This window comes from Diuraphis noxia, unplaced genomic scaffold (assembly GCF_037042655.1).
Source record: "Diuraphis noxia isolate RWA-SAM2 unplaced genomic scaffold, SU_Dnox_SAM2 contig0003, whole genome shotgun sequence".
Classification (NCBI taxonomy): Eukaryota; Metazoa; Arthropoda; class Insecta; order Hemiptera; family Aphididae; genus Diuraphis; species Diuraphis noxia.
This window is the reverse complement of record NW_028301713.1, coordinates 14,748,770-14,820,858: the sequence shown is the minus strand read 5'-3', so window position 1 is coordinate 14,820,858 and position 72,089 is coordinate 14,748,770. Positions and strand designations below refer to the sequence as shown.

Sequence of the window (72,089 nt, the reverse complement as noted above, 5' to 3'; positions counted from 1 at the left end):
AATACATGAATATCAAATATATTAAACCCAAAGAAGCATCATTGATTTTAAATACTTGAAAATTACAAAAAAAATATATCTTTAAAGCGCCCTTCCTCCTTTTTCATACGGACTGAGGACCATCAATGGTGGAGTTAACGCTGAGATATGCAAAGGTAGGCATGTTCAAGATAAGTTAAGTAAACATAAGATTGTTATAAGCAAAAGTTAATAGTTTATAAATTTAACTAGTTGTTAATGCCCACTCTTAAAGATATGACTTAGTTACTTACATAATTGTATGTTAAAAAATAAATCCCATTTTACTAAACAATAATTTATAATTTATACAACCATTCATAATTACTTACAATGTATAAGTTTGTTTATGTGTATTTCTTATTAGTTTTTATTATCTATTCAAAATAGATAATTAATTAATATATTTATTGCATAAGACACAAGTGAAATTTTCATTTTTCAATTCTTAGTCATCAATTTGTAACATACACTCCCTACACATCATTATGAACTTTTCGCTGACATTTATTACATTTTTCATCCAAGTAAAATTTACTTACCTATTTTCTGCACACATAATGCATCTTTCACTGATGTTTTCAGAGTATAGGTATCAAACATCGATACCGCAATGTATTTCTTAAATTTCTCACATTAACATCCTTTGAAAAGCTCTGCGTAAACATTGGACTATACATACTACAATAAAACAACACAAACACTCCGCAGTTGTTACTTGTTACTATAATTCTGTAAAGGATACTCTATTGTATAAGAATAATTTTATGTAGCAAATCTTTCGCTTTTGCATTATCACACACTGAAAACAACATTTTTAGATTCTGAGCGGAGCTATAAATGTATTGATTTTACCACAGAATATATGAAATATAAAATATTAATATTAATCAATATTAATATAATATTATTAAATTAATTAATATTAATATAAAATATTTCATATATTCTGCGATTTTACAATGATGTGTGTGTGTTTTTTTTTTTTTGTGTGTGTGTCTGTCATCACATTTTGGGGCAGTAAAAGTGCTTCGACTTCAGTATACCTCGTTCGATCAGAAAGTGAATCTAGTTGGTACTTTGGAGGAAAATTGAAGTCAAAAATCCTTAATACTTTTCTAAATAATCGAGAAAAACAAACTAAAAATTAAGGGGAAAACGGGAAATTTTATGCACACTCATTTTTCGACAAAATTGATTTTGGTTTTTGATGTAACTTTAAAACAAATGACCATAGATACATGAAATTTTCACCGAATGTTTATATAAGTATCCACGGTGCAATTTTCAAAAATTTTCGACTTAAGTTGAACTATTCATAGGCATTTGAAATTTTCGATCATTAATAGTTTTTTTAAAATTAATATCGATAAAAATTTATTTGTTAGGCAGAAAAGCTTGAAAATGTAATACAAGGCTTCTAACACATTGTAACAATAGCAGTTAAAAAATATTAAAATTACGTTGACACATTTATAGATAGTTCGTCGTTTCTATTTTACGGGAAATGTCGATGAATGATGTACTCAAACGTGTTATACCTATATTGTGTAAATATACCCAAATAAATGTTACAATCCTGTTCTAGAGGTGATGAATAAATGAAAAAGTAAAAATATTATATAATATTAGTCACACAAAAGTTATCGGAATCAATTGACTAGTTTTCAATTGTCCTTGGTAAAAATAATAACAAACATGGTGATTATTATTATATATTTTTATCCATGACAACAAAATACTAAACTGTTTATTAATAAACTTATAAAAAAGACAAATCATTATTTAGTTTAGTTTAACGTCTCGACGATTAATTTTTGTACTTTATTAATTAAGATATTTAATTTCGTCAACAATATGTTAACGAAATCGTTAATGGTGAGTGTTGCGTTAGGCACAGTTGGATTAGCTGGGATGTGTGGTTATCTGTGGAAGCAATCAAAAAGAACATCTGCATGTGTAAAGAACACAGAAGATTTAAAGGTATACAAATTATATTTTTGTCGAATATGTTCACAAGTGGTATTAATAAGCACTGTGATAATGCAATAATAATTGCATTATTATTTACAGGTGGCGAGAAAAGAAGGAAGCAAGATATTGAATTTATCAGCAGGCACATGGGGACATACTCGTAAACACAAAAATTCAACGTCCATAAAAAAATGTGTAGATCACATGAAAGCGAAGAAGAACACTCACCAATTTTTAAGTGACTCTGCTAATCTCATTCCGATATTAGCTAATGTGGAATATTATGCAACGAACCCCGAAAAAGAGAGACAACCTGAAATTGTAATGGTTAGTAAATAATGAAACAAACAGCATCCTTTTCGAGTGATATAATATACTATAAATAAAAATACGTAACGGCTGCATTAAAACGTAGCAGATTTTGTACCCCTAAAAACGTATAGCTGCTTAAAACATTTTACGTCACTCACTCAATATATGATATTATGCCAATTACCTATAACCTATAAAATTGAATACAACATCTCTCGTACGATAGAGTAAAATAAGAGAATACTCTTTTGTTGTGTGACATTTCTGATTTATTTCCAATCATCGAGATTGATAGATATATTGAGATGAACCCCGATTACTCGACACGAACTGAAATTCTGAAGATTAGTAGATTCTGAAAACGATCCTACATATTTCTCCGTCCTTGGTTATAATAATTATCCTAGATGCATTAATAATATCCATCATGTGTTTATTTTGTAATTAAGCTATTACATGATAAAATCTTAACTAATATTTTTTACGTTTATGATACCTTTAAGCCTGAAACAAGAACGTTTAATGAAAATGATCGCACCTCCACCATTACGATATCACTGGGTTCTAAAGACATTCAAAATGTAATGTTCCCGTTGAATGTCAATCCAAGTGTTCAAAGTTTTAGAATTGATTATCGACAGCACAAACATATCAATGTTCTTGCTTGGGTGTAAGTCTTTTAAAGTTTTCCTACGATTCGTTGATTAATACATAATTTTTTTTCAATTAATAATAATATTAAATTTAGATTTCCGTCGGTTTATGAATTAAAAAAAACCATTCGGTATTCCATTATACCACCGACAATAAATAATGTGAAAAGAAATATAATTGTATGCTACAATATTAACTTCCAAGAAAAGACATTAACGATGTCTATTCCGAAAACGATTAATTTGCTTAGTATATGCGACCCTCGGCCCGATACGGACATACCACAAAAAACCATAGAGAGGCGTTCAGATAGAGCTTTAAAAAATATTGAAAAAACACTCAAAACGAATTCGATTGGAAAAAATGAACACTCAACGATTATTGTACGGAAGGTAAAATAAACAGTTCGATGTACAGTATTAATAAATGTATGACTCAGGTCATACTGTATAGACTATGTTACTTCACTATGACAATATTATAATTTTAAACTCGCATTGTTTAATTTTAGGCTGATATACCACTGGAAATTAAAAAAATGAAGGATCCGGTGGCCATCGTAAACGAAATTTATCCATGTATTGACTTCCATCATGAAATTTTATCAAATTCTCCGGCAACAGTTAAAGTAACAGCACAAATCTGTGAGCAAATATTTGAAGCAGATGGTAATTTTTTATATTTAAACATCCATATATTTAACAATAATTGATATTTCAACAAATGTTTTCGAATGCTCTAAAAATTACATTTATTTTAACTCAGAATAAAATGTGTATATAAAATAATCATTTATAATTGGTATTAATTTATATTTTGTAGCACCAACAATACAAGAAGCGAAAAACAATGTATGCATTGACGCTTTAGAAGTATTCTACAAGTATGTTTATTTACGATATTTTCTATTTTTCTACCTTTTTCGTTCATAACATTTACATGAAATTATTTAATTCCAGCTATGAACATCCATGTGCATCAAATGACCCTTGACTGCAAAAACAAAACTTCAATATAGTATCGCATACTAAAATCCAATTTAGTATACGTAGTAGTTAATTGGTATTTTCAAAACTTAGTAGGTAAGGTTACATCCACATAGTGAAATCATTCATTTTATGAACCGGATTAATAAATAATTAATATAATTTCAAATCTTTTTTGCCATAATAACATTATATAAATCATAATTAATTAAAAATAAATAAATGTTCTGTATATTTTTCCAAGCAAAAAGGAGAATAACGTATGACAAATTAATACAATTAATTATATAAATAAATATTATAACATACAATATTTAATTTTTAAATTAATAATGAATTATATAGTGTCATTATGACAAAAATGATTTGAATTTATATCAATAATTTATTTATGATAAAAATGGACTAGAACACAATCTCATATATTTACGTTTATATTTTCACTGAATCGTGACGACGAACGATGACATGATACATTCCAATTTTTTAAAAATATTTTATAATCCCCAATTGTCTAAACATAAGTTAATTGGTACCTACCTTCAAAACTTATGATAAATCACATTCCTATATATAATATGACACATCCCCAATTTTATATCACTAATTTCATGAACTAGATGGGGATGTGACATATACATAATATCATATTATAATATATAGTAAGTAACTATTGTAAAAAAAAATATTGAAAAATATAATAGATTAAACAATTTGGGCTGTAATAGATTAATACTATAATATAATCATTTGTCGTTTTAATGCAGAGATATAATAAACAGTTAATAAATTCTTTTCTAGTCCATTTTTATCATCATTAAGAGGACGCCACACCCGCATGTGTTGTCTCCGTCTTACAAACGTATAACATAGCAAAATCTGTTTAGCGCGGGACAACTTTACTCCCTTTGTATTTATAGTATAATTACCAAAATTCCACAACGCATAGGTAAGAACTTTATCTGTGTCATAGCGTCGTTATTTTTTTGATAACATAAATATAATTAAAGTTATAAGCTTAAGAAAATACATTTATTTTTTATTTTTTCATTAAATTACTTAAAATTATTGGTTTGTGCTATCAAAAAAATAACGACGCTATGACACAGATAGAGTTCTTACCTATGCGTTGTGGAATTTTGGTAATTCTGCTATAAATATTGAGGGAGAAAAGTTGTCCCGCGCTAAACAGATTTTGCTATGTTATACGTTTGTAAGACGGAGACAACACATGCGGGTGTGGCGTCCTCTTAAATATTGATTTAAATTCAAATCATTATTGTCTTAATGACATTGTATAATTCATTATTAATTTAGAAACTAAATATTATACATAATATACAAATATAATTTATCTACTGTATTAAAATATCTCACATTTTGGGTTTGAAAAATATACAAATCAAGGATTTGAATTTATATAAATAATTTATTAATCCAGTTCATATAGTAAGTGATTTCAGTATGTGGAGTATTTTTTTTCAAACAAATTTTGTACAAAAAGTTTTTTTCTAATTATAAAATTGACAAAGTTACAGTATGGTCAAATTTAATATTTATGTAAGTATAATCTGCTTTTAATGACATTTTAATAATGTTTATTTTATAATTGATCTACCTATTTTCGTATCACCATTTACTCTAATTATAATCACTTGAGTAGATTTTTCGTCTATTCCTTATAAGTTATTATTAATCTGGTTCATTTATTATAAATTGATAACTGCATTTGATTAATAATAAGTTATCGCCATAATTTAACAATATTTATTATTATTATTATTATGCAATAAAAAAAAATATTATAATTTATAATGTATTGTTGACTTAAGATCAAATAAAAGCAGCAACATCACGTGAATTTTTGAGACGTTTGGAATCATGTTTGAAACATCAAGATGGAAACTTTGAACAATTTATTAGATAAAATGTATCAATAAGTCAATAGTAATAAGTTCTAAAATTGTTAGATAATATGTTTATTCCTTAAAATTTAAATAAATGCATTTGTAGTATTAATTTTTTTTAATTGTATTTACCAACTTGCAACTGTAGATTGTATAAATAACAATAGTAAATAATTTATTTCAGTCTTCTTTGTATGTAAGTAGCAAATTAAAAATATCAAAACTAGGTAGCTCAATTATAAAATGAACATTATTAAAATGTCATTAAAAGCAGATTATACCTACATAAATATTAAATTTGACCATACTGTAACTTTGCCAAATTTATAATTAGAAAAAAACTTTTTGTACAAAAATTGTTTGAAAAAAAAATACTCCACATACTGAAATCCGGAAGAAATATTTAGTGGTACCTCATATCGTGAACACACTGTATATTTTATATAATTAATTGTATTAATTTGTCATACGTTATTTCTCCTTTTTGCTTGAAAAGTTATACAGAACATTTATTTATTTTTAATTAATTATGACTTATATAGTTATATAATGTTATTATGGCAAAAAAGATTTGAATTTATATTAATAATTTATTAATCCAGTACATAAAATGAGTTATTTCACTTTTTAATTTTTATTTTTTCGTATGGCACTATAGGAGTAGGCACGAAAGCCTTATAGTTATTTCACTATGTGGATGTAACCTTACCTAGTAAGTTTTGAAAATACCAACTACTATGTAGAAAATTGGATATTAGTACGAAAAAGGTAGAAAAATATTCAATATCGTAGATAAACATATTTGTAGAATACTTCCAGAGCGCCAATACATACATTCATTTTGGCAGAAAATATCAATTATTGTTAAATATAAAAGATTACCATATGCTTCAAATATTTGCTCATAGATTTATGCTGTTATCATAGCCACTCGGATCCTTCATCTTTTTAATTTCTGATGGTATATCAGCCTAAAATTAAAGAATGCGAGTTTAAAATTATAATTTTGTTATAGTGAAATAACATAGTCTATACAGTGTTGCAGTAAGTTCTAAGTTTTACCTATACATTGTTTATGACTTAAGTCATATATTTATTAATACTGTACATCGTTAGGTTAGACCCTAACCGTACAATAATCGTTGAGTATTCTTATTTTCCAATCGAATTCGTTTTGAGTGTTTTTTCAATATTTTTTAAAGCTCTATCTGAAAGCTTCTCTATTGTTGTTGGTGGTATGTCCGTATCTGGTCGAGGATCGCATATACTAAGAAATTTAATTGATTTCGAAATAGACATCGATACTGTTTTTTACTGAAGTTCATTCTATAGCACACAGTTATATTGCTGTTCACATCATTTAATTTCGGTGGTATAATTGAATACCGAATTGTTTTTTTCAACTCATAAACCGACGGAAATCTAAATTTAATATTATTATTAATTGAAAAAAAAAATATGTATTAATCAACGAATCGTACGAAAACTTTAAAAGACTTACACCCAAGCAAGTACATAGATATATGTGTGTGCTGTCGATAATCAATTCTAAAACTTCGAACACTCGAATTCAAATTCAAAGAGAACATTACATTCTGAATGTCTTTGGAACCCAGTGATACCCAGTGATGCAGTTTGTTTCATTATTTACTAACCTTTACAATTTCAGGTTGTTTCTCTTTCGCGGGGTACATTGCATAATATTCCACATTAGCTAATATCAGATGAGATTAGCAGAGTCACGTAATAGTTTATGATTGTTCTTGTTCTCTTTGATGTGATCCAAACATTTTTTTATGGACGTTGAATATTTTTGTTAACCAGCATGTCCCCATGTGTCTGTAGATAAATTAAGTATCTTGCTTCATCTTTTTAATTTCTGGTGGTATATCAGCCTAAAATTAAAGAATGTGAGTTTAGAATTATAATTTTGTCATAGTGAAATAACATAGTCTATACAGTGTTGCAGTAAGTTCTAAGTTTTACCTATAAATTGTTTATGACTTAAGTCATACATTTATTAATACTGTACATCGTACTGTCTAATTTACCTTCCGTACAATAATCGTTGTGTATTCATCTTTTCCAATCGAATTCGTTTTGAGTGTTTTTTCAATATTTTTTAAAGCTCTATCTGAACGCATCTCTTTTGTTGTTGGCGGTATGTCCGTATCTGGTCGAGGATCGCATATACTTAGAAATTTAATTGATTTCGAAATAGACATCGATACTGTTTTTTACTGAAGTTCATTCTATAGCACACAGTTATATTGCTGTTCACATCATTTAATTTCGGTGGTATAATTGAATACCGGATTTTTTTTTTCAACTCATAAACCGACGGAAATCTAAATTTAATATTATTATTAATTTAAAAAAATTATGAATCAATTAACGAATCGTACGAAAACTTTAAAAGACTTACACCCAAGCAAGTACATTGTGAAATGCGTGTGTTGTCGATAGTCAACACTAAAACTTCTAACACTCGGATTAACATTCAACGGGAATATTTGTTCAAATCGTTGGTTAAGCGCATGATTCTATGTTTAAATTATGTTTATATAAACAAAACTGCAAGTTTATACCAAAATAAAATGATTAAATGCTAATTGTGTTTTTGTAATCATTTTTTTATTTATGCTCTCAAGTTGTAGTGCATATTTAAATTATGTATAGCAGAGGTATCCAAAAATTTTACGACAACACCCAATTCGGAAACATTTTATAATTTGGTGACACATCCAATGAAATGTTTTATATGTTTTATCAACGAACGTTTCTTTAAAATAAAACCTGTAGTGCACCAGTGTTGTAGTTACACGTCATTGGAATACTCTTAATCGTTATGTGTTATGATTAAAAAATTGTTATGATTAACCTAACCATGTTTTGGCGCCCTTAACACCCCCTCCCCCCCAAGACTAGTTTGAGTAGTATTAAAATTAAGTTTTTTAGTAAGTTAAATAAAATTAGCATGTATTTTGTATCATAACAATATTGTAATAAGGTTAGACATTTTATTTTACTAACTTATAAAATTGTAAAACGAAAATAATATTAAATTTATATTATCATATTTATAGATACTGCGAAAAACGTGTTAAGTTAATAATACTAATTTTCATAATAATAAATATGCGAATGTGCGATTCACCACATTATATCGACCGTTGCGCCATATATTAATTATTATATATCATATATTAATATCAATTATCAAAATTCAAAGTATATTCATTAACATAAAATATCAAATCAAATAATATAATATTATTTCACGCCACCAGCCCACCACTGCCTATAATATAGGAATATTGTGTTTCTGGTTTCACTAACTAGTTATTAATTAAAACGGAATTTATTGTAAAAAAGAAACCAAAATACTATGTACAAATTTACTAAACAAAATATATGATCATATGAATATTGATTACCTGTTGGCGCCCACAGAAATTTTTCTAGGGGGGGGGGGGCAATGTTAGGATTTGAGGATAAATATTATAATTTTACTAGGTGTTTTAAAATAATAACATTTTTTATTATACTCGTATACAATGTATTATATTACAACTTATTTTATACTTTGAATTTGTTGTATAGTATATAGTCATTTATCTTAAAAAATTCAATTAAAAAAAATATTTTGAAAAAGCCAGGGGGGGCAAATGCCCCAGCTTGCACCCCCCTGCGGGCGCCTATGGTTTGCAGTTACTTGTTAGCTTATACATTTGAGTATTTGACATTACACAGCAGACTGTACGGAGCGAGAGCTCGTCGAAAACAATAAATTGAATAAATAATTGTGTGAGTCAGACAATTGTGTCTTTTTGATTTACGCTATACTCTGCGGTATTTTCACCGTAAGGTCCGAATGGGTTTTACCGCCACGGTTTTTCTAACGAATCTAGCCTTAATCGTCTAGCTAGTTATATGATTTTATTTATAAATAGGTAAATATTATAATATGAAAATAATTATTACGACCATCTAAATATTTTATTGACACACACAAATGCGGTGGTATGCTTCCATAATGCCATGTATTATTTTTACATCAAAACCAGCGGTATCGATGCACTGTTATATTATTCTTATATTCTACAAATATGACTAATATGAGACAATTGAAGATGCATCTTCAATTAAAACGACATTAGATAATGAATATTTCAAATTGCATAGATTTTTAATGCGTTTTAAAAGATAAATAAATAAAAATAATTTTCAATTTGGTGCCCCTCCGTGCTGGCGCCCAGGGCAGTCGCCCAGGTCGCCCATAGCTTTCGCCGTCCCTGACGGTATCCGATTTCAATACTGTAGCCTGTCACATATTATGTTTATTGTGCTGTTGATGCAACAACGCGAAAAAGTCATAATATTAAAGTACCCTTCTAATGTTGCGTTTGATGTTCGCGCTGGACATTCGACGAATGCGACGTTCGTCGGTAACCGATCGGTCGTCGTCTGGTCAAATAACCATATATAATTATAATCATATCGACGGTGCACGTTAAACCCTTTGCAGTCATGGGTAAATTATTGTAAAACAAAATACGTCCAAAAATGGGTTTCACATAAAATTATAATAATATGATTATATTGTGAAGAAGGGACGAGAAATACAATTTTTTCCGCCCCCCCCTCACTACCCTCATATGTGTATTTAGTTCATACACATAAACATAGGGCATTCAACTTCTATTTTTCTTTATCTATAAAGTACACTATAGACTGCATCACAATTAAAATGGTATAGACCTTGGAAATATTATTAAAGTTATATTTTAATAAATTTAAAAGTGTATAAAGTTTGAGTTGAATTTTATTTCTTCAGCCGTTGAAAGAGTTGATTTTTCTTATGCTTCTGAAAAAACTCCCCTAAACCATTTTTGTTTGGTTGCATAAGTATGAACCTGAAAATTTCAACGAACAAAACATTATTATTTGGTTTTCTATGACTTATTTAACCTAACCGATTTAATTTTATAAGTGGTATTAAAGTATACCTTATTATTAAGGTATACTTAAGCCTTTCTAGTACTGCATAGTACTCATACCCTCATAGGGTTGAATTCACTCAATATTGGCATGTTTAGTTTAAAATAGAGACTATCTTTTATTGTGTCTGAGGATAAATGTGAACGGTCTGCAGTTTTAATAATATTGTAATAACTAATTAAGCGCTCAACATCTGCACTGTGAAGTTTCATTGAAAGAACAAGGGCCTAAAAATCACAACAACTAAAATTATTAAACCAAAAATAAAAATGAAGTAAATTATTATTACAATATATTTAACCAGTCTTATATTGACTAAGTTTATATATTATTTAATTATGTTTAATATAGGTAGGTACATACTATTGAAACAGTTATTGACTTTCAACTAGAACATTTTATCAATATCCTGAGAAGACTAGTTGAAATGGGCTCATCTTTAATCTGAGAATGTTCAGATGCTTCTTTATTTGATGTCACAAAATCAACTAAACTAAAATCTGGACATATTAATGAATGACATTCTTTTAGTTTCATATCTGATACTGACATGTTTATAAACTTCAATGGTTTAAATTAAGCCTCGTCGGTTGTGTCTAATCTTTTGAGCACATAATTTTTAATATTTTCTAGAATATCATTACGAATAGCAGCAAAAGACCTATTATGTGTTACAAATTGATGGCTAATTTTTAATCTAGAATTTGAAATATATTCGAACAGCTGGAACCCTTTAAGCATATATATTGTTGTGTCTTTTTCATTGTTAGAAATATATGACACATTTGTAGTGCTAATAATAATATCTTCCCAACCAATTTTGTTAAAATTATAGACAAGAAATAAATCTTATTTTTTATACCTATTTAAAAAAAAAAAAAAAATACACCAAAAATAAAAGTTGGTTTTGGACGAAATTAAATACGATCATTAGTATGAGTATTCTAAGTGCAATACAACAATGCCAGGTAACCATGTAGTGATTTAAACGGAAATGAATGTAACAGGGTCTAATGAAGAAACAGTACTCTTTGGCCGTTACATAAACTGGTTTCAGAATACAATTTAATATACGAGTTAAAGCCACTATATCTCATCTTATACTCCTTCTCAATGTCATAATAGATTAATCAAAAAATATTCTTGAACGTGTAATGTATAATATTTTACAAAAGAATTATATATATTCTGAATCCATATATTGTTCATTGTCTGTTCAATTGAACGAGTGTAGTAGGCGTTTGGTTATGAAATTCGCGAATCTCCCGTAACAGGGTCCCATGTATAGGGTGTTACTTTTTCCAAGTAGAAACTACGTCAACAGCGTTTTACGTTGCCATCGTAGCACCGTAGATAACATAATAATTTAAAATATGATATTTTTGCCGTAAATACTCGTATTGGTTTGTTTTATTGATTTTCGTGATCATCATGTAATAGGATCTCATGTGTTTGAACGTTAAGATATATCATGTATACCTTAGACGACCATATATCGTAGTATCATAATATATTTTTATCATAATTTCAGAATAACATATATTTTCCATAAATTATTCGAATCTTTTTTTTTTTTTTTTTTTTATTGAAAGAAAATATATAAAATCTGTATAAACAATACAATAAGTAATATGGTTGATTAATATACAAAACTGGACGGCTTGATGGAAGGGAGTGTCCAAACGACACTACTTCAATCTAGACTTTTGTTGATATATTTTTTTTTTTATTTATTTATTTTTTTTTAATGATAGAGGAGGTCCCTAGGCCAATTTCGCTTTAGACGACGTGGAGGGTTATCGGGGAGAGTGACGGAAGAGAGATTGGAAATGAGTGGATTAGGGTGGTTGACTGTGTTATTGTGAAATAATTTATAGTAGTGGGAGGCTAGGGTGCTTATGTATGGGATATTAAGGTCAGAGTGGAGTGTAAGGTTGCTGACGTACCAGGGTGCGTTTGTGAGGAGACGAAGACAAATTGATTGGAAGGATTGGAATTTTTGAATGTTGGATTTTTGGAGGTACCCCATTCCGTAAGTCATTGAAGGGCGGAGAATTTGTTTATAGATTAGGAGTTTTGTGTTGAGAGGGAGATTTGATTTAAGAAGGTGTTTCATTTTGTGGAGTTTAAAGTTGAGTGATTTCCTTTTTGTTTTTATGTGAACTGCCCAAGTGAGTTTACTGTAGAGGTGGACTCCAAGGTAACAGGTGACTTGTGCTTTGAGAATCGTGTCGTTGTTGAGGGTCAAGGGGGGACGATGGTCTGGACGTAGAGTAAAGGTTATGTGGGTAGATTTATTTGGATTTGTTTTGATTCTCAACAAGTTTAATCAGTTTTGAAGTTCATTGAGATGGGATTGTAGATTATCAGATGCTATGGTTAGGTCAACATTAGTTGATATTATGCCTGTGTCATCTGCGAAGGTAGCAAGAGTGGTGTTTTCGAAGTGAGGAATGTCGGACATTACAATATATTGTAAAGAGTAGGTGCTAGAATACTTCCCTGGGGGACGCCTGCTTTTATGTAGTGGATTTGTGAGAGTTCGTCCTCGCAGCGAACGACGAAGGCATTACATTGTGCAGGGGATACGCGCCCGGCGGCCGGCACTTTTGAGGATTTCTTCTTTTCCGCCTGGCACTTTTGGGGATTTCCTCTTTTCCACCCGGCACTTTTGGGGATTTCCTCTTTTCCACCCAGCACTTTTGGAGATTTCCTCTTTTCCGCCCGGCACTTTGGGGATTTCCACTTTACCGCCCGCTGGACGGAAAAAGGACGCTTTCGAACGCTTCAACCGTGGTCGAAAACCAAACTTTCGGTGCAGGCGTGACGAAAAAATATTTTTACAAAAACAGTTAAAAAATAAAAGAAATATATAGTCACAATTTTTTTTTACAAGCATTCAAATTTTAATTTTGACAACATACTAAAAAATCACGAAAATTTGCAAATTATTTTAAGCTAGAAAATTCATAAAAAATTTTCTTTTTAAATCTAAGATTTGAAAATTTTTAATAATCTATAATATATCCTAGACAGATAAACCATTTCCGCTCACAAATGTTTTTCGTATACAATGATATAATATCATTGGATTCAAATTTAATTCCATCCATTACAGTTACCCACTTGTAACCTACTGTACAGCAGAGCGACATCCACGACTTACCCGCTTTTTTCCTTTTGTAAACCGCTGGAAATTTAAAAATTTTACCTCCCTAATTCACTAACTATATTTACTTTCCAATCGGAAAAGCTGCTGAAGAAGAAAATCGAAGTATTAATTCGACGGCAATTTATAGTGTACTTACTCAAAAAAAAAAGCTATATAAAATAACACACATCATTGTAAAATAAATAAATTCATCACTCCATTCAGAATCTATAATATCTAGTTATACCAGTTTAGTTATTTAAGTTTTAGTTTGTACGCTTGATTACCTCGTCTACGAATATTCCACAAAGGCACAGACCACAATATTATATTAGTTATGTTGGATTCGCAATAAATATATATAAATAACAAATCAAATATTCAGTATATTGATAATTATAGATTATATGACAACACAGTATTAACTCTCGTTTAACACATAAACGCTGTTCTTTCGATTTATCGTTATTGCTTCTCGCAAGATTTCTCGTCACGGCTATCATCGTAGATCTTCAGGTCCTTTACGTGATACCAAACACCAATGTCCAGTATCGTACCGATCAATAGAAAACCTGTGGGAATCACTTGAATTATTATTGAGATGATAGTATTAAAACAGCAATGAAATAATTTTGATAACGAATTTGTAATGTATATAATCATAGTCTATGTACCTAAATATTATATTTATGCACATGTTATAAGGTTTCGCTACAATAGGCAAATGTTAACAGTCATCAGTGCATATTAACAATCACTAAAAATCGTAGCGAGTGTTGATAACATTTATTTAACGCAGTCATATTATACTTACTAGTGATTGTTGAAATTTAGGTACAATTATTATAGTGTTTGGTAAATGTTGACCACACTTGAAGGTAATGTATACTAAAAGATTTTCATATTATTTTGTTGTATTGAGACGTTGATATGTTATCGCTCTATCACAATACCGTGGTCTAAGTATTTTTAATCTGTGTCGGACACGTTTGACAATTACTATTTAAATAATATTGCAATGATTGTATCTGATTGTCAATTGTTTTCTGGATTCGTTAGTATCGACGCACTAACCAAACTGAGCAAAACAGTATTTTTAATGGATATTCGAATTAAACATAAAAATGAATATAATAAAAAGTAATCCGTTTTTAAATGAAAATTTTTGTGCAAAGACTATAAGTGAATTTATAAAGTGCTAAAGCAAAGAAAAGATGCATGTAATTAATGTATCATAGTTTATGTTAAATTTTAATTAGAATTCATCTGTTTTATAAACTATAAAGTAGGTAATCTACACCAAATGAACGCAAAATATAACGCAATTTGCATTTAGATATGTAACTGGTGACCTAATAATTAATAATTATATACAACTAATTAATAACTATTAGCATTAAAAATGCACATGGAATAGGCTTTCCACACTAAGTACTATATACTCACTAGCTCCAGTAAAGTTCAAGTAGTACTTTAGCCGCTTACCGTCGTACAGCCAACAATTACCTTCGGTACCGCAGTTACCGCCCCACACCATGCAAGTGGCATCTATCGAAAACATTTACAATCAATGATTTATTATAGTTATGTAACATATAATTACTTTATTTTGACATGTGATTGCGTGATGGTAAGTATATAATTCGTATACTTAGACTTTGATAATTTACTTACCGACAATCGTGCCGTACAATATAGGGCCGGGCATGAATGCTACTAGGGCCATAACCACTTCAGAGAAACCCAACGCTAGAGATTTGTCCTCTTGTTTTACACACCTATACATTGAACATGTACACGTAATTTCAAGGTCAGGCATTAAAAAGTTTAAAGTTAAAGTTAAGTTGCTTTTAACTGAATTTCATGACGAATTTATTTATTTGAGTCTTCGACTTTAATTGATTTCCATTTTATATGGTTATGTCCAACTAATTTTATAGATTTTTATTTAAGCGCTACCTAGCAATAATGTACAAATAACAAGTATAAATTATTGGTGAGTGATAAAAATACACACTTTTGAGATTTTGGGAGGCTAGGTTATGATTTTAATAAAATGTTGTTATTTTTAACTCATACAGTCATACCATGTTTGTACTAATCAGACTTGTAAAGTACTTGAGTAAAAGTATTTGAGTAAAAGTATTCAAATACTTTTTAAGTACTCAAATACGTATTCCAAATACATTTGAAAAAAGTACTTGGGTATAGTATTTGAATACTTTTTTGAAGGTTTCTGTATTTAAAATCAAATACTATTTTTAAATACTTTTTTTGTCTTAATTTTTAATTATTCTAACTTAATTATTCTTACTCTTATTAATTTAAGTAAAATTAGAGTTCTAAAATAAAATAATAATTTAGTTGATTAATAAATAATAATTCAATTTATCTATAAGGTCCATTAAGCCAAAGAAAAAAGATAAAACATATTTAAAAAAAAAAAAAGTATTTGAAAGTATCTGTAAATACTTTTTAAAAGTATTTGTATTTGTACTTAAATACTTTTTTTTCAAGTATTCAAATACGTATTTTAAATACTTTTTTAAAGTTTCATTTACAAGACTGGAACTAATGTAATTATTTAAATTAACATTTAATATATAATGAATTTCAAAGTAGTTAGCAAGTGGCAAAAATTTGTTCGCTTAATGTCGAAGGTTTTTTTGGAGTTCTATATCCTTTGATACACCAACACATTTTCTCATGTGATAATAACCTTTTTAAATTTAATTGAAATCAATGTCAGTAATTTGTTTCAATAATGTTTAGTTTAATAGTTAAACTTTAAATTTCCAAACAAAAGAAATTTATGTTGATTGTTGATAAAAAATAAAAATAAATATTATTTTATTTAATATACAAGCTGATCATCTACCATGGTATAATAGAGTGGCCTAACAAATTAACTAACTTCTGTTTTAAGCAATATTTAATATTATTAAGATGCCTTCGATACAAGTACAGTATATAATTTTTAATTTTAATTTTTAAAACTGAAGATTTAATCAATTTTTTTAAAGAAATACGAAACGTGATTACTTTTTTCACAATATTAATTTTGACTGTTTTCAGGTATAATTTTTATATAAAATAGATTAGTTTTTTTAACAAACTCAGATTGTGTGTTATAGAATACTACCTATTAAAATTATAATATTAATGTCTTAACATAAAAATAAAAAGCTATTAGTTCCAAGTCCAATTTCCGCTTTATAACAGAACCATATATATATATATATATATTCAATGTTGAAGTAACGAACCATTTTAAGTTTACGACCGATTTCAAAAAATCTATTTCACAAATTTTAGAGCCTATATGTATCTACTCCAATATTATAGATCTCGAATCAACAATTTGCTACCGACGGATATTGCGCCGTACAGACCTGAACTGAATGATGGTGTTGCCCGAACGACCGGTGGACGATAAGAACCGCATTACGCCCATCAGAGCGAGAAATATGATGAAGTCGTGACCGCAGGCAACCGGACACCCTCCTTCGGTGGCTGTCCCCAAACCACCGATACAGGTGCAGTTACTGTAGGCCTGCGAGACCCAACGAAGATAATATTTTTATTATAAAAGATAATATTATTGTCATCTTGACGTTGAAGGCGTAAACGAAAGTCTTTTAATTCACCTTTACGCTACCATTGACGATCGTCTCCAGGGTACATCCCGCGTAGCATGGCGAGTAGAACGTGGTGGATCCGTCAAACGAACAGACAGGATTGTAGTTCATCGATTTTCCACAGTTGCAGCCCACATTGCAGTCCATTGTCAAGTTCCATCTGATCGGAAACCGGTAAACATATAATTAGTATTTTGCTTATAAAATATGTAAACACAAGGTAGTTAAATATATGGGTAGATATACAATGTACCAACAGACAAACTCACTAAACAAGCTATAGAATATAAATAATAAATAATATTTTATCCTTGCAAAACGGTCTATATCAAACAACACTATAAGCCGAACTAGAATAATCATTAGAAAAAAGTCATGTGACTGAAATTACGATATTGCATGCCACTTAAAGTTACTGGCATGATGGAAATTCATATAACTTTTAACTTTAGGAGCATTTAATTTTAAAAATTATACAATTCTATATCGGGGTATCTCGGTTTTGGTGTACTTACCTCATGGGGAATGGGAAATCGACATATTACATGAAATTCTATTTTACCTATATGATCTTAAAATTTTGAAAATTTTGAAAATTTGCTAATAAGATTAGTGAGAGAAAAGTTGACCAACGCGAAACAGTTTTTACGTCAATTTTGCCATGTTATTTACGTTTGTATAAGGCGGAGACCACACATCGTGTGGATACGACTGGAATTAATTTTATTTGCGAAGGTAACGGAACTAGAAATTTGCTTACTAACGTTTTGTCCGCGTTCCACTGCCCGTGCAAGTCTTCTGCCGCGCACCCGAGAAAAATGTATGCTAAGTGACCAACCACCTCCAAAGCTTCCGCTATGAAGTTCCACATGGCCAGGGACCTTGGCGATGGTTTGAATTTGGATATGACCAAGCCGGACGTCACAATACCCAAACCAGAACTCAAAATGCCTATGGCGCCCGATGCAAAGTTGGAATTTGCCGCCGTCTGTCTGAATTGGGTCTCCATGTACTTAGGCATGAACGTCCAATATCCAATTAAGCCCAACACGAAGAACGAATTGCTTGCCGAATTAAACACCAGTATTTTGTTTGACAAAATACGTTTTAAAGACGTTTTGAAATCTGTGAAACCGTCCAATTAATCGAAATATTGTTAATACAATAAATTAACATTTAAAATAATATTAAATCGCATGCACTATGTACGATCTATATATATATTATGTATATACTCGTATATTTTTGGTACACATACACGTGTTTGCTATGATATCCGAAAAATAAGATTCCCTGACCTCCTGGACCAAATAATTCTTGTCAGGTTTTATTTTAATATTTCTGAATATTCATATTTTTTACATGTTAACATCTTACTTCTTATCGTATCGGGATATTTTTTTTTAAAATTATTACAACTTTTATTTATTGTTAAAGATGTCATCCGAACAATCCTATCCTGGACATAACGTTATGAGTTTGATAATATTACATCAGGAATGTTTAGACTTACCGGTTAAAACAAGTTCTTTTTTTTCTTCCGGTTCTTTTAGCTTGCGAATTGCTGCCCTCGGAAGCATTCTTGGAAAAAGCATCATCATCATTGAAAAAACTATACAAATGATACCAATGGGAGTCCAACCTGTAAAGGAAAGACCGTCATAATAGTATAATACTAATATACTATAGTTCATCGTGTAAGACATAAAGTTAGAAATATTTTTTTGGGAAAGAAACCTAATCTCATTATTTCAAATCTATCGTTAGAAATTCATAATAATAAACTTTCTTTTTGTATCTAAGATTTGAATATTTAATGCAAGAATTTTTTAAGTTTGTTTACTTTAAACCGAAAAAAGTTTACCTTAAAATCAAATTCATTTTTTTGTTATGAGCGTTTAATGTTTGAATGTGTTTTTTTGAACATTAGAATATGTAGATATGCTATCTATATTTATATTCATTATTTTTATAGGTAATAAGCATGGCTCAGCTTTAAAAATTATTCTGATGCATTTTGAGTTGTTTATATTTTATTAACATTTCATCTATCATATTATATTTATTTTTTCTATTAAAATTGATAATAAATGTATTCTACTTATCGTTATCAAACAGCTCGAAAATCTAATATAATGTTTCTCATAAGTATAGTTTATACTGTAACTAAAAATCTAAAATATATTCTATATTATTAATAGTTAAATAATCTAATTTAATAGCAATATAATATTTTAAAATATACTTATAGTAATTTAAGCTATATCATCCTCGTCTTTATTCAGAATCGTTTTTCGTATACATTAATATTTTATATTATTGAATTCAAATTCAACACGTCCAACGGTCCAACATAGTGATCTGCTCAACACTCATTGTATAATTGCAGAGATGTACTTACTTGCCCATCTTTTCCTTTTGTTTTTTTGGTACCGACTTTTTTTTTTAATCTTCTTAAATTCCATCATCGTATTTTACTTACTTTAAACGCAACATAATACATAATATGTGTCAAAAATATTTTTGTGCGTCTGTTATTGATAATACCTTTCCAATAATATATTTAATTATTTTCTAAACAAAGTACACAATAGAAATGTACACAGACGGAGTTATTGATATGACAAAAAAAAAAAAAAATGCTAAACTATGTAATATAGTAAAAAATATAATACTAACCCATCCACCAAGCGCCGATCCACCTAGGATCTTTGTTGGTTATGGTCGGAGTTAGATTAGGTTCGATGAAATTGGTCAGTGTGTATGCCGACAGCATATATCCCAACATAGGACCCGACATCCGTATGCACTGAACAATCGCTGTGAACATTTTATAAACTCTGGGTTAGGTTAGGTTATTGTATGTTTTCAAATTTCAAAATTAAAATATATCAAAAGTTAACACTGGCTGTCCATAATTAATATACCTAAAATACAATGTATTTAATGTTTATTAATCTTATAAAACAAAAATCGTACAAATAGTAAAACCTTCAAGGTTTAACCATTTAAAATATTTTGAATTTTAAATTATATTCGATAGGTACTAATAAGCAAATGCTAATATACAACAACTTATCGGTGGTGTAGGAATAATTATTTCTGGCCAGTATGTTTTTTAAGACATGCTGAGTTCGACAGAAAACCGCCTGACAAGGACATTCATTGCATTCTCCTTATAAATTGTCAAATCGAGAAAGTGGTGTCGATAATGCAAAAGGTGTCGTGCTAATACCTACTGAAACGGCGAACTCTTCAGTTGAAAGGTATGAACTATCTGCAGTATTGAAATACGTTTTCACTATTAGTATTATGTATGACTATTATTTTACACCTATTACAAATAACTCAAATCTTTATACATATATAATACGATTAATATCGCCACCTTTCCGGCCCAATATCGTTACGTAACTATTATCTCACGATTAAATTTTAATTTTTTTTATTAGTTAATGTTTCTCTGAAAACCATGGCTATTCAAAAATTATCTCAAGGACATTTTCTGAATTGGGGCACTGGCGGGCCACCTCAGTTAGTGCACTTCCACGTGACAGATAAATATTTTCTTGGCTCCTTGTTTAAAAAATCTTACCCAAAAGCACGGGTACCGAATTTTTGCGAACGTTATCATCCAAATACGCTGCACCACAAGTCCAGTACAACGAACCGCCCAATCCCAGCATTGCATGCGCAGCACAGAACAGGAAAGCGGCCACGTTCCATAATTGCTCGTTATTGCAGTCTTCATATAGTGGTTGACCGTCGCAGATTTTCTCGTTTTGTCCTTTGTTGCACATGAAACCAAAGATAATTTTTTTTGTATTTTCAATTGCTTAAAATCTTTATAACAGCTACATGACGTTTTATGGTGTTTATATAATGTTTTATAAAAACAAACGTAGATCCAATAATAAATCATTGATTAATACTCACGCGAGATGTTACTGAGCAGAGAAGTTGAGTTCACGTTGGCACCGTATTCGACGGTGTACTGAAGTATCTCTTCGCCTGGCCCGTAAATAATGTGTGGCAGGAGACGAACAAAACAGGATAGACCTACGAGAAATGAACCGATTGCCAACCAACGCGTCCGATGTCCTTTGCCGGCCATGTGGGACGTCACCATGAACGATATGAGTGAAAAAAGATCCCAAGTGCTCGAAATGATCCCTAAACATGTTAGGTATACGTTAGTTAATAATATTATTCCAAACACTGAAATTTAAGGATTCTTAACTAAAAATTATACACGAAAAAGAAAATCAAATTACTGATTAAAAATAAAGACGAAAAATTCGGATATAATCTATATTATAGTATATATTGTAATATGTAGATTGTAGATAATAAATTTAAAATCTAAATACTAATCGTTATACCTATTTTTTAGAAGCGACAAAACTTATATAATCAATATTTTGAATATTAGTTCCTTCAATGTTCTAGATGCGCAATAAGAAGGGATTTTAAAATTTTCTTATTTTTGAAGGTAAGATAGAAATCAAATTTTTTTTATATATAATATATTAGGTATACCATAAGAATATATAGTTGGGTTTCAGGCTACATGAAATAAAATAGTTATCATGATTGGAATGATCAGATGTAATTTTCAAATTGTTTTACCCACAATTAATATCTATGATAAGCCACAACTTACAATTTACAATAGTTATAAATCTATTTCAAAAAACAATTTTATCAATTAATCAAAATGACTAATTATACGTTTAGAGTTAAAGTTAAGCGAGTATGGCAAACATTAGAATTAATACTTACCCAATAAGTATAAGTATGGTTTATCATTAATGAATTATAGATTATACTATTATACTCTGTAGTATTTACTAAGCACATGACTTAAACATTTTTTTGTGTTACGACGTATAGCTGTATCACAGAAAATATGTTATTGGAAATAATATAGTTATTACGGTGGGTATCATAAGTGATGTAGGTAAACTTTATGTTTTTAAACGCGTCTCTACGATTTGATTAATTATTCGTATAGACTACGTTTTAATTACCACTCATTTGACTGGAGAACTTAAATCTTTTTTCCATGGTAGTCAGTGTACCGTTGAAGTACGAGGACAACATGAATTGGTTGAGTCCCAACAGCCCGTACACGAGAACATACACCTTTTTGCTAGCAAATATCTGAAGCCACTTGGGCTTGAACAACCATATCCCGCAAACTGTGTTCTCGACATCAGCCGGGTCGTCCGAAGTCTTCTTACTCATTTTCTTTGATTCTAAACAAAATTAAATTTAGATGAACAGTATAATAAACGTACACTTAGTTATGGTTTATAAATGAGCAGTGGTTGGTACGCGATCATCACGAAATGTGCAGGCATTACGCTCCAATAATAATAATACCCAATACTAATAATATTGCCGAATATAATATACCGGAGCGTAAGTGTTTTACATGAGTTACATAAAATTTATCACTAAGCTAGCATTTTTTTTTATTTATATAAGTTACAACAACATAGATTATTGGCTAAAAAGGAGACATGTTTTTTTGAATTTTTACAATATCATAATGTAGGTAAGAATATATATATATTGGTAATTTTCAAGTATTTAAATATTTTTTCCGTAAGCTAGCATTTATTTAAGTTATAAATTATAATTATACAGCCGAACACGGGTCCGACTACACAATTCAACAAAAATACACAAATACAACACATTATGCTCTTATAAATAATTTTAACTCAATATAGGTTTAGTACAATATAATGATGGTTAAATAGAAACATTAATATTATATTAGCTATTGAAATTCACCTCTCATATTTACTGAATTTTTAAAGAATACCACTAAATATGTCTAATTGACCGAGTGGGCGTAGGCATATAGATGTTTTAGTAAAACATAATCCAACAAGCTTTTCGTAATATTCGATATTATAATTTAAGCACAACCTGTTTTTACAATAGTATATTTACCTACAATATTATAAGCTTAATAATTAAGCTAATACTTATCACAATAAATATCTTTAAGTGGATTTCATGAAAAAAAAGTTTATGTTGATGTACCCATCATTACTGATGAACAAATCTAAGTATCTGAAAATAGGATATTAAAATTATACTGAACAATTCCGAAAACCAGGATTTTAATTATCAAAAGTTTGAAACAGTTATAAAAATGTTATGTCAAAGAGGCCTTTTGCATTTGCAACTGTTATAAGTAGGTACAATATGCATTATTTATGTATATAAGTTATATCAAAAAATAATAAATTTTGTAAATATACATATTTAAGGTGGACTAAGAAATGTATGTGTTTGAGTAAAAAAACTATTCCCACGTTGTCAAGTTTCCAATCCGAACATATATATATTATATATACACGGTTATCATTTTTAAATCATTGGACTCTATTAAAATTAGAAATGCATATTATAAATCCTAGCCATTAAACATAAATTTGAATTATATATTTACTGAAGTATTTGATATATGAATTCAATGAATATTTATGAATACAAACGAATTAATTTTATTCTAATTACTCAACAAATTAGATTTATAACTAATCTCAAATTTTAAATGAGAACAGTATTTAAAAAAAAAAATTTAGTTATAAAATAGTGGCAACTTGGAACAGCTTATCGGCTTATCGGTGACATTCAGTAATGATGACTACAAAATCATAACCAAAATTATTGGTAGGTGGGCACTAGGCATACTAAATTAATGTGTTTCACGTTTTCATGTTGCACGTGCGATAAAAAAAAAAAATTATAATAATATAATATTAACTCGTAGATCCGGATACGTGGTAATACCTAATTATCGAGGAAACACGTACAATAAGCAAGTGTGCGTATTTTTATTATTACAATAATATATTATATATATATAATATTATACATTATTACCGATTTTATTGATAACCTCGTTAAACCTAATTATATGCGCCTATATAGTATTGTGTCCTATTAGTAAGAACTATTTATTTTATCAAGCATAAAAGCACATTGATCTATATATAATATATTAAATACGCATTGTGATGGATGATAACCAATAGAGATATACCATCTAATATCTACCTATGGATATTATCATAAAAACTAAAAATGGAATAACATAATAAAGAGAGTGAAAAAGTGAAATAGAATATTATCTGACAATATAAATATTATAATAAATTATATTATACAATATACAATATTATCTGACAATATAACAAAATTAACTAATTTTATAATAACTATTGTTTTATCAAGATAAAATTGTATTTTTTAAGTTTTTAACTAACAATAATCATATTCATATATTATATCTATTAAAATCTATATTTAAAAAAAAATGTAAGCCTATGTGAATTAGTTTGTTAATTACACATAACTGACATGCTATCTATCTGTTTTTTATATTCTAAACCGAACAATGAATTTATTGATTTTACAATGATTTGTATTTTATTGTGTCTTTATAAGCGATAAGTACCCACTTTTTTAATTTTTTTACCAGAAAAAAATTAGAATTTGGTGGTAAACGGTTTCGAAAAGTACTCACTTAGTTGAAATAATTTGGTTAAGTCTACTTTTGAATTCAAGAGGTCAAAATTGAAAATTCTCAGTAGTTTTCAAGTGTCATAAAAACAAATTCTTACAACAACTTACGAGAAACCTTATTGTTTATACATTTATTTATTTTTGTTTTGTTTTACTGAGCGTAAAATGATTTATTGACAATAATTTTAAATGAGACTAGAAAACGAAAAAAGTGAACTGTCGCGAGTCGCCTGCAAACATGACAAATAAAACATCGAAATTATTTTGTATAGGAAATACGCATACAAATTTAAAAGTTGGTTTATTAAAGGAAATAAACATGGCACAACAAATTCACCTTCTTTTAAGATTAACTCTATTAACTTCTTTATTTTAAAGGTGATGCATTAGATGTTTCGCACGTGTGGCCACGCCAACAACTGAATACCTCGTGAGATTTTTTGTAAAATGATTGAAGACATATTATACACTCAGACTCGGGTATACGTGTGGCCATTTCGGACCTAATCGTGTGCATAATGTTATTATTACATTATTGAAATATTCTAGACACAAGCGCAGTATTGTATAGAAATATTATTATATCGTTGCATGTTATTATGCACCTATATTTTCAGTATTTGAATATCATTGTTACTTCACTTTTGTACTTCAGATATAGATCCACGTCATACATTTTCATGTACACAATATGATAGTTCGCATACAATGTCGTTTCTCCTTCACCGTTTACAGCGGCATTTTATCTGACGGTTTTCCCGGCTTCAGTAGGTACCTAGTCCGTCGAAAACCATACGCAACAACGTTTTTTATCGCCAACTTTGTAGGTACGCCATAAATACATAATATTATTATGTATGTGCGTAGCAATGATATCATTTAATAACAACTGCAGGTCTTAATACTATAGTATATATGCCATCGATAGACGATAATAGGTTTTATACGGTGTAATATAATAACATTAAAAAATTGGTTACAGCATGTGGACGCGATTCTATAACGACTATAACTGCAGCGTGGATATATAGGTAGGTACATTATTTTAGAACTGAGATTATAGTATTATAGTATCATAAAAAATCTTCACTACCTAAAGTTTTATAGATATTTGATAATTATTAGGTATAGGTACACGTTTAAGACGACTGGAAATCACGACATGAGCCCAGAAAATCAAAATTAAAATGCACAATAGTTATATACAACTGCTGTGGAGCAGCTAGCAGAGCTTGTACAAATAATTAATATTGTAGCATTTGTAGCTGGCCATACTTTTAGACAAAACTGGTGTAACTATGTGTAAGTTATAATGTTATCCAGATTAAGAATGATTTTATTAAAAAACAGTTTTCATGATGGAAGATCGAGGATTGTACGGTTTTGTATATTACCTATATTTTGTTTGTCGGGTAGCCAACTTATACATATATACCAGCAGAACACAAAACATCATATACGTGTTAAGGTTGTGGGTTCGTTACTGTATTATAATGCAATATATTGTAAGGTTGTAGTGACGACTAATCAGTTATGTGGAATGGAAGTTAAAAACAATGGTCAACAACGAAAAAGCGAAAGTGTCGTTGGCTCGTGCAGTATATACCTACGACTAAACGAGTGCTCACGTTGTCTCTGCACGATTATAATTATATTGTTGTTACTTATTTGTTTTGAGTCTCTTCTCGATTATTATATTATATACAGAGTGACTCTGAGTGATTTTTTTGCATAACTTTGAGTCAGTATAAAACTGCATTTTCGAAATAAAAAGAAACTATTACATTTAATTTTTTTTTTTGCTATTTTGAGTGATATTATATATTTTTGATTTCACATTTCTAAGCAGAATATTTTTCAAGAGTTTCAATATATATATATACAAAAAAAAAAAATGTATAATTAATTAAGACCAACAAAATTACAATATCTAACTTTAAAAAGTGAATTTAAAATTCATCCACTAAAAAATACTCAGGGATAAAAAAAACGGTAGTTTACGGTTTATTTTTAGCATTATATAAATACAATTTTACATAGGATAGTTTTGATAAATGAGAATTAAATATCAGATATAACTCTACTCCGTGAACGTACTAAAACTTAAAAGTAATAATTCAATGAATCTTAACTAATTAAAATATATCGACATGACCAAAGAAGGCCGTTAATACTCCTCTTTTATAAAACCCTATTTTTTGCGTCAATTTAAAGTGTTCTAAATTAAATCAACATTTTAAGATTTCATTTCGATTTTGAACTAAGTGATGAATGTATTGTGTATTAATTTTTATAATGATGCGTGTTTTTATTTTTTATAAGTATTTGTCGCATCGTCTTTTGGTACACTATAAATATGTTTCAATTTTCTTCAACAGCAATTTTTCATATGGGAAAGTGAGTCGTTAGTACTTTGGATGGTCAAGAGTAAAAAAATGCTCAGTACTTTTAAAAAAAATCTGAAATCCCAAACAAGAGATGATGTGATTTTTACGTAAAACTAGTTTTCAAAAAACTCGATTTTGTTTTTTTTGGTGTAACTCTACAAAAACATAACCGTGAGTACATTATGAAATATTTATCGAATATAAGGTATATTGGAATATTCTATAATACATTGAAAAATGTAAATTATCAATTGAATTTGTTATCGACAAAGATTTATATATAACTTATTGCAATGTACTAATGCCTAATAGTGAAATTACAATAACATCATACAATATACGTATTACCATTGAGTATAGATAGTATATATATATATATATATTATATACTATCTATACTCAATGGTATTACGTATATAGTAGTTAGTAAAATTAATGTTTAGGCTGACAGACCGCTTTCGCTCAGAATAGTTTTTCGAGTACGATGATTTTATATTATTTAAATCACCAACACATCCAATGAGTCTCTAGACATCAGCTATAATGTACAATAGAGCGTTACCCACTCACCCGATGTTTTTTAGGGTTTCATATTATAAATTATAATTAGTGATGGGTATGAAATCCGGATATCCGGATATCCAAATCCTGATTTGAATCATATTCTTATCTGGATTTCCCGAATTATCCGGATTGATGTATTTGCGTTTTATGTGACTTTAGACTTACAAATATTTTTTATGTTTGGTAAAATAAATTTATTAAATACATTTTTTATAATGAAAGTTTAACAATAAATTAATACTTAAGTTGTATTATTTACAGTATATTTATCAATTTCAATGATTAATTATTATTTATTATTAGTTATCACACAAAGTGCATATTTAAGTAATTGTTTTAATTACAGTTAGGCGCAAAACATCACTGGTACTTAAAATATGTTCGAAATTTTGTATATTTTGTATACATATGTCCCCGAAAATTATGTTATAGAATTAAAATATTATTAGTATATAAAAATGAGTCATTGAACAGCAAAATCGAATTGAATAATCCGGATACTCCGTGAAATTCGAATTCACTAAATCCGGAATTGACAAATCCGAATATGCCCACCACTAATTATAATATCATATTATAAACATTATAGGCATATATCGATGATACATATTATTATATAACTATATAACACCGATATATTTTATTTTTTATCTGCCCAAACGGTTTTTTAAGCCATCATTGATCGATGTACGATAATTTATCTATATAATAATATTTAAATCGCGTGACGTCATCAATAATTATCATTATCGTCATCATAACGACATCACTACAGTCATATATAATGTCAGGCGTTTCAAAACAATGTAGATGAATGCAGTTAATCTTACATATATTATCGAGGTAAACTTACACAGGTACCTATTTGCGAAATTGACGACCGGTCACATCTCGTTGCACCCGACCTCGACCTTCTATCCGTATGTAACGATATAACTGCAATAACTGCATAATAATTTAACTGCACTAGCCGAGTGCAGTTCGGTTTGTTCATTGGCAATAATTGTGTTGTACATATTATATACTTGTGATGCACTACTTTACATATCCACCGTTAACAATATTTATATCAAAACATCATAGTACATATTATTTTTATTATAACATATAACCTACATGATAATATAACTGCAATATAATATAATGCTTTCGTCGAACATATTATAGAATTTTTACGATTAGTCACGGCTGAACTAAACTATTACAATAATATTGTGAAAACACGCACGCTTTTATTACACTATTATTGTGTATTATTGTTTTTTTTTTTTTTTTTATGGTTTTGTATGATGTATAAAACGTTTCGTTCAAAGATCTAAGATAATTGCGATTCGCGATGATAAAGTGGCAATGTCCACGAATTAATGTTTTATAGTATTACCTATATTTGAGAGTTCATAGTGCGCGCACTTAACTATTATGTGTTTTACGTACCGTAGTATTTACGTACAATCCTGCATAATATTAAGCATGTTATTGACGTTATTGTTATTGTGCAACATACTTGTTTCGATATTATATAATAATATTCATAAAATTAGACGAACAAAAATAAATTGGTACCCATATAGAAATGCGTCAAAAAGTAGGCTACGGTACATTTTCCAAACGTTTTTTTAGGCGACGCGACGTCCCTGTAGATAGTATAGGCATCAGGCATAATAATAATAATACTGTCACGTCCAAAAACCAATGTAAAATGTAGTTTTGAACGTTTTACGCATCATAATATTTCGAACACAATACGAGCACGCGAAAGTTATTTCATAATAATATACGAATACACTGCACACATAATTTTATATTATATTCTCCCACAATTTATTACCTATCAGTAGTGTAGTTATTTCAATTATTGTGAATAGTTTTTACCTGTGATGCTGTTAGTGTTTTTTTTTTGCGTAATTTTAATCCTAACGATGCTACTTTTTTGAGAAAAAATATCTTTTTCGTATTTTTATCATTATCGTTTAAGGTTAACTATTTTTTTGAATGACTTTTTTTAGTTTCCTTCTTCAAAGCACAATATTTTTAACGAGTGTTTAGTATTACGAGAAATTTATTTAGTATTATAATAGTTATACGGTTATCTACTGTTAAATTAATCGGTCAATCACCCCATTCACCGGCTCATATAACATATATTTTGATTTCTATTGCTATCATAAAATACTTATCATCCAGTATAACACATATCATCTACCTATTGTATATTATTTATATTATTAAATATCATCGATGATCTCTCTTAAACGATTGACGAGTTTGTTTGATTTTATTTAAATCGTGATTCGTCATCGTTTGATATAATAACCAACAAAATTATTAGGTACATGCCTATACTAAACTGCACTAATATATAATAATATGTAAGCCACTTGTGCAAATAATAATCAACTACGTATTAGAGTCTCTATTTATAGAAATAATTTTGCCCATTTCTACTATGCAATGTGTTCAACGATAAATCGACAAAATATTTCGAACGTTTGGCCAAGAATTTCAGTACCACTGTACATTTTTCGAACAACAACCACAGCTCAGCATGAGTCGCGTATCTCCGAACAATTAAAATATCAAATATGTAGGACACCTGAATTCAGTATTTATCGACAAAAACCCGAAGTCATATCGGTTCTCACAAAATAATTTCTATTTGATTTAAACGTATGGGAAGAGCATAATATTTTGGTAGGTATTAAATATTATCGTCATTATTTGCTGTCAAACGATTTGAGGAAACACTGAACCACAAATCGAATTGTGTCTTTTCATGCCGAATTCGGTGATATGTCTCTTGAACATGTCACAATTTAATATTATTTCGATTTCGTAATTATTATAAAAATGTAATTGTTTTTCACATAGATACTTATATATACGAATGACAAATTTTTCTAACAAAAACGAGCGTAGGATGTTAATTAAACATCAACAAAAAATTGATTGTTAATAATTCAAAAATTAAAACTGAACGGTGAAAATATAGTAATATTTTAATCTTATACATTATTATGGTCAGTTAAACTAGTTGTATGGTATCGTGTATATTATAAGAGGTGAGCAAAATTGTTAACGCAGACGTGCTCTTTGTTTCTTATTACTTAAAAGAATTTTGCAATTATTACTAGATTATACTTTTTAAAAGCATCTTTTGCCGAGTTTTACGATGCCAAAAAAAAAAAAAAAAATGCATTGTGCAGTGTAACGGTAAGGCGGTAACAGTTGCGAAAACAACCTTGAGTTCCCGAGTTGTGTGGTTTTTACTATTAAATTGTGGTGATTCTTGCGCAGTTATATTACGGTGCTCACGAATTTCATTTGGGTTTTTTACTGCACACCGTGTAGCGCTTAATAATAATAAAAGGTGTATTTTTTAAATATTTTTCAGTGAATCCGTAATTTTTTGGCACTTTCGTCTGCTGTTACTCACTTTTTTTGTTTTCGAATGCAATTAATTTTTCTACAAGACCGCGGATTTATGGTTGATATTTTTAATCTTAAAAATCGACTAATTCGGGGTGAGATATTATGTCGTTTTGATCATGGTTTTTCAACTGTCAATTTATACATTTTTGTGGGTAGCGTTCATTCTGAATGTTCAGTAGGTATAGTTTACCGAATAAGCGATTTTTAATTTACGGGCATCATATACTACACAAATACATTATAGCTATACCTATTTTGTTTCGTCCGTCAACAATTCATACGCACTATAGACGCATAATATTATTATATTATTGTGTACAACATTGTGTTACAATATTGTATTATTGCTGTTATGACGTCGCATTATTGTTATAGACGGTCGTCAGTTTTCGTGTGCATATTTTTTAACGCGAGACTTCCCGTCGATCGCGCTTAATTAAAATGATAAAAAATTTGCGGTCGTCGCTGGGTATGGTACACTTACCGCGGGGTCCTCTCAGCGTGCTGCAGGTCGTGTGTACAAAAATAATTTTATTATAATATATCACTCGTACGACGTACCGCGACGAAGAAATGGACGGCAAAAAATATCGTTGAGCAGTCCGTCCGGTCGCCTCGCGAACACATATTTCTATAAAAACGATACGTCGACGACCACTGTCGCCTTAATAATCATCATTGTCGTCCGCGAAGTGTATGCCGAAAAAAACGGTTGGAATAATATTATTATTATTGTCCGTATATTATATCATTCGAGCGTTCAGAAAAACTGAGATCTCACGCGTTCGCGATAAGTTGTTATTATAATTAATTATATTGTATGAATATTATTTTTATTATTTTTAAATAAATAAAATATGTTCGGACGGAAAAAAAAAGTGAAATCTACGACGGTGATGACTCGAACGATGGATCGCTACTGCAACACCAGGCCGACCGACATCGCGACTTGTACGCTCATATTATGGTTCTGGCGTATAATAATATAGTGATATGATGTGGTTGTGAACTTTTAACAGGTACTACCTACGAGTGTGTGAGTGTGAGTTGTGCTATACCGTCACGACATGGCGAAGAGAAGAGTCGGGGACTATATTATATTGTATATACAGAGTGTCCCGCGAGGATTTACCCATTGCGATATCTCTCGAAATAATGGTGATATCGAAATTCTGGTTTGGTAATAAAACTCACGGGGATAAGAACTACAATTGTTTCATATTTTAATTTATTCTAATGTTTTGGTGAAAAAAGTTAAAAAAAACATAATTATTTCCAAAAAAATTAAAGATAGCCACTTTGTAGAGTTTATGTTTCTGAAAATATTAACGTTTCAGAATTTTATTTTCATTAATTTCCTGATTTTTAATATTTTTTTTTAGTTTCGAGAAAAATTCCGAATTATTTAACACCATAATGTCATCAAACATGTGACCCGCCGCGCAGCACGCATTCCCATATTGGCCGATTACTTTCCGTGTTCCTAATAGTTATACATTTATAATCATATTTTATTTCATCAATACTAGAAAAAATATCAAAAATCAGGAAATTAATGGAAATAAAATGTTGAAACGTCAATATATTCAGAAAAATAAACAGTACAAAATAGCTATCTTTAATTTTTTTTGGAAGTAATTAAATAAAAAAATATATTTTTTAAATTTTTTGCAAAAACATTGAAATAAATTTCAAAATGAAATAATTGTAATTCCTATTAAATGTGAATCTTAATATAAAACCAGAATTTTGATATCTCCATTATTTCGTGGGATATCGCAATGGGTAAATCTTCGCGGGACACTCTGTATAGTATATGGTGCGATCACGGTGACGATATTTCAGCGCGATGCTCTTTCGTCGCGAATCAACAGGTCGCTCAGGATTTTCGTCGAGTGAGTATAAATATATATCATAATATATATTATTATCATATTATATCATGTTTTGGTATGTGTACATATATATGTCGCACACTATATATAGGTACGTGCTATACTGCTATAGCGTTTCAATAAATTATAATATTGATCGATTCGATTTTACGAAACATCGCACATTCGCACAGATGTGTATCGCGTCAGAGTCATGTACGGAGACGTAGTCAGTCGTGCAGCGCAATTTTAGTGCAGCCGCTGTCGAAAATCCGCAGAGAAACCTAAGGCCGACGAGTGACTGTCGGCGCAGGTGACATCGAGGTGAATGCACTTAAATTACGAAATTATCATAATAATTAATCATCGTTATCATAACGATGGAAATTTAATAGATGATGGATTTTCACTCCTGTCAATAATAATGTCGAACAGCATACGTCGTCGAGTTAATAATATATATTATACAGTGCCTATATTTTATTTTAAATTAATAGGGTCAGCGAACGAAATATTCGAAACCTACTAAAACGTTTAATATAGTTAATATCATAATATAATATATATATATGAATGATATTATGATAAATAATTCGGTTTAAATGAATAATTTTTCAATATTTTGAACAAAAGTAATAATAATTATAATTATACGTCATGCTATTCAACATTCGACATGAAACGCACTAGTTTTCCGCTTCTTATATTTCAACTTGAGTTATGATCAATAATTATTATATGGGTCATGTTAATATCACGTTGTGTCTGGATTAAATTCCCAGTTATTTTTAGTGTGTATTATAAAAAAAGTAAAGTTAACGGAAAATCAAATACATTTTACGTGTTTAATTATTTTTACGTCCGCTCGTCATATACTAACATTACTAACTACAGTTATTACGATGTAAACGCCTTTGAAAATAAACTAACTTTTTTTTATATTTATATAAAGGACGTATGACGTTTATATTTTGAAACACCTATGGTGATTTATTGAGGGATAATAACAACATTATTTTATTGAAAGTAAACTGTTTATTCTAATTTTCTACGACATAACAATAACAATAATAACTATATATAATATCCATTAAATAGTACGGTATCAAACACGAAAAAAACGAGATTAAGTGATTTTCGAGACACAGCAACATCACACCAGCCTGTAAAAATAAAACTACTGTAACAAAAAAACGGAAATGGATATTATAGGATTGCTATTAAACACCTTAGACTCCGTCGCCGTATCACTAGTCGGAACCGAGTTCCCTGATTTTGTCGAACGTCAACTCTCTGATTTCTTTGGCACTGAGTTCGATGTTGAAGTCTTGTTCCAACACTTGTTTAATGTCAGTTCCCAGCAACGAGTCCAAGCCCAGTTCGGTCAGCGTGGATGTGCCCAAGATATTCTTTACGTCTTTGATACCTGCGTGTTTAGATTATATACAATACCGAAATATAAAAATCGATATAAATTGTTTCGTTATGGGATAGTGATAATAATATTTTTAAAAAAACTATCGGGCACGTGCAATACCCGAGAGATATTTTTTAGGCATTGAAGTCTATAAAAAATATCATCATATTGATGCGTGCATTTTTTTCTACTTTACTCACCTAAGATTTTGGCGATGGCGTCGACCGGGCCAACGGACACTGACTCAACGTTGGCCATCTTTTTTTCCGCGAGAACCGAACTCGAAAGCACGGCATGTTGCTGATTCAGGAAGTTGTCAACAACGTTCAGACATGAAGCGATCCTCTGAGGCAAACTACCACCAACAATCGCGTTGTTATCGTCCAACGCCTCCAAAACAGGACCTACGTCTCCAATTGCTGCCCATTCAACGACGGTCTGAAAATAGTTTTTATATATATATATATATTATACAATACCTTTGCTAGGACACGCTATTGTGGGACATTTTCGTAAAAATGGGACAGCATTTATATTTTATGAACGAAATTAAACACGACTGTAAAGTTAACGTGTGTCACTGTCTCATTAAGAATTTAAGTTAATTTTTTAAGTACCTTTGGCGTAACCCGACATGAAGTAAAACGCTGTAAACGCAAATATTTTGTTGGTGTTTTATTAGTATTAATTACCTACATTATAAATATAATTTTTTAATTTTGTTTGCAAATGACAAGATTTATTAATTGCCAATTATTAAATATTAACTATAATGATTGCATATAATCTAATGCAATATTTTAACATTTCAAATTACTCTTTTTCTATCTGGAATAAAACTGCGGCTATCCCATATCATGATTGGCGAGTGTTTAACAATTTGAATAAGTGATCAAAAATCTTAAAACTCGAAACGATTTTTTAAATTCTGAACGGATCGTAAATGTATTAATTGCAGACCAAAGTAGGTATATTGTTATTATTTAATTGGTGCCTGTAATCACTTAACCTTTTGGAATATTTTAAAACTTTGAGAATTCCAAACTTGCAAGGTGGTTTACGGTTAGAAAATTACTCCTATAGTAAACATTTTAGGGGATCAATACCAAACAAATCTCAACTATTTTCAAAATAATCATGAAAAAAAAAATGAAGGAAAAAGATAATTTTTACTCAAAATTAGTTTCATAATCGATTTTCTTATTTACCTATAGATACCTTTAGATAACTTCATAATAAATTCTCTTTCAAGGTAAATATATAAAAAAAACTTAAACACACAAAACGTACCAAATATATAGTAACAAAAAACATCCGTGTTTATTAGTGAGTATTATCATACTCTTTGGCACTGTAACGATTTTACCTACTTATCTTTATGTCTTTGTCTTTATCTACATAAAACAAATAGTAACTGTTTTGAGATTACGTATTTCAAATACACTTCCATTAACGCTAATAATTTTAAATGTATTTTTAAACTGGACGGGACGTAATTATTGTAAACTCGAAACGCGTTCGTCTTATGTTAGTAAAAACTTTGAAATCTATTACCGATGGGTATCCGGCCGCTTTTCGAGCTTCAGAGATCTTTCCTAACGCCGAGTCGGTGTAACCGTGGTCAGCTTGGCCGGCTGTTCCGTGACCAGAAGTTGCCGATGACCAGACGAAGAAGTATTTGAGATTTGGACATAGTTTTCGGGAAGCCGTGTCGAGATTGATGATGGACGCGGCTTTTTGGTTGTACGCTGACCGGAAATCTGCCACAGTCAAATCCGATGCTGAGACGCTGTGTAACACAGCTTCCACGTGGAATATTCCGGCGACCTGTCCCAAAAGGTTGGCTTCTTTCAACAGCGCTTCGGTTTCGTCCGGCTTAGTCGTATCGTATTCAATAATGGCAACCTCGATGTTCTTTTCTTTCCACCTACGCATGAACAACGATTGGAATCCGGTACGGACTCCACTGCTAGACACCAATACTACTTTTTTCGCACCTCTGGTCACCAAAAAGTTGGCCATTTGAAGACCAAAGTCGCTAAGACCGCCTGAAATATTGATTTGAAAATTAAAGAAAATCGTAGGAAACCAACAAAACGTTTAATTAAATTAAAAGTTTAGGCACAATCGTTTTGTAAAAAGAATAGGTACCTAAATATTTTATAATGTAATAAAACTATTTTTGTTTTTTTAAATTTAAATTCATACTTACCGATTACGACATAAGTCTTATCTGGGTCAACAAATGTTTTCGGTACTGCCAATACTTTTTTGGGCGCCGGAACGACCACTTTTTTTGATTCTTCATCGCGAACTTTCAATACAATTTTACCAAAATAGTCGAAACTTACGGTTTTTCTATGAAGTAAAATAAAATATTTAGACAAAAAATGTAAAAAAATTAAGTTCAAAATATGTATGACTTACTCGAAAGCTTCTAATAAACTCTCGTCAGAAGAGTACACAGTCGTGGGCAATGGCTGTACTTCACCGGTTTTGATTCCATTTGTTATATATTTGTAGAGCTCCTGTTTATCGAGTAATGAATATTTCCCGTGGAACAGACTCCTCAAGTTCATTTTTATGATTGTAATGTTCTTCAGGTTCCCGGTTATACCTAATTTAATTTGTGATCACGCGATTTAATTCATTACATTTTTATCTAGTGTAGTACAGATTTTATTATACATAACAGATTTACAGATAATTATACTCACCAATGGATTCGATCGCTTGTTTTTGTTTTTCAAACTCTACGACACGTCCACTTTCCGCCACAGTGTGAATGAAACTCTGTAGTTTAAATGGAGTGGACTCGAGTGTGTTGAAGATCAAATTTACACCATTTCCGTTGGTTTTCTCGAGTATTTCTTGTTCTGCGAACTGACTGTTGACGATATTGTCTTTGGGGATCTAAAACATGGTAAGAATTACGTTTAAAATCTAAAATGTGCAATCTTTCCACATAATATTATCGTTATACGACGGACCTTAGGGTACATATTTTGTAAGTAGTTTCTTTGCGATTCGTTCTGCACTCCAACGTATACTTTTACGTTGCTGTTTTGTAAGATGTTGAGGGCAGCTAAGACCGTGTAATTCGTACCAGAACTGAGGTACACCGTTTCGTTCGGTTGGAGTTTACCACGTATAAAAAGTCCATAATAAGCCTATAAAATAAAATAATATCTTATTAATCAAACGTTAAGTTACAATACTATTTAATTTATTTTCTGAGACTATAAATATTTAACCTATTGGAGTTTGAATAGAAAGCATTTATTTTATACATTGTCGAGATTTTTAGATTGTTTAGAAAGACACGGGTAGGTAAAATACACATTTTGAGTTAAGTAAAATAACATAAAAAGCCCTGTCAAGTTGATGTATTGGCCCTAAAATACAATCGAGAAAGTGGTAATAATATTTGAAGGGTCCAGTGCAACAACCTGGTATGTCCACTTTTGGAAATTGTTCAGGAGAAGAAAAAAAACATTTAAATTCTTTAATATTTGTCATACACTTTATGTTTATATAGAAAACATTTAGCATTCCTTTTTCTTTATTGATATTATGTATTCAAATTATAATTATATTAACACAAACAATGTTATGACCTATAAATAAGATAAATTTATGGACTTACCAGGTTTCTTGCTCTGAAATTTGGTTTCTTTCATTTTTAGTAAGATATACAATTTATTATATCGTTAATATGTGTGGTATTTTTTATATTTATTTTGAAAACATATAGCATTCATTATTATGAATCAATAATATGAATTAAAATTACAATTATAATAACACAAAAAAAGTTATGGCCTTATAATAGGATAAATTTATGGACTTACCAGGTTCTTGCTCATAAAATTGATTTTTATCATTTATCAGTATAACCAACATAATTAGTTTCGGAGCAAAAACCTTGTATGTCCGGACATACCAGGTTCTTGCTCTGAAATGAAATAACCTGGTAAGTCCATTTTGCTTATATCTCCGTAACTGATAATCGGACATACCGGTTTGTTACACCGAATTGTATAGATTTATTTCCTCATAAAGAAACCACGATAAAAATTTTTTTTGAAAAAGTGGACATACCAGGTTGTTGCACTGGACCCTTCATTTTTTTGAGAATAGACGTAGAACATTTTTTTAATGAATTGATCTTTTGCAAATTTTTGAGAAGGAGGAGAAGATGCTTATATATATATATATATATACATACATACATATATATATGATTTTGGGGTAACCGATGGTTTGTGTGGCTTAAAACCACATATAATTCAATTTTAAATTGTCAGGTGCTTAAATATTTATGCGCATATCGTATCCAACTAAAATATTTACGAATTCAACATGAAATAATACAATATTAATTGCATATTTGCATTATATAATAAATACTTACCAAAACGTACGCAACGGAAACCGTGGACGCTTGTTCGAGGGTCCACTTGTCGGGCACTTCCCATAGGGTAGAGCTGTCGGCTAATACATGTGTGGCGAGGGCGCTGCCGGACACCAATCCAAACACCCTTTGACCCTTTGCGTTGCGGCCGGCGAATTCTCGGCCCAAAAATGCGCCCTGGTCAGCAGTGTCCGTGTTGAAGAATGGCAACCACGAACGTTCAGCGAACAGGACGTCCATGTGATTCAGCGGTGCATAGTATACAGTACACAGTTCTTTTCCCGGATAGTCCTCGGGTCTGCGGAACAAACGACGGTTGAAAAAAACCAACCGATCTATTTCCCGTGTTTCGCGGAGAAAAATATTATTATTAATTATTTGGTTACTTGTAATATTGCAGGCGGCCTTCGATCCAGCTCAGCGTCGACAAGTCTCCAACCTTTCTTGTAGATATATACGCGTATTCTTTAGGCACAACCATATTTTCGGAATCGTCTCCCAACAGGAAATGTCGGTTGCTACCCCAGACACCGCCGCGGTAAACATTGATCAGCAGATCTTTTTTCAATTGCTTCTGGTAGAAATCGGAAGTTAACGAAAATGTTGGTGCTTTCGGATCTTCGATGAACAGACATCTAAATATTTACGAAACATGACGTAATTTAAAAATTAATTCTAAATTAATTTATGATTATATACGATTCACCTCAACGCGTTTCCGTTTTGTTCCAATCGAATACAATTTACAAAACCTAAAATTCCGGAATACTCGACACCTTGGCTAACTAAGAGCACTTGTTTATTTTCTTGTTCAGCCCGCTGTAGAGCAGATTTGAATGGTTCAATCCAAGCAAAATCATTTCCTGTGCAGTTTACCACAATCGGCGCTGACCAGTTCACATTCTGAACAAATTCCATATAATATTATTGTCTTCTGTCCCGTCGTATGTGTGGTGTACAAAATATTAAAATAATTTTTCTGTTTACCTTCCGAAGGAGAACGAATGTCTTATTATCTTTCGATCTTAAATTTGCTATCAATTCCAATCCTGTCGCGTTAAGTTGTTGTTCAGTTGGTTTTTTGCTTTCGACAAACAGTGCACAACCACCAACTTTTAAACTGTCAGCAGCGTTTTTCACCAAAACCGCGTTACTTAGCTGGTCAGCGACGATGACTAGATGACAGTTAGAATCGATCGGCTCCGGTCTGTACACATCCTTCTCCACTACTCGAACACCGAATTCATCGAGTTGTTCCGTGACAGGAGCTGGCAGGTCGGTAAACACTGTTACTTCCACCTATAAAAACATTAAATACTACTTTTTTTGTCTCATACTTAAATAATATACTCATACGCTGGGCATTGGCTCGGTGTTGATCACATCAATGACGGATTTTGCGTACAGTGATTCAAGTTTTCTCCCGGTTCCTACCTCGGCCACTTTCAACTTGAAAGCACCTCCGCTGTTTTCGAAAGCTAATTGAACACATGTGTCCAGAGCGTATATTGTCGGCTATAAACAACAGTGACGTATTAAAATACGATTTTAATAATATAATATCGTCCCTATTACAATTAGTTTCCGTTGCATTTTTACGCAGTTTTATACAAAACTTGATGTTCATGATTTTCAGACAAGTCGAAATCGCCCAACGAAACAAATTCACTCGATTTACCATGTGTCATATAAAACTGAGATAAGGTTGTGAATTTGAGTTTTGTTTTAAATATTCACTAATACGCGGGAAATAATCGATTTATAATTTAAATCGATATCATGTCTAGAATAGCCGTAAGAGCATTTGTTCCCGTATTTTTTGAATATACTTCGTATAGTAATTGTCTTGGCGATTCGAAAATCAAAAAGGATAAATATTAATTTGACTTATACGTTGTACGAGTTATATTTGTATACTTCAAATATGACTGATAAACATTTCATATTTCACGGGAGAAAAAACTGTTTAAGCAATTTGAATTAGAAGGTTTTCGAGTTCTCAAGATTAAAGTTATCGTATAACCTACATAACCTATTTGTTCATACCTAAGTTAAGTTGTTATAGTTTGTTTTATCGGGTACGAGACATCTAGTTGACATTTATATAATAATCATAATATTAATTCTATTGATGTAGCAGTTGATAATATTTAGGTTAAAATAGTATTAATAGGTTAGACAATACTATTGAATGTGTTAGATATAGACAATAGGTAATAAGTGCATAATATTATATTATAGTTATACATAATTTTGTTATTTACCGTATCAGAAATGTATGGTTGGAAAGTGTAAAACTCTAAATTAGGATCTTTTTGACCTTTGTTTCTTATTGGAACCTCTTCTAATTGTAACCCTCGGACTTCAACGCTTCCGGCTTTAATTACATCAACGTACTTGTGATAAATAGCTGGGATGACTATAAATTATAATATTACACATACGTAAAAAAAAATGTGATATTTTTCTTTCAAAAACTTAATTGTTTATAAGGTTATTAGTTTATTACCATTTTCATCAGATGAGTTTTCAGCTTGTTTTTGTTGTTTAGTAGGATTAATGACTACCTTTTTTACGAATTTTGGAGTATACAAGTTATAATTATCCAACTGCAATACTGGTATTTGAAACAGATTTTCTAAAAATGCTAACCAATTTCCATTGAAATTTACGTGGTATCCTAATATAAAAAAATACATTTATTTAAAATAATATTTCGTAGATGAAATTCAAAACTAAATCATTTGATTTTAAGTATGATTTTATTTAGCAAGTGCATATAATTTTTATGTAACATAATTATATACTATTAAGTATGATACATCTTTAGATTTTTAAACTAAATTAAATTGATTTAGAGATTAGTTTACCTTCTTGATCAATTTTTTGGATCCCTCTGAATGAATCATGGTAGTCGTAACCTTTCAAACGCAATTCTTTATAAACGTCAGTTGAATCTAACGGTAAGTATTGAGGTTTTTTGTTTTTAGGCGTTGCCAACTTCAATAATTCTTTATCAATCGTAGCCGAAGTGCTAATTTGACCAGAAGCTACAATTGTACCGGATTCTTTGAGTTCAAATTCTCCAGACGACAGTACGTTCAAAACAAACTTAACAACTCCTAAATAAAAATAGAAAATATTGGTACGTTAAAATGTTAAATAGTTTAAAAATATTAATTTTTCATTTCATTACCATGTTCTGGAATGAGCGTCTTCCTTAAAAATTCCACATTCTTGAATACAACTGGCAGTTCGTTTTGCTCTTGATGTAATAACTCGGCAAAACCTTGCCATACTAACGACTAAAAATAAAATAAAATTTATTTTAAATACGAGTTTAGTGATTTCTTTCACTGATTCTGTTTAATTTTTTTTATTATTATTCATATATAAATTATGTTTAAACCTTGCATTATTATTAAAATGAAGATATAAAATAATAATAATAATAATAAATATTTTCAAACATGCTAGTATAAGCCAATGGTCGTAATATGTCCACAAAAACAGTTTTAATAATATTGTAATATAAACACACACTAAAATATTGTATTTTTTATTGCACACACAGTTTTATATCGGCATTAGTATTTCTTCTACTTTTAGCCGCATGACCGATATTTCGTTATTTTAGTTTTTGAGTTCATAAAGTATACAAATATTGATATACATTTGAATAACAAACACTAATTAACTATTAATAAGGTAATAGTTAGTATTATATTAAATGATATTGCGATTCATTTAATATTCATTTTTAATTTCCTTTTACTAGACAGATAGTGCCATGTAAATATACCTTTTACTTTATTATAATGATTATCAATTAAACACTTACCAAGTATCCAGCGTAAGGTAAGATGAATAAGTCGTCTATTCTGTTGTTTTTCAAAAAGCTGAATTGATTGGAATTGACATCTACAGTGAGTACGATTTCACCAGATTTAGAAGATGGCTGCAATACGCATAAACAAATTTTCGTTTGAATGATTTTAATCACAAGACAGTATTGGTTTTAAGGTGAAGATAATATTACCTTCCCGCAGAATTTAACTACGTTCCATTCAATAGAATGATCCCATTCGACCAATGATTGGATCATTGGTGTACGTGCGGATACGGGGAATTTAACCGGTGGATATAGGTGTTCAATTTTGGGTTGAAGACCGGCATTAAACAAGCTAAAACACGAATACAACAATTAATGAGCATGCCAATATTTTTCTCAGTAATTAGGTAAATATTTTGATTCGCGTACTCTCCGACGCTCAGCAACAGTTGTTTATAAATATCATTAGAATCTTTGATCAGGGTTATGTGTCTGGCGTTAGAGTTTAAGTTATTTGCAATATAGTTTTGCACTTCTGTTTGAGCGAGGATTTGAACGTAAATCGCTTTTTCTGGGCATTTCGCCAACAAATTCTATTAAACAGTATATATTTACAGTTAACAAAACCATATGTTATAATACTGTTATGGTTTAAATAATTGCATACATACCTGAAGTGATGGCTGTGTGGATAAGCTATTGACAAAGTATGTCGATGACACCGGCTGGTTTCCTAATGACTGCGAAGCGCTAATCCATCGAGAAGAAGAGGACCTTGGTTTAGTAATGATCTGAAGTAAAATAAAAAAATAAACAATGTGTACTACAGAAAAAAAAATGGGTTTAGTCAAAACATTTATCGAATAGTATTTTAGTAATATTCAAATTACTGTATTCATAAGTATTTTAAAAAATGTATAAAGAAAAAAGAAAAAATCAACTTTATATTTTTCCTTGAATTAAAAATTTAGTTTTAAAATTCTGATACTTGGAATTTTTAAGTACACAAACCGTTGTTTTCAAAATAATAGGTTGTCTATTGTGTACTGTAATTTGTTTAGTAAATATATTTTCTGAAAATGTTGGCGTATTCAAAAAACAAATTCAAACGAGTGGTCAATTATACATTTTTTTTTTAACTACCTACTAAGGATAATAGTCCTCAAAAATATTACAAAAAAATAAATATTTATATATATTTATATAATAGTTTTAGTATTGGATCTAGTATAATACTTAAAATTATTTGACCATTTTTAAAAATTATAAATAGTGATTGATTAATATTATTTCTAACATTTTCAAATTACCATTATATCCATTATCATGGGCCTATTATTGTCTTTTGTAGACAAAGTGAAATAATTCAAAAACTATTCGCTTGAAATTTTAATTTTAATTATATAAGTTGATTGATTTCGAACTAAATATGACGTGAATACTTACGGATTGTAAAGCGGTCTCTAATTTTTTGGACACTTTTGATACGTTCTGAGAAGATAATACGGGTCCTAAAGGTAAAAATCAAAATTATTAGATTTCATTTCCGATATTTGTCAATTACTTGAATTCCTTACCACTTTGAGAAGGAGTGATTTTTGCTTCAGCCAATACGCTACCAATAGCATATGCCGACAATACTGCTTCATCTGCTGTCAAAACGCCTTCCGCGTATGCAGCCGCTAGTTCACCAAGCGATTCTCCGACAATGTAATCTGGAGTTATTTCCAGTTTAGCGAGTACGTGCAAGAGAGCGACCTAAAGTCATAAAAATGTTGATAAAAATGTTTTTGAACTGGTGTAGTATTATGATAAACGTATACTTGAACAACGGTCGTAGCTACGACAGACATAGATGGATCATTTATTGTTACGGGATCTGTATTTCTCAACATTGAAAGTAAATTAAACCCTTTTTGATTTAACAAATTCGCGCTCTGCGTGATGGACTCATTGAACACATGCAAACGTTTTAATTGTTTACCCACATCAGACCAATAGGCCTCCACACCGGGTAAGACAAAAACAACTGGTTTTTTTTGTTGGTCAAACTCCTGAAATGTGTAAAGTATGTTGAAATAGTATACATTTGAAATAACTAACAAATTTCCATCAGTTTTTGTTATCTTACAGCGATTTTACGGTGTTTGTCGTACATTCCATTAAACAGTATATAACCTCTGTATTTGTGGCCAAATATGTTTTCGCTGTGGACTCCATACAACAAGGCATAGAACTCTTTGTCCCTGGGCATTTGATCGATCTAACAGTAAACGAAGTCTATTGAAGTCATATGAAATTTAAAAATATTTCTAAGAAGAAATGTAATAGTTTCATAAAAGTAATTTAAAGATGAAACCTAAACGTGTAAATTTTTTATACATACTAAAATTATAAATATGCTGAATTTTAAAATGTATCTGTTGGAAATTAAAAATTCTAAAATTTAATTTCCTCCTTTTATCATTAAGTATAAAATACCATGGTAAAAAATCATAAGAACAAACAATAAAATAATTACTCGGTTTATCATGTAATTTATGGCACTTTCGTTTCTGGCTGACACAGCCACCAATCTAGGTAAATCCTCTTCTAGTACTTGCTGTTCTTTCTTCTGCTGAGTGTACGACTTCATCAGACAATGTCCATTGGCACCACCCACTCCAAAAGAGTTGACTGCGACAATACCGCCGTCCCATGGAACGACGTTTTCCACGACCTTAATGATAATAATAATAAAAAAAAAATTAACGACTACCGCTTAGATCGATACAACGCGTCAATTGACGTGGCGGTTGTACTAACGGTTAATCTCCCGTCTACCAGGGCAGGGATGTCCGGGTTCGGTATGTTGTAATGCAAGTTGGGAGGTAAAAGTCTACATTCCATGGCCACGAGGACTTTTATGACAGCGGACAAGGCGGAAGCCGGTTCTCCGTGCCCCATGTTCGATTTGAGAGCGCCGATGAGGAGTGGAGATGTCCTCCCTTTGCAGAACACTTCGACGATTGCGCCAACTTCTTGACGATCGCCCACCTGAAAAATCACATGTTTTAAATAAATAGCATTATTATGTGAAAAAGGGATTAACATGCTTGTCTACTTTAAGCGCATCGATTGTAATATGATTATTTTCAATAATTTATCGCCACAATAAATAGTTATAATGTTTATTTTTTTTATTTATTATTATTGTAACGAAAAAATAATAGTAATAATAATATCTGATTTGAATTTTTGTTTAATGAATTGCGACTCTGTTAAATCCGTAACATTGTTTTTGAAAAGTGTATGTTCTATTTGATATTATTTTATTATAATTTTTAGCGGAAAAAACTCACCTTAGTGGCAGACCCATGAGCTTCCATGAAAGTCAAATGAGTCGATTTAACGCCGACCTCTTCTTGGACTTGCCTAAACAGAGAGATTTGCATTTCTTGCGAAGGGAATGTGATACCCTCGTCTTTGTAACCGTCAGCGTTACTTCCCGTATTCAACAAACCTGCGTAGATGCGCTTGGCCATTTTGGATTTTTGTAAAAGCACGGCGACAATACCCTCTGATCGCACGTATCCATCGCCTATTCAAATAGTAGAACAGGTACGTTTTAATGAATTTGAGTTAATTTTTAATTGGGTTATACATCACCATCACATATTATTTATGATTTCGTTTCCTATATTTAGTGCTTATGGCCGTTTAAATATATATATATATATATGCATATAGATGCAATTGCCAGGGGATTATATTTAATTTGTTAAATATAATACAATTTGTTGTGCAGTTAGTGTTCAGTGTCGAGTTTACTTCGTCATTGAGAAGTAAGTCACTACAATGTATGTGTTGAGTTCGAATTTAGTGATAAATCATTGCATACGAAAAACCATTATGATGAGTGATGTCAGCCTATATTTTTACTAAGAAAATATTTTATGATATTATTGATAAGATTGTTATTCTTCGTTTAAATATCTAATTTCGTCTAAAGACACAAACCATAAAAAAAAACGAAGATTTCTTTTGCTTTTAAATAACTTTAAAAAAATAAATAATTTAATAGGTTTATAAAAAATTAACATTGAATGAATCTATCAAGTAACTATCTACGACAAAATTGCAACAAAATATCAAAACCGATTGAAATAAAATAGTAAATTCACGGGTAAATATCCATTATCCGTTGTCAAAAAGTTATCAAAAATTAATTTGACTTTCTGGTAACCAAAGTCTGTTGTTGTTATACATAGAAAAACGGGTAAAGAATGTATCGTATCAAAATTTTAAATACGTTTAAGTTAAGTATTATAAAAACGTATTTTTTATATTTTTCAAATGGTGTATGTAGGTACAAGTACAACCTTGTATTATATTTTCAAACTTGTTGACAACGGAATATATGATTTTAATAAAGCGTTAAAATATTTTGAAAAATAATTGTTATCATGTACAAAAAATACTAATATAAACATTTGGTAAAAATTTCAAGTGCATGTGTGTGCACGTTATAATATTATGTTATACCTTCAGCATCGAACGATCGGCACTTGCCACCGGGCGACAACATGTTCAGATTTTGGAACATGAGCGATACAGTCGGATTCAACACCAAATCGACACCCGCTACGATACAGTTTTCGCAAACACCGTCTTGAATGAGTTTGAAGCCTTGATGGAGCGCAATCAAACTGGTAGAAGACGCCGTATCGATGGAGTAACTAGGTCCTGATATTCAAACAATGATATACAATATTTCCCAATCAGCTAGCTGGTGTCGATAGTAGATTAGCGATAAGAGAATATTATTTTACTCACCTTTAAGGTCGAAGTAGTTGGATACACGATTAGCACTCATCGTTCTCGAGGTGCCTATAAATTCGTAACCATTAACAATTTCTGGGTCTTTGGACCACCAATCGCACGTTTCACTTGATGACAGAGCCACAACCACACCGGTTCGAGTACCCTTCAAAGCCATCGGATGAAGTCCTAAAAAAATTCAACGTTTTATTTGTGATTATTTTTTTTATTAAATGTAGATAAATGTAACTTTCCGTATAGGTCAAATTTTATTTTATTAAATATTTATGATTTATCGTAACTCTTTAAAAAATTATAAAAGTTTTTCTAAAATTGATTGCGTATATACAAACAATTTTTTGCAAATATTTTATCTTCATTGAATAATTTATATCATCAATTTATATTTAAGCAAATTTACCTTTTCTTTAAAAAAAAAATTAATATCTTAGGCATTTAGTCTACAGTTAGGTATTTATATTTTACAACTATTAATGTTATCATTTTTATTTTCATTTTTTTACTGAGTAAATTATATAAGTACTTTATAAATTGAACACTTTACTGTATACTAATAGATTACTGATTAATTGATACAAACAAAGTGGTTCTTTCATCATGGTCCAGACAATAACTCATGAGAATATTAAAGACTAAATACTAATGATATGAAATGGAGGGTACTAAAAAAAAAAAAAAAAATACATATAAAAATATAGAATAAAAATTTGCATTTACTCTTGTGGTATTAAATAGTATATGACTAAAATAATAAAACTAGTTAGAAATGATTTATGAGTTGGCTTTAGAGTAGGTACTTACTACGGTACACGCTTTTAAAATATTTATATATATTTATCGGTTTTGTGATTATGTGAACAATTCAACAATTCTCAACAAATTAACCGTTTTCAATACAAGTTTAGTTCTTAGAGACTCAGATTTATTGTGTCTTTATCCATTATTTTTCAACTTAATGTTATGTTATTTAGAGGAACTTATACGTGAATATAATACTTGCTAACGCAATAATTGGTACACAGAAGAAAAAAAGTTACTTATTACCTACTTATTAGGTTCTACGTATATACACCACAGATAGATTACACATCACGGTTTCATCATTTATACTCTGTCAACTCTTTAACTCTAAGTAGTACAGCTAGCATTATATCGTTAAAACATTTTCAGCTCACAATGGGTTTGAATCATAATACGAACAATAATTTTAATCTACATTCAAAAATCAACAATCAATTTTGAAAAACATAATTTTTTTACCGTTTTATATACCGTATTCCATTATTATAATGTTACGCATTAATCAGTTTTTATTGCATAATCTTTTAATATATTTTTAATTTAAATCCATATAAAAAATTGTAATATTGTTGATGTCACAACAAATAAAAGTTTTAAATGATATAAAAACTGATCCAACCTGCGTCGACGATTGCTTCGTAAACAACTTCCAACAACATTCTTTGTTGCGGGTCACTACGTTCAGCCAAAGCAGGAGGGTAGCCAAAAAATTCAGCGTCGAATTGGCTAATGTCCTTCATTTTTCCAGTTCTCATGATGGCACCATAAAGACCTAGAAAATATATTAAAAACTTACAGGAGTCGTCATAAGAAATTAAGCATGTTTTTATTTAAAAAAGTGTTAAATAATATACGTATTTATTGAAAATATTAATGGATTTTTTAAATAAATATTTTTTCCCCAAAAAAGGATCTAAGCACTGGTTTTCATTTCTCATGTTGGAAGAAAATTATTTAAAACAAAACAAAATGTTACAATTAGAATAAAAGTTTTAAGTTCGACAGTAGCATAAATTAATTTTTAATGTATCAAAAGTTAATTTTCTTTATATACAGAGTGTCCCCTGAGGATATATGTACTCATCGTACTCATTAGCCGTAGAGGGGTCTCGCCGCCCTGCAGATAAAAACAAGTTTTTTGTCGTTTTGTCTATTATCTAAAAAAATTATTAAAAATCGTGACATTAATGAAAATAAAATGTTGAAAGGTCAAAATTTTTAGAAAAATAAACTCTATAAAATAGGTAGGTATCTTTATTTTTTCCAAACATTAAAAAATAATTTTTTTAACTTTTTTCACCAAACATTTTAATTGAATTAAAAAATAAAATTAATGTAGCCTTTGTCTATGTGAGTCTAATAGAAAATTGCTTGTGTGGCAATACTTTTCAAATACTTATTTTTTAAGCATTCAATACCGTATTTTGAATACTTTTTACGAATATTCGGAAAACTTTTTAACGTCCAATCAAATATTGAAAATAATTTCACTCTTTTTCCGTCATAGAAATCACTTATGTATTTGTATATATATATTATATACATATAATATATAAATATATATACGCAAAATATTTTATAGTAATATATTATTTTGTTTTCTACTATTTTTAGTGGGACATTAATGTTATTTTTCAATTTTGTAGCAACGAGCGCTAGCGATGACTATAAGATATTATTATGACTTCAGGATTTCCCTATACTAAGTAATGAACTAATTCCTATTATACTATGTAAATTTTTATCCCCTCACCCCAAAAATAGATCCTAGTAGCGCCACTGGATTTGAATATAATTTATAACTAATATAGATAGCCAAATAGGCGTGTGTATATCGAAATTATTATAATGTTTATTTATAATTTTATAAACACGCTGAATTGAAAAAAAAAATAAAAATAATTTTACTATATAGAAATCTATTAAAAAATCATCTAAAAAAAGTATTCCGAATACTTGGGAATATTATCATCATATATAGTACTTGAATACACGTTCTAAATACTTTTTTATGTATTCGAAATACTTTTAAACATTATTTTACCCAAGTCTGTTTATGCAACTACTATATCATACAAGTACGACACCACAGCTTACCGGTTGGCCATCTCCTGGGTTCCGCGTTGACCATGTCCTCGCCAGCGTACAACTTCTGCCTCATCTCGTCGATGCTGTCGCATTCGGGAAAACGCCCGGAAAATCCGGATATGACGATGTCTTCGGGCCGGAAGCCGAACTCGTCCGACAGCACGTCGGGCTCGACGGTGGCGGCGGCTGGAGCGGTGTCTAATTCGCAAGCGTTCGGTGCCATCGTGTAGAGAGCGGACAACAATGCCTACTACGGCAAGCGTTTAGATCGAACGGATGTTTAACTTTTATGACGTGTTTATAAATAATAATTGGTCAATATAATGTATTGCGTTCTATCGTCGCCGAAGTGGATGCACGAAATAAGACTTTTCAGCGTTAGTCATCTCTATTAAGTACTCTGACCATGCATGTTACGGATCGTTTTTTTTTCTTCTCACCGCTGAAACGGTCGATTTTTTTTCTTCTAGCGCAAAACCAAACGGAAAGTTACGCAAACAGTGTTGGATAACTAACGTATAAATTACGATATATGATTTTTTTTTTTTTTTAAATCTTATTTTATCAATCCTTTGACGACTTTTACATCGAATAACTGCCACCGATCGCAGAGGTCGTATTTGGTTTTATTTTTTATTTTTACGAAACTATGTTACACAATAATGTTATGTGTGTGATAATATTATATTATGGTAACTCTATTATATGAATAGATAAAATGACACAAAAAAATTGTGCACGATGATTAAAGCATACATTTTAAAAATTGATTTTCCGCCTAAATGTAGATTCAAGGCTTATAGTTTTTTGAATTTTCTGTTTCAAACGATAATATTAAATGAAAATACGTTAACTCAATATCACAATCTCCAATTTTCGTTTACAATACAAATGAATTATTTATTAATAATAATACTGTATTATAAAATACAGTTATTGGTTTACACATTATTTTTTGAAAAGTACAGAAAAAAAAACATAAGTTTTGTCTTTTGTCAGCGTTATACCGTTTTAATTTGTTTCTAGATGCATATTCATTGGTCTTAGGAATAATGAAACAAGGTACAAGCAGGCGATATTTCTCTAATATAAAACATTAATTATTTCAAAAACTATCATCGTTAAGTATTGATATTATTTTTAAAAATTGTTTTGTTATTATTATTATTATTATTGTTAATTGAATTATATAAATAGGTATATTTTTTTTTTAACATCATGCGTTTTTAATTTCATATGCTAAAGCAAGACAATATTTTTACGTTATATATAGGTACCGTGATTTTAAGTGAAAACGTTTTGTCATCCGATGAACAGAATAAATATCAACCCCGTAGAAACTTTAAATTCGGCCATAATGTTAGGCTAATAATAAAATTCAATAATAATTTTTAATTTTAATACTAGTTGGAATGTCTTTCCTTTTTTCTTTCTTTATAGTAATTTATCTTACGATGTAAGGTTGAACTAAATTTTTGCCAAAAACACTGCATTAATTATTATGTTATTAATAATGATTTTTTTTTTTATTATTATTAAACGAAATATACCCTGGGTTGAGATTACATTATTGACAACTATATTGTTTACAATTTTCATATTTTATTTTGTAGTTCTGTCTCTGTGATGAACTTGATGATGGCAATAATGATTTATTTTAATAGTTTAATATACATTACACATTATTGTTGTTTCTAATATAGTAATATGGCATATGAATAATTATTTGGAATAACTATAGTGTTACGAAAAGATTAAAAATTTAATTTGAATTTCCGGTGGATATTTTTCTTGTGATAAAGATTGACAAACTTGTAAGGAATCTTGTTTAAAATTTTCAAATCTTAGATTTAAAAAGAAAATTTTTTATGAATTTATGGCTTAACATAATTTGCGAATTTTTGTGATTTTTACGTATTTTGTCAAAATTCAAACTTTGAATGCTTATAAAAAAATTGTGACTATGAATTTCTTTTATTTTTCAACTGCTATTGTAACAGTATGTTAAGAGCCTTGTATTAAATTTTCAAGCTTTTCTGCCAAACAAATAAATTTTTATCGATATTAATTTAAAAAAAACTAATAATGATTGAAAATTTCAAATGCCTATGAATAGTTCAACTTAAGTCGAAAATGTTTGACAAATTGCATGGTGGATAGAATATACTTATATAAACATTCGGTGAAAATTTCATGTTAAATTTAATTTTAAAATTTCATTTGTTTTAAAGTTACATCAAAAACCAAAATCGATTTTGTCGAAAAATAAGTGTGCGTAAAATTTCCTGTTTTTCCCTTAATTTTTAGTTTGTTTTTCTCGATTATTTAGAAAAGTATTAGGAAATTTTTACTTTTGACCCCCAAAAGTACCAACTAGATTCACTTTCTGATCGAACGAGGTACTGAAGTCAAAAATCGAATCATTTTTACTGCCCCAAAACGTGATGACAGACGCAAAAAAAATAATAATAAAAACACACATCATGGTAAAATCAATACATTCATCGCTCCGCTCAGAATCTAAAATGTATTTACGGAATTATTTTTCTATGTTTTTAAGTAATCCTGGAGTAAAACCACCCATTACAAAAAATATAGATAATAATATTTTTGAGGGAATGATATATCGATTCGTTTAGATATTTTCACCAAAAAAAAAAAACCATTTAAACGGCATTTAAATTTACAAAATTTGTTTGTTATTTTGAAAGTCAAATACAAAATCAAATAACAATAAAATATAATATCGATTTGTCATTCCCTCAAAAATATTATTCTTTATCTTTAAAAACATAGAAATAATGATTCTGCGTAAATAGGTTTGTCCATGTTGATCATGGGCCAGAAAGAGAAAACAATTTAGTGCGTTCTCGTAGTAATAGGATTAATAGGTAAATGAAAAATAAGTAATCTCATAAGACACTGGCTGAAACACTTAAAACGATTATAAATTCCGACGATGTTATTTTTAAATTATTAGTCACTTTATTATTAAAAAATAATTATTTAATGAATTTACAAAGTCTGGAAATACGTCTTCTTAATATATGATAAAATACCTTAAATAATTTGCATTATGGAATAATATATTATATTATACTGACATGATATTATGATGTACTTATAATATATGAGATATTGGAAACGTTTGTTAAATCACATTTGATAATAAGGTCATTATAATTCGCATGCAAAATTATAAATGCGTAAAAAATGTGACACCTAGAGTATTTCGATTTTATGTTCAATATAATATGATAAAGTTATTAACCATATTATTTTAATAAGAATTTTTATATAATACACGTGTGTATACGTTTTTTATAAATCAATATTATTATTTTCAAAGAGAATTGTTCACCATATGTTGGTAGGTAAGGTATATGTATTATATTCCTAGTTTTAATTTTTAACTATTATTCCTTGGCATTAATTAATATATTATAATCAGTTGTAAATATTACAAAACAAAATACAGCCTGTATAAATTATAAGCACAGTACTTACATTAGTTTGAAAGTTTTTCTTTTTAATGAACGCATTACCTAATCAATCTATAATAGTTCATCGGTCAAAATTCGACCGGAAATATTGTTTTGATTGTAAAATCAACACATTCTAAAACATTGGATTTCTTATCGCCTTTGAGTCCACGCAATTTGGTATTGGCGTTTATGCTTGTTCTTTTTCACTGGTATATACGAGAAAAACTACTATTTTATTTTATAAGATTTATACTTTGTATCATACTTTACTTCGACCGGGAAAATTATGTTTTTGAATTTTATTTTACTGAACAGATTACATCACTGCTGCATTACTATTTTCGTATTTCACCTATAATAACCACGACATATTGCATTGAGTACAGTTTTATTTTGTGCAACTTTAGCACATGAGCCAACAATATCCTTCTATTCTTCAATGATAATATTATATTTCTTTTTTCTTTACTATATGTATACAGGCGGAGTTATTAGTATTGGCACTACAAAAAAGCGCATGTTAAAAATTGTTATATTATTATATAATATAGATTTATTTATTTATTCCGAGAACAAATTATTTTTCGAATACTGTTTTAACAATTATTGTAGATGAATAATCATTCTGATAATATAACTTAATATAATCTTTGCAAGGGTTATGATATAATATGTAAAATATATTTTTTTAATTTTTGTTTGAAAAATATAAATTAATTATTGTTTTAAATTTTACAACTTTAGGTTCTGATCGGAATGATGTGAATGTTTTGATTTAATATATTGATGTTAGAATGATGGGATTTTTTTTTTTTGGTCTGTAAGTTTCACAGTAAGTTGTCGAAATCATGCTTCAATTTTAAACTCCATTAACTTTTCTGGTGAAAAGTAAATCTAGTTAATACCTTTGAGAGTTAAGAATTGAAAGTTCATAATAGCTATCAAAAGTATCTAGACAAACAGAAAAAAAATTAAATTAAATTAAATTTTTTGACAAAATCTATTATGGGTTTCTGTGCAATTCTAAAAATAAAAAACACAGATACACAAATCTCTATCTGTTATTTATATAATTTTACATGGTGTATAAGAAATGATAATTATTTTTGTATACACCATGTAATATTCAAAATATTTTGAAAATTTTGAAAATATTGATAGGCATAAGGCAATTTCTATTTTTATTAGTTTTTTTTTTTTAAATTATAGCCTATAAAACAGTTTTGATCAGTTAAAAACTTGAAAGTTAAATTCAAAGTGACAGAGTTTCTCATAAGTCTTGTTAGGGAAAATTAAAAAATAACAAGTCATATTTATTTAATCCTTAATAATTTGAGTTAATGTGTTTATATTTATTTTGAAAAATAGACTACAGAAAAATCTTGAATCAAGCATGTAACAATTGTTGAAGAAATATGAACTATATGATAGGTACCTATTATTGATATTATGAGTTGTTTTGATATAATGAAAATGAATGATAACGCGGTTAATCTGTAGTTTGAAACACCCGCACGTAATTGGACTGAAAGTAAAATAATCAAAACGGTATTAAAAACAACGTAATTTCTATTACTATTTTGCATTTGGTTTATTTAAAAGTTTACAGCATTACACGTGCTCGTTGAAATAAAATACAATTAATAACAATGAAGTCTAACAACGGTGTAATGATAAATGCACTGTATTTCAAGCAAGTAAATCGATGATCTTTGCTCGGAGATCCGGGAATGTCATTTTTCTCAGTTCTTCGATTTCCACGACCACATTGGTTTGTTGCCGTATGGCTTCTTGGACGCGTGGAGCGAGAAACGTGTCCAGGCCGAGCTGAGCGAGATTGAACGTCTGTTCGATTTTGGATAGAGCCTTGTAGCCTGTTGACGAAACACAATATAAATTATGTGATATAATAATATTATAATATACGGTTCAAGGTAGATGATCGATAAAAGTAATAGGATTATGGTTAGCACCGAGATAGATTACTTTCTAAGTTTTTAATAAAATAGTAGGGCTCTGAACTAAATGTTAATATAATTCTGATATCCTACAGTTTCAAGTTCAACTCGTGATATCTGACTTTAGTACCACGTATTAACATCAGTTATTACCTAACTGAACCATACAAAAAATTATTAATACCTACTTAAAATTATTTTAAATAAATAAATAATTTTCTCTACACATTTAGCTATCAGGCGTTTTATACACTATGTCTAGATTCCAAATAAAATGCATTAAAATATTTCAGTGGTACCACTCTAATTACTTTAAGTTTAAAAGCTCTTCAAACAATCCCTAAAATATTACCAAAAATCTTGGCAATTGTCAACAACAGTGGAGTCGCTGCATCTGTATCGTCATTATTCGGACCGCTGAATTTCGTGTACGACACGACAGTCGGGTTCTGTGGCTGTTTGATGACTTCGTCCAGGATGCTTAGCGCCGAAACAATCGACGACGGTTTGAAATTTGGACTGTTGAACGTGTCCGAACATCCATCGATTGCGCCGTATTCTATGACCACCTGAAAACAATAACGTAGTGTTTGTAAATCGTAAAAGTAATTTTTCAAATAGATAATATCAAAATGATGACGGAAAAAAATGTCAATAGGTACTCACTGCGGGGTAGCTAGAAATTTTGCGAACTTCAGAGATCCTGAACACGTCCGCATTCGCAAAAACGTAGTTGGACTTGGCTTTAGCTCCACGTGACGCGACAGCCGGAGCGAGCACAACGAACGATTCTACACTGGGAATCAACTTTCTGCTCAGTGTGTCTAGATTGGCAACTACTTCAGATACGGCCTTTTTCGTCGATGTAAAATCGTTTTCGCTCAGCGATTGCAAGTGTTTGGTTTCCGGAGCCTGTTCACGTACGCGAGACATAACGTTTAAATCGTGATATTTTCGGGTAACATAAATTCAAAAAGTACTTACGGTGGTTATGTGATAAATACCAGACACCGTACCAAGAGCTACCGCTTCTCTTAATATGTCTTCAGCACCTCTCACTGTCGATGGGTCTGAAAACGACAGGACTACGGTCACGTTTTTGCTCTTCAACCGTCTCAATGTCAACGTCTTAAAGCCGGACTGTGGTTTGTTGTTCATTTTCGATACTAAAACAAATTTGCGAGCACCTCTATTTGCTAGATGTTGAATCAATTCCAAGCTTAAACTTTCTTCATCTCCTACAACGACGAAAATGATAACGGAAAGTGTTTAAAATGAAAATGTTGTTTTCCTCCTACTTTTAAAATAAAATACCCATAAGAATGGTCGAAAACTCACCGCTAATGACGAACGTTTTTTCAGAGGAATAGAAAAATTTCGGGCACGCAGCGACGGTTATCTTGACCGGAACTGCGTTCACCTTATCTTCCTCTTTGCGGATTTCAACTACAGTCCTTCCTAAGTTGGCGGCACAACTAGCATTGTACTTAAACGCATCGACTACCTGGCTTGCTGGGAAAACAGTGGTTGCCAGTGGTTGTACTTTCTTATTCCGGATACCTTGACTAACAAGTCTTTGTATATATTTTATTTCTGATGGTGAAAAGTGAATGGTGCTAAACGAGATCTTGCTATACGTTATACTCTTCAAGTTTCCGGACACCCCTAATGAATCAGACACTGGTGCGAACACTTCAAAGTCCACGAGGCGACCGTACTCGGACAAAGAGTTAACGAACTCTTGGCGCTTGTCGATTGCGGAATACGTATCGAATATCAGATCAACCCCCTGGCCTTGGGTCTGCTCCAGTAGATGTTGCTCAAATCCACCATTAGCCAGATCAGCAAAACTGTCATCGTTCAGCTGTATGATCAGAAAATAGCAATGGTAATAAAAACACAACAAAGTCAATTATAGATTTAGAGTATTTAGGTGCCATATTTCAAACGATAAAAAAATTACGACATTTTAATTATCTACACATTTACGATATGCGAACAAGTATACAATTTAAAAATAATATTAAATTCATAAATACAATTTTTTTTTCTTGAATCCACTTTAATATTTAATTTAGTAAACTTTGTGGTACCCTTTTATAAGTACATAACCGTTATCCAGGAGCACCGGTGTCTACCCTACCAAGATCTAGCACTGAAAACCATACAGTTTAGTACTTTAAAGTACTCGTAATACGAGTAAGTTATTACGTATCCTATTACTAATAACCTTAAAGACATACTTGCGGGAATCGTGTTTTCAAGAACACTATTTGCTCCTTGTTGAATACTCCTACATACGGGGTGGCTCCTAATTCGAGAATCACAGCGATGGCAGCAATGCTTATTCCACTAGCGCCGGCGTGCACGTACACGAATTCACCTGGTTGGACGTTTCCCCGCACCACAAGCGCATAGTAAGCCTCAACAAATATAAAAATGATACAGACAACGCGATAAAAATTTTAATAATAATAATAATAAACGAAAAACATTGCAATAATACTTACTAGGCTGTAAGTCCTCGGCACAGTACAAGCTTCTTCCAGAGACCACTCATCAGGCACAGACCAGACGAGATCTTTATGTGCTAGAACTGAAGTGGCCAAAGCTCCACCGGGTACTAAACCGATTATTCTTTTACCGTTAGCACAGCGTCCAGCAAATTCCATACCAAGGTAGCTACCCTAAATTTTTTTAGTAATTTTAGCATCATAAAGTTTAGATCTTCAACCGGTGATATATATGTATGCATATTGTTTATACAAGATTAAGTAATGAATAGTTATTACAATGTAGTTTCTTACTTGTTGCGCTATATCTCCAGAAATTCCGTTACACGGAATGGTGCCGTTTACCATTTTAACATCCAAACCATTAAGTGGAACGTAGTACGGGTAATATAGATCATAATCTGGATATTCTTTAGGGCTGATTATAAACAAAATATTACTTATTAGTTGTTAAATACTGAGGAAAATTTTTTTCTTTAAGTACTTATTATAAATAATTTAAAAAATGAATACTCAAATAATTTTGAAATTTTTTTTAGAAAATCAAACAACGAATATTTCTATGAAATTTTAATATAAATTTCTAATTTCTAATATGTTAAGTAGGTACATGGTATGTATATTGTATAATTATTTGAAGTAAAAGTATATTGATTAGGTATATAAAAATATACTTGTTTCAATTAAAGTAATAAACATTATACATTAAGATATAATTATGTTTGTACTAATTGGTGGGTATTAAATCTAAAAAAATCATAAGTATTTATATAAATACTTTTAAAAAGTTAACTAATAACACCATTACACTAATTTATGTAGGTATTTTGTAAGTGTGGTTATTTTTCGAATACGAAAATATGAAAAAAATCAAATGTAAAATAATAACAAAACCTTTACAAAATATGATATATTATAAAAACTCACTTGAAAGTTGATAGTTTCCCTTCTATGTATTGTAAACTGTTGACATCGCCAGATTTTGTGGTGTTTATGTAAGCGTGTTCTACCTGGACTTTAGCTTGTTTGTACGGGGCGAACATGCACGTACCCCAAACACCGCCCAAAAACATATTGACGGCCAATCCTTTCTTGAGTTGTTCTTGATATACTAGAGTTGATACGGAGAACAAGGGCGCCTTGTTATCTTTAATTGACACACATCTAATAATGAAATGATAATATAAATATATAAGCAAAACATTTTGTTTATTGAGAGATATGAAAAATTAATTGTTTAAATTATTATTAACGTAAAATTTCGAAATACTTGACAAATTTTCCATTTGGTTCTTGTCTCAAACCCTTTGTCAATCCAATCACTCCAGTGTTTTCCAAGTTTTGACTGATCAAAAAAATATCTCGATTGTCATTGTTAACGTTTTGAATTTTCTGTTTCAATGATTCAACCCAGGAGAATGAATTTCCAACAGATACTGTAATTGGAGTGGGCACATCGATGTTCTAAAATTAAATTTTAAAAGAAATATAGTTTAAATGTACTTTTCAATAAAAATCAATACACGAATACACAAAATTACCTTTTTTAACAAAATGTATACATTTTGACCGTCTGAGTACTTAGCAATTACGTCAACTCCTACTTGTCTGAATTTTGAATCAAATTGACGTTCTACGGTGAGCAAGAAACCTCTGTTTTCGACACCCGATAGTATATTGTTCAGTAGTTGTTTGTTGCCAATGGCACCGTTTGTTACAACAAAGAATGATGGTTTTTCCAAAGCACTGGATGTCAAGTCTTGTTCATAGTAAGAAATGAATTTCTGGGATTGATATTGGCTTATGTCTTTAGCATACACATTAGCGTTGATCTACAACAGTATTTAGTATACACGATTTCGTTATTATATTATATTACTAATTTTTCAAAAAAAAAATTCGTGAATTATAATATTATATCAGTAAGTCACACTCACATTGAATGAAGATTTTGTGTTGACCAAATTTAAAATTTGCGGAACTAAAATTTCTTGTTGTACTGAAGTAATTACTTCTGACACATCAAAAGGTTCGTAAGCGTTTTCCAATACAATTTGTACGATATTCTTGAGTGGTTCACTAACAGGCTAATAAAACGTATAAAAAGATTAATTATAAATGATTTTAAACACATTATGGCTGAAACGAAAATATTTTTTTTAATAGTTTACGTACTTCGTCCAACATGAATGGCAAAAATATATACGATTCCAAATCAAAATGTTGTTGTAATTCTTTTCGGATGGGGACCAATGTCGACCTGATGTCTCTAATTTCAACTCCAGCGGATTTAATTACGCCAATGTTTTCATAAACACTAAACGACGCGCCTGTTGATAAACAAACTCAGATTATGACATTTTGAAGTGATGCATTGAAAGTGATAATAAGGTAAATTGATAATATTACTATTAGAAACCACAGATTTTTGTTGTTTATCTGGATAAATGCTCAATTTGAATAAGTATTTAATGGCGTAGTGATCTCTAGTGTCGAGTTTTAATAGGTGAAGTTGCAACAACGATTCTAAAAATGGTGCCCACTTCCCATCAAAAGCGATACGTCCACAATTACCTACAAAAACAACAATTATAATTATTAATTAACATCATATTCCAATAATTGTACAAATAAGTGAATTAATAAATATTATTATAATCAATATACCATTGTTACTAGCCAAGTTGATGCTCTGGAAGCTTTTGTTGTACTTATAACCTTTGCATATAAGTTCTTGATAAACATCAGCAGTAGATAACTGATCTACTTCGTATGATTTAAGCTCTGGCAATTGAATCTGTTCGTCGGATTTTTGGATATGAATGAAACCTGACGCTACAACGGATTCATTCTCACGAATTTCAAATTCTCCACTACCAGCCAAAATGTTAATGATGAAACTGAATTTTCCTAAAAAAAATTTTAAAAACTATACTTTATCAATCAATTAATATTAAAAATGTTTATTTATAATCAACTTACCACTTTCTGGGATAGGCAATGTTTTGAAGAATTGAACATTATCAAAAACAACTGGGAGTTTGTCAACAGATGACAGCTGCAATTTAGCTAGAGCGTTCCACACGAATGTCTAAAAAATGTAAATCGTTCAATATTTGTTGTGAGGATCATAACATATTTTATACATGATTGATATATATTTTTTATACTTGAATTCGAAAAAAGGAAAATAATACAGTTTTGTTCTTTCATATGACAAAACAACGTGGTTTTTTTTTACATCTGCCTATTGCGTATGTTAACATAATATTAATACGGTTATAATATATAAATATTAATTGTATTGATTTTGAATTAAATTACAAACATCAAAGACATTTTCGTCATGAATTAGAATTGTATAAAAGTTTTAAAGTTTCGTCGAAATAAATACTTTGCATCAAACTTACGAGGTATGATGCGTATGGAAGGGATTCGACACCATCAATGTAGGTGCCTCTTAGGTGGTTGTATGTGTCGTTTTCAGTGTCCACTTCTAGTTTGACTTCGCCAGACGACGTGACTTCGTTTTCAATAAAAGTAATCACATCCCAATCGTCAGAATGATCCCATTCGACTAATGGTTGCAGCGATGGTGTGCCCCTAGACACGGGATAGCTGATTGGCGGGTAGAGGTTTTCTATTTTTGGCTGTAGACCGGCGTTGAACAGATTTCCAATGCTAGACAACAAATTCACTACCGTCGAGTGATTTCTTCGCACCAGACCTACGTGCGTACATTTGGAGCCAACGCTTGGTTTCAGTATTGCTTGGAGTAATGCATGTGGTGCGATTTCGATGACCACAGAGTTGTCAGGTACGTGTTTTAATGCACTCTGAAACGTATTTAAAAAAAAAAAACAAACAAAATAAAACAGAGCAATCAATATGATTTTGATTTTCGTGATTTTTACACTCACATTGAACAAAACCGGAGATACCAGGTTGTTTACGTGGTATGCCACTGACGAAAATTGCGCCAACGGTTCGTGCCACCTGGATTCCGGAATAGACGTACTGATCCATTTAGATGACCTCATTTTCGGGTTTGATATGATCTATATTTTATTTGCATTTGTGTAAATTATTTAATTCTTTCATAATGGTTTTTTTTTTGTAATTAAAACTATAATTTAACGTACGCCAGCGACTTTCTTCTTGAATACCGGTCCCGCTGCAGCGATGTACCATGAATGGAATGCGATTCCAGAACTGTTTACTTCTCTTGCAAACACGCCTTCAGATTTTAATTGTTCCACAAATTGTGCGATTGAGTCTGGTGGCCCGGAAATCGTGACACCGTCTTCACTGTTATGGCAAGCCACGGCGATGTCGGAAGGAACTCGAGCATTGGCCTCCTCCCAAGACAAACCTTAAAATTAACGAAATATATCAATTAAAAAATTGAAACTTGAAATACAACAATGATTTGAAATATGTGCTCTATAAAACAGATATTTATATATACTTTAATGCATTAAAAACCAACAGAATATACAAAAACTTCAACTCAAAATGTTTAAAAATGCATAAATGCAATGTTAATTTTTTTTAATAAAATTATAAATTATTAAAAAACTGTTAAAATAATACTTAAAATGAAATTATGTTAGTATTATTTTTATTCAATTTCTTAAATTATTTTTCTAGTCAAAGGCAGTATGCCTATAATTACTAAATACGTATCATTTTTTTTATCGAAAATGGTTGTCAAGGGTTATAATTTAAGAATAATTTGCTTCCGGAAATAAGAGTCAAATTATTACTAGGAAAAGGGACCACAAAAGAGGGAATCAGAAGGACCGATGGCACTGGGGCCCGATGTAAATAATTACTTCAAAATTACTCCAATATACATATTAGCAAAATGTTCAAGGCCCTAATTTAGTTCTGTACCAGAGCCGAAAATATGATATAGAGGCCTGCCTAAGATCAACATTCATAAAAGAAAAAAATTATCCGAATTCTAATAATAATCATCATGAATCAAAAGTCAAATAAATTATTAAAAATGAAAATATTTGTTTTTGCACTATATATATATATATAGGTATTGCATATTATTTGCAGTTTGAAACATTAATATTAATTAGATTTTAGTCTTTTTTTTATTATTATTAATTAAAAGTTACAGTTTACAGTTTGAAAAAAATAATTTAAACAAAAATATAAAACTTTTCAATTGAGTTATGACTTACCGACTGCTGCCATTGCACCGGGTGGCAAGTTCAGATCTAAGAGACTGCGGCCTCTCCAGTAGGCAACAATAATGGTCTGTTCGGCTGTCAACGTTCCATCGGCATATGCGCAGGCCAACTCTCCGACCGAGTGCCCCACGATTCCGTCTGGCGTGATACCGACAGTGGTGAGCACATCTACCAACGCGATCTATTAAATGAAAAAAATAATCGTTTAATTGTAATTATAAATCATCAAGTTATTATGAAAAATATATAGTGTATCAAATTCCGTTAGTACATAGTAACCAATAAAATATATTGAAGGGCATACATTACATAAATATATAAATCATACTTGAGTAAAAAGAAATAAATACATATATATTGCCCACGCACTTCGTATTAGCATTACTACAATATAATTCATTCCGGTTGATAGACGGTTAAATCCAGAGAACTAAGTCCAACAGTAATTTCGTCCAATAATAATTTTTATTCAGCGTGATATTTAGTCCAATATTATTTTTTTTACTACTACAATTAATTTTATCCAATTCCCATTTTTCTCAAAGGGCTTCTGTTTTTCAAAAAAGGTTGATATGCAAACGTTTTCCATTGTACAAACAGCTATTACTTAACAGCTCCCTTTTTGACAAAACATTTTATTCTCTGTTTGTTGACTATTTAAAAAGGAGCGTGGTTAAAAATATGTGTGTTTTTTAAAATGTTATATGTCAAGTAAGTTATAAAGATATTTTGTGGTTGAATTCGGAGCCGTTAGAGAATTTACGTATTTGTGAAATCTTTTTAGATCGTCTGAGAATCAACAAACAATGGATGGGATCCATCTGGAATGCACCTATCCAATCAGTATTGACTAATTATTTTTTTCCATTTAAAATATATTTACCTTTTCTATTATATGAATCGTAAAAGCGTGAAGTTTGTAGTGATACAGATAGCTAACTTTTCTAGTTTTGATAGCATTTTTACATAGTTGGAAAAGTGGTTTTATTAAAATACAATTAAAACAGTAAAATGGTAGTTTCAATTTTTTTTAAATCTCCAAATAGGTTGCTCTGAATTATAATTTGCAAGGCGGCGGCTGTCAAATAAATGAAGATTTATAATTTTCTCAAGAAGTAGCATTATCTAAATTATTATTTATTCATCTGCTCAACTCTTAAATGAATAAGTAGCAATAGGTAAACTTCTATTGCTATCAAGGTCTAATGAGAATTTAAAATAGATACTTAGATAAACCTTGATGTACTTTTCACATAATTGCATTGAAGTTTGGACAAAAGTTTTTAGACGAAATAGTGTTTGGACCTATGACATTGGACTGCAAAAATTTCCGTACCTGTATTGCAGCAATTCCTACGAACGAATTTAATACGTTGTCGAAAACCGTCTTGTCATTTGAGTTAAAAATGGCGTAGAGATCCAACCCGAGATTTTTCAACGTGTTGGCGGACTTTTCGATCGATACACGGAATGGCGGCAGAGCCAACAGGTCACGGCCCATACCTGTCCATTGACTTCCCATTCCAGAGAAGACGTACCACACTTGACGTTTGCCTACTCCAATGGTCTAGTGACAAAATCAATGGTTTTTTATTTACAAAAAACGTAATATACGTAACCAGCCACATTAGTTGTCGGCGAAATCAAAATAATATTAATAATGATGTAAGTACTCACTACTGCTTCACGGCTGTTCTCGCCAAGAATGCTATACCCCCTGTAAATGTGACCAGGAATATTTTGACTCTGAACGCCGTATAATAGACCGTAATATTCAGGATCTCTAGGCATGCTTTCGATCTACAATGACGAAGAATAATTTAATCATAAATTTAGTAATAAAGAAAAATTATTGATTCATGGTTCGTGAATTGTAGCATTACTAAATAACGTTCAAATATACAATTAGGTAAATAATTTCCCCGTAAAAATGATATAATATAATAAAATACGCTATAGAAATATAAAAATATAAGCACAAACATTTTTTCAATAAAAATAAATAGTTAATTCTTAGTTAACATTTAATAAAAAAAAAACGAGTCATTTATCTCACCTTGTCCAACATGTAATTAATCGCGCTTTTGGTTCTCGCAGACCCGATGACCAGCCGAGGAATGGGATCCTCGGGCTGTGGCTGCTTTTGTTTCTCATTGGCTTTCAGCAAGGCGTGAGCATTGTGTCCACCAATACCCACCGCGTTCACAGCTGCATACCGCCCATTCCACGTCAAAGATTCACTAACGACAAGCAGTCGACCGTCTTTCAAGGCCGGAACTCGGGGGTTTGGGACATTGTAATGGAGCGTCGGTGGGATTTCCTGACGTTCCATGGCCAACACGGTTTTGACAACGCCGCAAAGTCCGGAAGCTGGTTCGCCGTCCCCCATGTTTGATTTAACGGATCCGATCAACAGTGGTTTGGTGCGGTCCTGGCAGTATACTTCGGTGACGGCGTTGAGTTCCTGGGCGTCACCCAACTAAAATGTAGACAAAAACAAAATTTGTGTTTGAATGTCAAGTGTTCCACTAATGATCACATTTTTTCCAAATTTAATTCAGAACTTTCCTTACTAATTAATTCTCTAATCTCTCTCCTTACAGCCGTACTGCCTTCCATAGTTCATCATAGTTCTATCTCATTAGTCTAATTCCCAATTATATCATATTCACTAATAACTATTTATGTTTATTTTAATTTCACTATTATATATTCAAATTAAACAATTTACCATACTCGTTGAGCTATAATAGTTTTATACCTACTCGAAAGTAATGAAAAAAAAAAATGTCAAGTACCTCCGTCCTAATGAGATTTACTAGTATCGATGCCACTGAACCATATTATCAGTACACACACATTGATACCATTAAAATAATCTATATGCGTGTCACTACCCACTAGCACCACGTTTAAGCCAAATTTATGAATAATATATAATTTACATAACTCAAAGCCGGGCATTTTTTTGGAATGATGACAGAATTAATTTCCTATTCCTTAAAACCAAGCGTAGCGAATATGGTATATGTAGGTAGTATGTATATAAATATAAATATGGGTAATTACCTGCCAGTATTGGATAAGTTAATTAAATTAAAAGTAATGAAGTTGCTTTACTCGTTAGTCGTTACTCAAATAAAATTGTATGGAAATTACTAAACTTATCAAAAAAATAACTATGTTGCGAACAAATTTATTATTTTTTCGCATAATTTCTCAAATTTCATTTAACTGTCGTAATTTCAACAAGCAACGCAAGTGGAATATATTATAAGTAACTATAATTTGAAAACTAAGTCAAATGACAATAAATTGTTACCTAACAATTATTATACTTATATAATATGTAACAATCAATAATTTTTAACTATTAAAATATATTTTTTTTAATACGCAGAAAACAAAAATGTAACATCGGTTTACAAGACCTATTCATAGAAAACGTTCTGTTAAAATATAATTAAAAGTAAATTTGATTTAATTAACTTGTTTTGTAATTTACAAAGAGACATGTGGTTCAAACTTACTGTACACTGAACTGTGACAAGTTAAAATTAATTTGGTTAATGACCATAATATTGTCGAGCTTATAATTTGTTACCTATACATGGAAACAATTCTAACGAATGATGTAATGCGTTGCAAACAAAGCAACGTTGTTACATTACTAGGTACCCAACATAAATTTTTTTATAGTAAATACCTGGTCGCCGCAGGCGCTGCTCTCGATGTAGTCGACATCGGCCGGACTGATTTTGGCGATGTCTAAGACTTCTCGAAAAAGTTCGATTTGTTGCACATTGGTCGGATAAATGGCTCCTTCTAAACGAAAACCTTCGGTGTTGGTGCGCGCGTTCACTGCGGTGGCATACACCCGTTTGGCGTTTTTGGCGCGCTGCAAGTACACAATTACGACGGCGTCGCTGCGGGCGGTCCCTTGGCCTAAAACATTACGATCATCATATTAATATATATTATATTAATTATAATTATATTAATTAAAATTATCATTATTATAGCTTAGGCCTATGAGTTTATGCGCTCATGCAATTTGATATATCCTATTAAAAATTTGAAATTGGTTATTGAAAATATGATAACCATGACAAAATCGGTAGATTGTAATATTCAATGTGAAACGTACAATAATACAAGTTTCTAAAGCATTTTTATGAAGATTTGAATTATATTTATAGATCAATAGATTTTTTTAAATTTCAAACATTATTAATATTTTTTTATGGAACACCAATCATTAAAATATGTTTGATAAACAATAGATTTTCCAGATATCATGGATGAAAGTCGTGTTGAATCCTATGTGTTTATAAAATACCAAAACCTCACAGCCTGACATTTATTTATTAGACGCTTCAAGATTAGGTTTACCTAACCTTTTATCATATGAATTTTACGGAAACGCTAGAACACAATAAAGACAAAAGTCAGTACTTACCCGATGCGTCAAAAGGCCTGCTTTTACCGTCTGGTGACACACTGTTCATTTTTTGCAACATGACAGACAGCACGGGATTGAGCAGCAATGAACACCCGGCGACCACTACACCATCTACCACTCCGGTCTTGAGCATTCTATATGCGTGTTCAAAAGCCACCAGACTACCTGAAGATCCGGAATCAACAGCATAGCTGGGCCCTGAAAAGGCGTATGACAAATGTATTTAATATACTTACACGACAAGCGATCGAAACTTTCTTGCTAAGCGATATCTCCTTAAACATCCCGCGCAGAAAATCACTCTATAAGAATGAGTTTCTCACCGTCATTCGTCACGTGTATTATATTCTATTGATTTAATGTTTTTCAAAAGGAATAAATATTGAAACACGCGATCAATAAAATTTTAGTTCGATCATCGATAAGCGAATTTATAGTATGCGTGAATTCAAAATATAGTATTTTAATTAATATTTATATTTTTAACTTCAAAATAACTGTTAGATAAATTTGTTATTCTGTGTATCATTATTCATATTTTATATTATATTGTAACTGTAGGTACGGGTAGAAACGATTGAATGAGTTTATATACATGGTTAATTAATTTGTTATATTCTCAACAATTATATACGATTTTACAAATGTAAATAAACATCTTATTACTATTTTTATTACATTTTATTACCTTTCAAATCGAACGAGTATGAAATACGATTCGGGAACATGGTTCTGGTACAGCCCAAAAACTCGTAACCGTTTACTCTGGTGGGATCGGCAGACCACCAATCGGCATAATCGTTGTTCGTTGTCGCCACTACCACTGCGGTGTTAGATCCTCTCAAAGATGTCGGGTTCACACCTGTCGAGTTAATATATTAATTTAGTCTTGATTTTTTGGAAACAAATTAAACAGGTTATTATGAATTCCATATTAGTAATGTACAATAAATATATATATATATATTATATACTTACCAGCATCAACAAATGCTTCGTATGTACTCTCCAACATAGTACGTATTTGTGGGTCAAGTCTTTCAGCCAGTTTTGGATGTACATTGAAAAATGTCGAATCAAATTTCGTCAAATTGTTGAGAGCTCCGATCTTGGTTACTGCACCGCAAATACCTATAATAATGTTATTTATTTAATAATATTTCTTTCACATGGGTACCTAATTGAAATTGCTTGAAATTATTTAATAAATATATTATATTATAAAAGGTAATATAAATTAAATCTCTTAGATAAATTAAACTAAGTGGCGGGATGTGACGCGGTCATACGCTCAACTGCAGAAACGCTCTAAGTGTACGTACTAGCTATTAGTGTTGTTAGCTCCTGAATGGGTGACCAGTGACCACCCAGATTTTTAGCAACAAATCCTTACCACATAAACAATACGTGTTCCAACCAGCAAACCACCTTCCAGTGGCAGTACCAGATTAATTGCCTTAGTAAGTGAAGTCTTAATTCTAATTTAAAAAAAATTTAACTTAGAAATTTAAAAATCAGGATAGTGCTACTAAATTAGATATACATATTTTATTAAGGCTACTTTTTGACAATAAAAATTAAGAGTGAAATAATATCGCTCTATAGATCATTCTACTCGTACACTATTTATCAGTATATCTTATAAATAGATCAGTAAGTGGGATGATAATATATATAATTTTAAAATTGACTAATTATTAATTTTATAAACATTCATTATGTATTGAACTCAGAGAACGACTATCAGAAATTAATTGCGGATTTTTAATTCGATATGAATACCAACATCAAATCTCTATTTAATAGCCAGCCATGTATAAATATTAAAAAGTAATAATTAAGAGGACGTCATACCCGCATACAATAGTATCCCCCATAATTCTTTATATAATACTTTAATTTTCACTCTAATTTTGTTAGGATGTGGTTATTGGTTAATACTATCAAATAGAGATCGTACCTTTTATTTAATTTTATTTAATTTTTTTTAAACTTTCTTTCGGTTAGGAGGAATTTTTTTGCTTTCCAAAGCACTTAGCAATATTTTTATGACATGCATCACGTTACGTATTTATGAACTAGAACAATAAGTTCTTATTTTGCACTTTTGCAATCTTAATAAGGTTAGATAATTTAAAGTTTTTGAATTTAAAAAAAAAAATTATTTTATATGATTTTTAAATTAATTTAACATATTATAACTAAATAAATATATTTAAGTATAAATATATTTATTTAGTTAAAGATAAAATATAAATAAATGATCTAAACGTATAAAATAATTATTATTTATGGAAACAAATGTTTTTTTTTTCTTAATGAACTCCAAAATGATCAATTTAATCCTTGAACTGCATATTGTCATTTATAGCAAATTTATATTAGAATTTATGTTGAAATTGTTAAAATTAAAAAAATGAAGTGCATTTTTTAGTGCATTATTCTGAATTTTGAGAGCATACACAAAATGTTATAAGGGCATTATCTGGATTTTTTTAGAGCAATAAAATCCCAGCCTTATTAATGATAATTCAAGTAATAACAAAAACAGAATAATTATTAATTACGCGCTTTCGAATTTATACTAACTAATATTACCTATAAATTATAATCCATATAATAATAACTTACCATCTGGCCACCTGCTTTGTTCTTTGGCAAGTATATCCGTGCCGTCGAACAGTTTTTCTTTGAACTCTTCAAATGTGTCGCAATTCGGAAAGCGGCCAGAGATACCGGAAATCACGATATCATCTTCATTGTAGTACTTCAGGCTTCCCGCGGCTGCGTCTGCGTTTGGTGCCATTATTCGCGTTCGTGCAGGAAAGACGACGGATATAATCAAATGTTGGCAATTCGAGAATAAATCACGTACAGATCACGATTTTATTTTATATCGGATGTTACGTCGATGTGTATTTTATATATTATTATTGCTATCACACAGTGACACGCAACTAGAAATCTAAAATAACGTAAGGTGATGAGTTTAAATACCGCATGACAGACGGTTGAATCAGTTGAAAAACATATAATTTTGTTATTCAATACGTTCTATTTTTTTTTTTTTTATCAATTTAACTATGATTTTTTTTTTTAGTTACCTAATTGTCAACCACTGATAAACCATGATACCGGTCATGTATATCATCTAGTGTCATCATCTATAAAACTATATAATAATGTAGTCTTTAGTATTACTCGTTATATGACTACTGCAGATTAAAAATGATTATATACCTATATTATGATAATATCTTGTCCAAGGTATTACTATAATATTAGTATTTTATTCTCAAATAATGTTGAAATGCCGTATGGAATAAATTGACAGGAATACGTCTCACGATGTGTAGGTACACCACGTAATATTTTGACGTTTTTTACCAAAATATTTTTCAATGCCACTTAATACGCGTATACACTTAATGACTATATATGTATATATACATGTTACGGTAAAAGTACAAATACCAGTTAAACCTAGGATTTCCCGGTAAATCCTATAGGTTTCACCGAATACTGTTGGTAAATGTCCAATTTTCGGACATTTACCAATTGATTTCGGTATAACCTAGAATACCTACACAACATGGTTTGGTCAAACCCCGAATGATTTTTGTAGTTCGGACTTTTACAAACAAGATT

At 30.4% G+C, this 72,089-nt stretch overlaps 3 protein-coding genes across 4 annotated transcripts; all 3 read right to left on the bottom strand.

The window, feature by feature from the left end:
* Positions 1–14,369: 14,369 nt before the first annotated feature.
* LOC107171141 (solute carrier organic anion transporter family member 74D-like) lies at positions 14,370–32,542 on the bottom strand. Of its 2 annotated transcripts, none has more exons than XM_089223675.1 (12): positions 32,131–32,542; positions 22,672–22,899; positions 21,578–21,814; positions 21,237–21,428; positions 20,321–20,461; positions 19,155–19,283; positions 18,406–18,766; positions 17,651–17,801; positions 17,396–17,556; positions 15,678–15,781; positions 15,450–15,551; positions 14,370–14,575 (listed from the first exon to the last, which is right to left on the bottom strand). In XM_089223675.1, exons 2-12 carry the CDS (start codon positions 22,886–22,888, stop codon positions 14,469–14,471), a joined length of 1,902 nt encoding a protein of 633 aa, XP_089079801.1. In that variant the 5' UTR covers positions 22,889–22,899; positions 32,131–32,542; the 3' UTR covers positions 14,370–14,468. The 2 variants fall into 2 exon arrangements, with proteins under 2 accessions (XP_089079801.1, XP_089079800.1); XM_089223674.1 differs by having other exon boundaries at positions 32,054–32,541.
* A 1,913-nt stretch (positions 32,543–34,455) lies between these two features.
* LOC107171142 (fatty acid synthase-like) lies at positions 34,456–51,187 on the bottom strand. Its single transcript, XM_089222395.1, has 32 exons — positions 50,826–51,187; positions 49,348–49,500; positions 47,922–48,095; positions 47,631–47,831; positions 46,448–46,686; positions 45,912–46,142; positions 45,628–45,825; positions 45,238–45,369; positions 44,930–45,160; positions 44,684–44,864; positions 44,553–44,617; positions 43,778–43,897; positions 43,536–43,699; positions 43,314–43,458; positions 43,116–43,232; positions 42,471–42,579; positions 42,145–42,396; positions 41,784–41,954; positions 41,539–41,693; positions 40,631–40,789; positions 40,262–40,573; positions 39,981–40,177; positions 39,661–39,909; positions 39,275–39,572; positions 37,851–38,030; positions 37,578–37,773; positions 37,288–37,477; positions 37,073–37,218; positions 36,415–36,908; positions 35,061–35,298; positions 34,672–34,869; positions 34,456–34,606 (listed from the first exon to the last, which is right to left on the bottom strand). The coding sequence occupies exons 1-31, from the start codon at positions 51,037–51,039 to the stop codon at positions 34,694–34,696; spliced, it is 6,087 nt and encodes a 2,028-aa protein (XP_089078521.1). The 5' UTR covers positions 51,040–51,187; the 3' UTR covers positions 34,456–34,606; positions 34,672–34,693.
* Positions 51,188–55,867: 4,680 nt separating this feature from the next.
* On the bottom strand, positions 55,868–71,408 carry LOC107172899 (fatty acid synthase-like). Its single transcript, XM_089222454.1, has 28 exons — positions 71,073–71,408; positions 69,420–69,572; positions 69,130–69,303; positions 68,439–68,639; positions 67,686–67,924; positions 66,036–66,458; positions 65,657–65,779; positions 65,316–65,546; positions 63,971–64,160; positions 62,915–63,144; positions 62,693–62,830; positions 62,183–62,608; positions 61,755–61,863; positions 61,440–61,682; positions 61,182–61,346; positions 60,948–61,102; positions 60,710–60,859; positions 60,314–60,604; positions 60,043–60,236; positions 59,700–59,936; positions 59,067–59,190; positions 58,770–58,946; positions 58,503–58,682; positions 57,598–58,123; positions 57,244–57,497; positions 56,926–57,171; positions 56,612–56,828; positions 55,868–56,175 (listed from the first exon to the last, which is right to left on the bottom strand). Exons 1-28 carry the CDS (start codon positions 71,245–71,247, stop codon positions 55,991–55,993), a joined length of 6,156 nt encoding a protein of 2,051 aa, XP_089078580.1. The 5' UTR covers positions 71,248–71,408; the 3' UTR covers positions 55,868–55,990.
* Between the last annotated feature and the right edge of the window lie 681 nt (positions 71,409–72,089).

Coding starts and splice junctions, on each gene's coding strand:
- LOC107171141 (XM_089223675.1), bottom strand. CDS start 22,888: ATGAGTAAGAAGACTTCGGACGACCCGGCTGATGTCGAGAACACAGTT. Junction 17,802..18,405: donor CAGTGGAACGCGGACAAAAC/GTTAGTAAGCAA, acceptor GTTTCCGATCAG/ATGGAACTTGACAATGGACT. Junction 15,782..17,395: donor AACACCATCATTCAGTTCAG/GTCTGTACGGCG, acceptor TTCAATGTATAG/GTGTGTAAAACAAGAGGACA.
- LOC107171142 (XM_089222395.1), bottom strand. CDS start 51,039: ATGGCACCGAACGCTTGCGAATTAGACACCGCTCCAGCCGCCGCCACC. Junction 39,573..39,660: donor GGCCGCCTGCAATATTACAA/GTAACCAAATAA, acceptor TTTGTTCCGCAG/ACCCGAGGACTATCCGGGAA. Junction 35,299..36,414: donor AAGCGGCCGGATACCCATCG/GTAATAGATTTC, acceptor AACTATTTTCAG/ACCGTCGTTGAATGGGCAGC.
- LOC107172899 (XM_089222454.1), bottom strand. CDS start 71,247: ATGGCACCAAACGCAGACGCAGCCGCGGGAAGCCTGAAGTACTACAAT. Junction 66,459..67,685: donor GCAGCGCCTGCGGCGACCAG/GTATTTACTATA, acceptor TCTACATTTTAG/TTGGGTGACGCCCAGGAACT. Junction 61,864..62,182: donor TTCCATACGCATCATACCTC/GTAAGTTTGATG, acceptor TACATTTTTTAG/ACATTCGTGTGGAACGCTCT.